The 57,669-nt window shown below is 55.6% G+C and overlaps 1 protein-coding gene across 1 annotated transcript; it reads right to left on the bottom strand.

Annotated features, from left to right (window-relative positions):
• Positions 1-205: 205 nt before the first annotated feature.
• LOC136388407 (uncharacterized) lies at positions 206-26,050 on the bottom strand. Its single transcript, XM_066360278.1, has 8 exons — positions 25,942-26,050; positions 24,995-25,051; positions 22,642-22,783; positions 15,401-15,522; positions 10,054-10,295; positions 4,729-4,853; positions 3,766-4,109; positions 206-1,232 (listed from the first exon to the last, which is right to left on the bottom strand). The coding sequence occupies exons 1-8, from the start codon at positions 26,048-26,050 to the stop codon at positions 1,018-1,020; spliced, it is 1,356 nt and encodes a 451-aa protein (XP_066216375.1). The 3' UTR covers positions 206-1,017.
• Positions 26,051-57,669: the final 31,619 nt, after the last annotated feature.

Genomic DNA, 57,669 nt, shown 5'->3' with positions numbered 1-57,669 from the left:
CCTGCTTGGCCTCCATCCCACCGAAAAGGCAGCCTCTTGCCACCACCTCCGTTGCGGTATTTGTCTAGTTCAGCACTATCTTTATAAGTGGCTACTCCCCTACCTGGCTTACCTTTCAAAACAGCTGACATTGATTGAGTCCTGAAACCTCTCTGACAGTAGGCCAGGTGCCTATTGGTTGCTTCCTCTTGTGACCTCCAGAACTACCCTGGTGTCTGCCTTTTACAGAAGCATACCGCCAGCCAGTCGAGGCAGCCGGCACCCGAGCCTGAGCAGCCTGCAGGGCTCAGCCCAGCTGCGAGCTCTTTGACAAGAGGGCACCCTCACCCAACTACTGGTCTCGGGCCCAGGTGCACAGCACACAGCCGGCACACAGAGGCTCCACCAGTGTGCGTGTGAATGGACAAGGTGCTCTCAGAACTTCTAGGCCTTGGCTTCACTAAAATGAGGAATTTGACCATGGTCTCCAGTCCCCTGAAGGAACAAGTCACATTTAACCAAATGTCCCTGGTTTTGCAGCAAAATGGGAGAAAGAATCGAGGACTTTATGGAGTTTTCTGGGAAGCTTATAAGAAAACCCCTTTCTCCCTGTACATCTTTCATTGTTGAAAGTGCCTTTTCTTAATAAAAATGCCATAGACGAAGTGTGCTGTTGGTAGGGAGTGGTGGGCTTTGATTTGGCAGTCCCCATGTCAGTCCCCAAAGCTGTTTAAAATGTTTGTTTCCAAAGCCAAAGTCCAGGACCTGCTGGCCCAGAAGAGCTGTTGGTGGAGAAACACTGCAGCATGTGGCGAAGGCCTCTAACAGTTTCCCAAGCTCTGCACGCCCGGCTCCCTCCTCCAGATTCACTGATGATGTTTACTTCCAAGTCCACAATCGGGTTGTGTTGAAACCTGCAGCGTGAAACAGAAAATCTTGCCCGAGCGATTGCTCGATCTTGATCTTTGTCGACCGAGGGAGCCAGGTGTGGGCGGCCACTTCTGGAATAGAGGAGTCATACCTGCTCAGGGTCCTGGCTCACAGGCTGCTGGGCACTCTCATGGCCTGGGCCCTTGGAAGAAGCTTTCTCTGCCTGGGAGCCTGGAGTGGGCAGGGGAGGGAGCTGGCTGCAGGTGGGACCAAAGCTGAATTCCATAGGAAGGCGACCCCACTGGAACACTCTCCGGATGGTGATGGTGGCATGGGACAGGAGGACACGGGACTGCCCCCTGGAAGGTGGGGTTCTTGGATGGCTGGTGGGAAAGACAGACGGGGAACTGTAAACCTGTCTCTTTATTTCCCCCCAGCGGAAGCATGAGGCTAATCAATATGTCTAGGTAAGTGTTAATGCTGAGGTTAATTTTAAACACACCACCACCACCACCACCACCACCAAAGAAAGAAACCAATCAAATGATGGCTAAGTAGCTGTCAAAGACTGAGCTGGTGCTTTCCAAGGGTGACTCCCGGGCACCACCCAGCCAGCAAGTGCTGACTCCTAGGACAGCAAGGCGGGTTGCCAGGACATTTCCCTGCACCCCTTGTTCCCCGGTCCCTGGCATGGCCTTTTGGGTCTCCAGCCTACTAAGAGGGAGATCCTCCATTAGACACCTCATACCTTGACTTCCGTCCTCATGTGCTCCTCCCCTTCAAGGTCAAGGTCCAACCTTTCCAGACTGGCAAAGGCCTTCAGGGCAAACATGGCTGCAACACCATCTCCAGGTTCCTGCTCCCCCTAAAGGAACTGGGTCCGTAGGTTCTCCACTGCCCTGGCCACTCTCTTAGGGGCTTTTAACATGATTTTTTTTTAATCTAAAATTTCACTGGTTTTGAGAGAGTCAGTCCCAATAACCTAGCCTGCATTACTGGACATGGAAGCTTGGTCCGTTACTTCATGGATGATATTTACTCTCTATGTGCTATCTTATCTTCAGATGTGAAGCAGTTTGAAGTCCTGGCCTTTCCCTTGTGTTCCTAGCGTCCTCCCCTCACCTGGCACAGGGAGGTGGTCACTCCTCAGGGATTTTGAAGTAGATCCCTTGAAGGAGAGGACAGCAGATCCCTGTCCCTCTCACTGGGCAGAGAGTGCAGTGCCTGGAGCTCCCTCCTGGCTTGGCTGCCTGTAGAGGTTGTCAATGACCTGCCCGCTGTGCACAGGGCACTTTATACTAAGCACAGCTCAACCCTAAGCAGCCCTGCAGACAGCTGCTCTTCTCCCTGCTCCCAGCTTTGGAAACTGAGGCTAGAGGCTGACCTATCACCCTGAGCCACATCCCTGGAGCTGCAGGCCTGGGCTTGGTGCCCGGTGGCCTGGCTCATGTGTCCTCACTTTTTCCACTGTGCCCACCGCCCCCCTCCCAGACTCTGTGACCTTGGACAGTCACAACTGCCCTGCGTCCTTTCCGACTGTAAGCTGAGAGGCTGGGCTGGCAGGTCTCAAACGTCTCCTGCCAGCTCAGATTCTGAGTTGTGCCTGGGGGTGTGACTGTGACATGCCCCAGAAGCCAGCTGCCACTGCCCACGAGGGATGCATTTTTTCCTGTCTCGCTGAGGGAAGCGGACACGTGACTTGTGCCGGCTGAGCACTTGTAGTGAATTATGATCACCGTCTTGTGCTCTGTGCTCTGGAAGTGCGTCCAGGTCCAGGGTTGGCCTCCAAGCCCGTGGCCTCCAGAAATCAGCTCCCTTTCCAGAACCTCCCAGGCCAAGGCAGGTCAGCTGAAAGTCACCCACCCCGGCCTTTTGGAAACACACAGTAGACAGATGGCTCGGTGTCTGAGGAGGGGACACCCACTGTGCCTTCCTACCCGCCTGCTTGCTCTTCCAGTGACTCCCAGTCCCACCCACTGCTTTGGTCTAAAAATACTCTCTGGCTTCTTGCTAGAAACCAGCAGGGGTGATAGATCTGCCCATAAGAGGGAGGCAAATTCACGGGAGAGTGGGAATCCAGGGTGGCTGCCCCGTGTGTCCTCAGCACTCATGCACGAGGATGTCGGGGAAACAGAAGGCTGGTTCCCAGTCAGACCCGGGCCTCCTGGCATAGTCACTTCTGCCCTTGTTGGAAGGGAGACGAGAAGTTGGCTGGAGAGGGGCCTTTCAGCAGGATCTGAGGTCCAACTGGGACTTTCTGGACTGGGGGATTCTTTAAGGGCAGGACCCCATGGAATTCTCTCTGGGTCCCTGGAGCCAGGCACAGGTCCTGGAGCAAAAACTCAGGCAGCCATGCGGGTGAGACGGGGCTCATTCCCAAGAGAGATTCCCTGACCTGTCACCCATTTTGTCCAGAGCAGTTCTGCTGGGTGAACTTGGCTACTTTAAATACTTATTAATTCACATAAAAATAACAACATAAGTCCTTCATATGTTAACATATATAACACATTGATAAAAATAATTTTAGTGCTCAAAGCACCCCCCTTCCAGTTTTTTAAAACAGTTTTGCAAATTTCTTCAATTATTGATATAATAGAAGGTTGCTGGGTTCACGTGTCAGCTGCTACAACCAATCTGCTAAAATAACATCATATTTGTAGACGTCTGTGCAGAAAATTGAGCCTCCCACGAATAGTTGGTATGGAAAGGGGGATCAATTGAACAGTGGTTTCAGGTCATTGCAGATACTCCCCGATACTGCACCAAAATTCAACAGGTGGATATTTATTCTCTTTTTTAATTTAATGACTGTATTGCAGTATATTTACATGTGATAAAATTCACACTCTTACAGGGCACTATGCCCTTCGCAGCCCAGTCTTTAAGTCACCGGGCAGCCTCCGCCACACGCACCTGGGAAGGCTCCGAGCGGTTCTGGTGCAGCCCAGGACGTGAGGCCGGCCTGTGTCCCGAGCCTGTAGGCTCCGCCACGTTTTCCCACCTCGATCTGCAGGAGCTTCCTGAGGACCCGGGGGCGGGGGGGCTCCAGGGACGGCACCGAAGCAACAAGCTTTAGGAAGGTGAGCACTGCGCAGTTGAGAGACGGGGGCCCAGAGAAGGATGAGCCAGAGTGGTCCAGCTGCTGGTGAGCACCCAGCTCCTGGCTCACTGCTATTTCCACAATACCTTCTGGCCACAGCCGAGTGACGTGGGTAGGGGTGATGTTTCTGAAACGTCCCTGGCCATGGCACCTATAGCTGAAGAGACATTGACCACTTAGATCAGTGGGCAGGACACCCAGCTGTCTGTCCATTGCCCCTTCCTGAGTGCACGCACACTCAGAGAGCCCCCAGGCACACCCTGGGAGTGGGCGTGGAAGGGCACAGAGGTGGTCCAGGCCCCTTGGATTTAATCAGTTTACAAGAAAAAGCTTCCTTCAGTGTTGCACCCTCCCACGGCGCTGGGGAATGGCGGGCGCTGAGTGCACATTTGTTGGACAATGAGTCATCCCCTGGCCGGGTGGTGGAGAGGAGACAGAATCAAAGTTGCTCCCTGCCTGCTGCCTCAAAGCCTCCATTTTTCTCTGCTAACATAATGTAAGTGGTATTTATTTCAAAACAGAAAAAGAACATTGGCCTCAGCAGACTGTGACCTTCAGCGAATCACTCCCACTTGTGCAGGGTGGGCACAACACCAGGGTGGGAGGTGGCTGCCACAGGGGCTCAGTTCTGTGTCCTCCCTGGGAGCTGCCCTTGAAAGCCAGGCATTGCCCAGAGCCAGGTAGTCCCTCAGCTGTGTGTCTGGCCTTTGAGTGAGCATGTGCTGCCCACAGCAGAGAGCCGGGAGCCCCCCTACACCATGGCTCTATTTCCTCACCCAGCAGAAGGCAAAGATGAGAGTAAGAGAGCCCCCGGACTCCACATTGCACAGCCGCATGGGGAGTGGAGGCCACATTCCTGGACTGTCAGCTCACGGCCACACCTGTCACCTTGAGCAGGTACCTGTGGGCAAGAATGGGTATATGTGTTTATACTTGTGCATGTGCATGACTATGTGTGTGCACATATGTGTTTCTGCATCAGCAAGTATGTGCATGCATGCTTGGATGCATGAACACCTGTGTGCAAACATGCATGTGTGTCTGTAAATGCATGTGCATGTGTGTGTCTTTGTGCATGTGTCTGTGTGTGCATGCATGCTTGTGTGTGTGTGTGAGCATGGGCATGGGCATGTGTCTGTGTGTGTACATATGCATTTGTCTCTGTGGGTGCTCATGACCGTGTGTGCGCATGTCTGTGCACAGTGTAATTTCACATCTGCGTGTGTGAGCCTGTTTGTGTATTCATGTCTGTGTGTATGTATGCGCATGTTTACTCCTCGGCAATCCAGAGGACCGTGGAGGTTTGAGTTAGCAAGGGAGGGGGGTGGAAAGACAGTCCTAGTGACCATTTCCTGGGCCTGGGCCTGCCTTCCACCCACCCACAGTCTGCTCAGACACCGAAGGCCTCAGGACATGGCACTCCCCAGTCAAGGTCAGCAGTCTGGGACGCTTCCCAGGATGCTGCTGCCAGTACCTTTGACCATTTCCTCGGCTTATTTCCCAACTGTTCCCACTTGAGGGCATCCTGCCAGGTGCTGTGGTTCCAAGCCCACTCTGAGATTTAAGAGCCTGCAGCAGCGTCGTCCAGTGAAAGCTCTGTCTTCCAGCTGCACAAGGACTGTCCCCACCCCGCAGGGTGACTGTGCAGTCTGCTCCAGGCAGCCTCTAGGGACCCTGTCCTGCTGATCTGCCTCCATCAACACCGAGCTTACTGCCTAGCTGCCCAGGGCTCAGGGGACTTCTTTCTACACCTCAGCTGTAATGCGAACAGTGTCAGTTCCTTGATCATTTGCTTCATTGGGAACAAAGGCAGAATTGTAACAGCTTGTGAGAATGGGGCAGCAGCATGTGCGGCACAAAGAATTTATTTTTTCCTCCACTGATCTGAGCCCTCTCACCAGGCCCAGGGACCGCCTGGGAACTTGGAAGTGGCTTCTGGGAGAGAGCTGGGGCAGGCAGTGTGGGTGGCCGGCCAGCCATTGCCGGTCATGGCTCCTGCAGTCCCCAAAGTGCCTTGAGGGGTATCTGTTCTGTCCCTCAACACCACGATTATCCCACATGCATGTCTGGGATGCGCTTGGCCTCTCCCTCCTTGCTGTGGACACCAGCCTTTCCTGCCGTTATCCTTTGGGCTCCTTGCTGGGTCTGTGGCCTGTGTTCAGGCCTTAAGCACTGTCCCTTGCTGCTCCCAGCTCTGCCTGTGCAGTCCTCCAACTCCTGGTGTTTCTCCATCCCCTGCCTTGCTCCGTGAACCCCACAGGAGGCAGCTGCCCTCAAATTGCCCTGATGTCCCTCAATGCTCTCCTTCTTGGCCAACAGCGCCACCTGCCAGCAGTTCTGCCTAAGCCAGACCTCGGGGATTTGGCCTTGACACCCCACATCCCCTGCTCCTCCATACTCATCACCTCTGAAAGTCAAGGTCCTCCAAGAGCGTCTCTTTCATCACCTCCCCACCTCACTGCTGCCACCCCTTGCCCGTGAGGACCTCAGAGTTTCCACCTGCTCCCTAAGCAGCCCCACCTTCACTCTCTTGCCCCTCAAACACTCCTCTAAAAGCACCTCTTATCTATCACTGTGCTGCCTAAAATGTCTCTGAGCCTTTACACTGCTGCAGGAGAACGTCTCTTATCCTAAGAGGTCTCCCAGGCCCCCTGGCAGGGGAACTGTAGGGTCACTGAACATGCAGGGAGGAGAGCAGGGGAGAAGAGAGGTGACTTAGATCTTGGCTTTGACCCTGAGGAGTGCCAGGTCAGGGATGAGTGCTACAGAGTCAGGAAAGGTCACCCCATGGATGGGGTAGGGGTAAGGAAGGCACTGTGAGGTCCTGGAGGTGGTGTGGACAGTGTGGAGGGAGTTGAGCATGGCGAGCCAGGGACAAGTGGCAGTGAGGTCAGTTCTAGGCAGAGCACAGCCAGCAAAGGCCCAAGGGAGAGGGGAAGGCTCTGAGGCATGCCCAGAGCAGCCTTTATAAGAACGAGCTCATTGAATCCTCACTTGGCCCTACAGGATGGGACCAGTGAACCCACTCTGCAGGTGAGAAAACTGAGTCAGAGAGAGGCCACACAGCTAGGGTGGTGGAGCAGGGATTGAACCAGGGACTCAGGTCTGGAGTCCAGGTACCCAAGCACTGTGCAGTCCTGTCCCTGAGGGGGAAGGGAGCCAGGGGCAGGGCTCCAGGGCCCAGCCCCATCCTATGCCAGGTGCAGGGTTGGGCTGGGAGGAGGCATTGGTGCTCTGAGAGGAACTGGGGTTAGGAAAAAGACATAGATGGGGGGGGGCATGATGACTAGAGGGTGCCAGGCCCTTTGCCCTGGAAGGAGGGCGGGAGGACCAGGTGAGGGGTGAAGAGACACCTGGTGGGATGTGGGAGGTAGGAGCTGAGCTGGAACTCAGGGCCTCACTTCTGGGAGCTCACCTGTAGCCACCACTTAGAGCAGCAGGGGCCCAGGGGGTGCGCTGGCATCAGCCCTCAGAGCCCAATGAGACCAATAATCCAGATAAAAGACTAGGGAGGGGCTGTCAAGTAAACTATGGTCCTCCCTGGGGCAGGAGGCCTTTGAGGGTGTGCTGAAGTCACACCCCCTGGAGCCAGGTGCTCAGACACTCCAGCCTTCCACCAAGCCACCGTGCCAGGCAGCTGGAGTCCCTGGTTCTTCTTTGCTAGACAGCAGTGGAAGAGCCTGTAGCACTGGTCAGCTGTCCCTCAACCCCCACCCCGCCCACCCTGGGTGGCCAAGGGTGTCCTCAGGTTCTGATCATCGCCCAGCCACTCCACACCTGGGACCCCGGTCCAACAGCTGACAGCCTGGGCCTGGCTTCCACAGAACAATAGAGAACCACAGCCCCCTACCGGCCCAGCCTGGACCGTTTGCTCTGCTGCGGGGGAGACGGCTCCTCGTGGGAGTCGAGTTCTGGCTCTAGGCCCTGGCTGGTCCAGACCATGGGGTGACCTTGGCCTGGCCTTTGGACTCTTGGGACCACGTCATACAGCCACTGAGTGAGGCACTCTGACCTGGTGGCTTCAGGGGACAGCACTGCCTGTGACAATCTGCCCACATCACCCCCCACCCTGATGACCCCCTGACCCCGAGTGGGTCAGATAGATGACTACTGCCCACAGCACCGTCCAGCACAGACCACAGAAAATGTCACTACCAGATGAAATTCCAAGGTGGAGCTGAGCCCCCTCTCACATGTGGGGAGCCCTGAGTCTCTGCACACGGCTTCACAGGTGATCAGGCCTGAGAGGCCAGCAGTGCTCAGAATGCACAAATCTTGCTGTCCAGCGGGGAACGGCTACAGACCACCCAGCTGCCAAGGGTGAATCCTGCTGCTGAACCTGAGGCCCCAAGTGCCAGACACCCATCGCCCAGATGCTGAAGGAGCCCCTGATTCACCATCCTGGCCTCATCTGCACCAGCACGCTGTGAATCCAGAGGCCTGATGAGATTGTTCCTGGCATGACCTTTATTCTGGGTCACCCTGGCCACTTGGATGGCTTCACACCTTCAGCTCCTGCCACAGGCCATGCCTCCCAAGTCTGGGCCTGGGCCCAGCCCCAGCCGTGGCTTCAGGAACCACACTCTTACTAGATACCTGCTTCTAGAAGTCTCTGGGCCCCATCCCATCAATTCCCCCTCCTTGGCTTTTCTATGGGTTTAGGGACTTCCCTGCCCTGCTCTCTGGTGTCAGCCAGTGCTTGGTACCACAGTCCTGAATAGGCCTGGGGGTCTCAGGGAGAGTTCAGCTGATATCCCGTGATGACAGAAGTAGTTCTGAATTACTCTTCCGCATGTAACCTCACCACTGGGACCTCTGGGCTTACAGGTGTCTCCTTCCTGTCCCCCCAATCCCTTCCTGCAGCCTCAGCACCACCTCCCACACCTCCTTGCCTGCAGTTCTTTCTCCCTGCCTGAGTTCTTTCCCTCTTTCCACCGTCCACAATGAACGCAGACCTCACCCGAAGACCTCAAACCCCTCCCTCCATCCTGGGGCTTTTGCCCAAGTCTTCCCCCAGCTCTAATGCCATTGGGGTGGGACCCAGGAGGGCAGTGGGAATGGGGATGGGAGGCCTGGTATTGGGGGTGGGGGATGGGGTGGCTGGTGCTCCATTTGTCGGAGTACAGCCTTGCCCCCGCTTCAAGTGGCTCCTTGCTGGGTGCTTGCCTGTGAAGTCCTGCTACCCAGCCCCCATTTTCTAATCCAGAATCCACATGGCAGCCAGAATTAACTTAAACACACACCTGATCTTGTCACTCACCCACTAAAACCTCTGGTGGCCCCCTGTGGCCCTCAAGGACCCAAGGGTGCCCAAGATTGTTTGTGGACTACTCACTTGCCTCTTGCCTCCCAGCTCTCTCTCTCCAGGTGCTCCCTCACGTGTGGACACCACAGACTTCCCTCCCCACCCTTACCCCTTGCCTGCAACCGGCTCCTTGCCCCAGAGGAACATGGGTTAGTAATCACATCACCTCCTCCAGGAAGCCTTCTGGTTCCCCAAGCTGATGAGAGCACATTTCCCAAGACCCCTGTGTGCTCCTTGCAGCTGCCAACACCCCACAATGTTGTCTACTTCTGTGCCTGTCTCCCTGATGAAGCTGTACACTCCCAAACTACAACAGATGGACGCACCCTCTCCTTGCGGCAGGATATGGAGACCTGAGATGGGGTGTGCTGGCTTTGAGCCCACCCACCAAGTGCTCTTCCCAGTTAGCATGTGACCTCAGGGACCGCTTCTCCTCATAAGCCTCAGTTTCCTCATCTGTGAATTGGGTGCTGCACCGGGGCAGTGGGGTGTGGTGGGTGAGCAAATAGGTAGGGTCCAGTAGACACTTTTAATGACAGCTCTGTCTCTCACCACTGTGTGACCTTGGGTTGACCTTGCTCAGCATCTGTCCCCTGGCTGTGAAATGGGGACAATAGTCATACCTGCCTAGAGCCTGAGATTGCAGAGGTGATGTGGGCAGAGGCCATGACAGGCCTGTAGGAAGGCCTAGGGCCCTGAGCACCCAGGGGGCTCCCAGCCCACTCAGTCAGGAGGCTACCCCCGGAGGCATCACAGGGGAGGGAAGGGAGGACAGGTCAGGAGACAGTGGACATACCTCTGGCCCTTGCTTGGCTTCCGCCCTTGGGAAGGTCACCAGCTTCCTGAGCTGACCGCTCCTCAGAGGCCCCTGACAGGGCCAGGTCCTGCCTGTATCCCCAGGCCCTGGGTCATGGCTGGCAGCTCGGCTGTGCTGGGAGCCATGGCCCAGGTTGAATGTGGCACTTGGCCAAGCCGTGTCTCTGCATTTAGAACTGGAATTGCAGCCGTGGAAAGCAGAGGGCATGTCCTCCTCCTCTACTGACGGAGAGGCCGAGGGGGCGCCTCCAGGCCAGTCCAGCCCTGGCCCCTGGGCAGCATCCAGCCAGAATGGGCTCCGTGTCTGTTCTTAGAGTTAGCCTCAGGTTTGGGGCAGGAGCTCTCTAACCTGACCCATTCCAGCTGGAAGCACCACTGTGACACCTTCCCTGGCCTTTGTCTTCATCAGTCCAGTGGATGCTGTCTAATCTATAGTGGTGGTGGGGTGTCACATGGGCTGGCCAGCGTGGGGTATGAGGGGCAGGATGGGCAGGGAGTCCTGACAGCCAGTGCTCGGGTGGTTACAGGAGGCCTCCTGGAGGAGGGAGCTAGTGCTGGGAGAGAAGAGGTAGGGGTGGGGGCGGGGGCGGGGGCGGGGCTGGGGGAGGAACAGGGGCTGTGCTGGAGAGCCAGGCCAGAGGACTAGCAGCACCAACAAGGCCGGGGCAGGGAACAGTAGACACTGGCTCCTGGGGAACCAGGACCCTACTTCTTCCTTCTTACTAAGAGGTCTCGACTTCTTTTGCAGCAGCGAAACACAGTTTTTGCTCACTTCTGGGTGTTTGCTTGTGTTGTGTCCTCCACTTGAAAAGTACCTCCCTTCTTCCCCCTGATGAACTTCTGTTCATCCTTCAAAACCTAGCTCAAACATTACCTCATTTGTCTGCCTGTCTCATAGATGTTCAGAGTACCAACTCTATGCTAGGCACAGGGCACAAAGCAACAGGGCTCCAGCCTATGCTTCTCAGCGGCAAACCTTCCTGCAGCATGGAGCTCCAGTGGCTGCCATGGCGATTGTCATCTGTTGGTGTGGGTCTTAGTCTAGAAGGGGCTTTGCTGAGACTCTTTGAGTGTACTGCTCAGCATGGCAGCACTGAGATGCCGCATTTGAAGGTGAGGGTGGGGCCTGACCAGACAGTGGCGCAGTGGATAGAGCAGAGGATTGGGAAGTGGAGAACCCAGGTTCGAAACCCCAAGGTCGCCAGCTTGAGTGTGGGCTCATCTGATTTGAGCAAAGCTCACCAGCTTGAGCCCAAGGTCTCTGGCTCAAGCAAGGGGTTACTCGCTGCTGAAGGCCCACAGTCAAGGTGCATATGAGAAAGCAATCAATGAATTGAAGTCCTGCAACGAAGAATTGATGCTTCTCATCTCTCTCCCTTCCTGTCTGTCTGTCCCTATCTATCACTCTTTCTGACTCTCTCTCTCTGTCTCTGTCAAAAGAAAAAGAAAAGAAAAAGAAAAAAGAAATGAAGGTGAGGGTGGGGAGGCCACAGGGTGGGAGGAGGCACTCCGAAGCAGGGAGGGGAGCCCTGTGCAGGCTCTGAGCACCTCATGGCCTTTGTCTTGGGGCAGTGGCCCAGGACATTTTGAATCCATGACACACATACTTCCTCTTGTCTGTGGGGCTAGGTGGTGCCCCACATTTGATTCAGACATGTCCTTATGACCCCTGCCAGATGCGGGGTCAGAGCAGAGACTGTGGGTGACATCACCCTGAGCTCACTCAGGGAGAGTGGCCCCCCAGGAGGACGGGTGCTGGGACAGCAGTGTGCCCCTTGTTTAGAGAACAGCAGACTGAAACCGTGCAGCCCCGTCCTGGCCTGGTGTGAGAGTCAGGCTTGAGCATGCTGCTGGCTCCTCCTGGGCTGGGGCGATTTTCTGTCTGTCCTGGCACTCAGCCTGGGTGGGGAAGGACAAAGCACCTACTGCCGACACAGAGGGTGTTGGGAGGAAAATGGTGTCATGCTGTCCTTTGGTCCCTGGGGTGTCTATCCAGGAAGGGGCTAGGGTGTGGGGCAGGGCAGGAACCAGGGGCAGGAACCAAGCAGGGCCCGGGCCCAGGCCACACCTGGGCAGATTAGTCCCGCTGGCCAGTAGTCTCAGCTCACCACCCCCAGGCTCCCTTTGGCTGGATCACAAACTGTCTGTAGAACAGAGCATACGCTAACCATGCTTTCCTGGAGGCTGTGGGAGGCTCTCCTGGGGTCCCTACTCACTCAGAGGTCACTGTAGGTCCACACTGGCCTGGAGGTGTGCTGCTTCCTTTGCAACCATCTGCCCAGGCTGAACACAGGCCCACACAGAGCTAAGCACTCAGGCTGGCTTAGGAGGACAAACGGAGAGAAGTCCCAGCAGACTCAGCAGTGGGGCTGCCTCAACCCTCCACAGCTCAAGGTGGCTGCAGGAGCCTGCCCACACAGGGCACATTCCCACTGCTCTCGGTGCCCATTTTGGGAGCAGCGTTTGGCTCTGGCCATGGGGAGTCCGCTGTCCCCCTCATCCTACAGCAGTCCCTGGGGCGGCCCCACCCAGGCCCCTGCCTGGCCAGTGAGCACCCACAGCCAGCGGTTTGGTGCTGAGCATTTATCCCAAGCATGGCCGATCAGAGGTGACTTCACAACTCTGTCAGGATTAGTGGGGAAGGGGGATACTTTCCTCAGAGTGCAATGGAAGTGTGCCATCTCTGTGGCATCGGGGGAGCCTGCCTGAGTTGGGAGGGTCACAAGGGGGAAAACAGTCAGAAGAAATGGGGAACACAGAGTCCTGAGGACACTCTTTGATCCAGCCATGCCTGATGGTGGTCCAATTCCTGGATTTTTTTTGTTATGTTAGCCAATAAATCCCCTTCTGGGCCTAGGCTGGTTTGGTTTGGGTTTCTGTCACCTATAACTAAAACTTCCCAATTAACTCTGAGACTGACTCTAGAATTGACCAGCCCTTTCAGGCATGAGTAGTCCCTGGTGCCCACATAGGGTCTCTTGTCCTCCCACTCCATCAGTATACCATGTAGCAACCCACACTGTCGTGTGCCAGTGCAACCTGCAATTGTGCAGGTCTCGAATGGGAATGGTGGAGGATTAGAAAATAAACACAGAAATAAAAAGAATGGGATCGGGATAACTCATTGCCAAGACTGATGGTCTGCAGAGCAGCCTGCACCCCCCAAACACTTTATTTATAGTGCAGGAGAGCAAAGCCATTTGCAAAACAAAGAGATCTCTGATACAAAGTCACGTTTCTGAGGCAAACCAAGAATGCTCCCAAGAGCCCAAAAAACTCTCCACTATGCATAACATTTTAGCTTCACCAAACAATGGGTAAAAAGAAAACTGCCTCCAGTCTCTTACAGGGACATGGGAGATGGGAAGAGTAGAAACAGTCAGCATCACAGCTAACAGGGAGGTGTGGGGAAGGGCATGTAAATTGCCTTTTACCAACTTAATCAAACAATCAGAGGCTGTGGGGAAGAGCTTAGCCTTTGGCTTAACCCTTAAACTGCAAGGATCTTTGTCAATTCACAGTCTCCTACAGCCTCTAGCAACTAAATCAAACAAGTGAGGTGGGGGATGGGCAGCAAGGAGTCCTGTCAGCTCACTGCCAGTCCCCCACACCTCTGTCCCCCAAAACTCTAAACTTCAAGGACTCTGTCAGCTTGCAGCCTGTTTCCCACACCACACAGTTCCCCACAACACACACATATGACTATGGGGTAGGCGTGTGGGAGTTTCTCAATCTTCTTCTGACTTCATACCTGGCAAACTTCTCCTCATGCTACAAAACCCAACTCAGGACTCACCTGTCCTATGAAGCTCTCCATGAACTCTTCCCCACACCACGCCGCTGTGTGGGTCCTCTCTCTCCCCTGTCCTCTGCCTCCAAGGCCCCCAGCATCCCTCCCCTGTGTGTCTCCCAGCCGAAACATAGCGAAGGACAAATAGTTTTGAGGGCTGCATCCCTCAAGGTGATGAACTTCTGTTCTGGCCTGTCTGCCCTGGACTGTGAGCTGCTCCCCATCTGCCCCCAACTTTCTCTAAGTGCCGGTGCCAGGACTCGAGAAGGTCTGGGTACAGATGTGGGGGCAGAGAGGAAAGATGGCTGCCAGGAAAGCTCTGCAGAGGTGAGAGGCTGCCCTCTTGCCTCCAGGATGAGTTGGTGGAGGCGAGGCCAGGCATGCCTGTGTTTGTGCAAGTATGCCTGAGGCCCCAGTGCCCCAGAAGGGGCATCTTTCAGGCTGTGAGACCATGGGCAGGTTGCTTATCATTGATAAAGGGAGAAAAAACTGACACCTACAGGAGAGTCAGGTGACATAGTGGCTAATAGGAGCTGGGACGCTGCCCTAATGACAGGCCCCAAGGGAGGTGACTGAGGAGAAGGGGTAGCAGGTGGACCCAGCAGAGGCTGCATGCCATGTGCTCCGGGTGCCAGTGACCTCCAGTGGCTGCAGGGAAGCTGGCAGGAGAGGGTCACCTCTACTTCAAGTGAGGCCCTTGGAACTTGGAGGGATCATGACAAGGCTATGAACAAGGTGGCGGAGGACTAGGTGGCATCTGGCCCAAGACAGCTAGGCAGGACAGTGGCCTTGCTCAAGCCCAGCGAGCCTGCACAGCCTATGGCCTCCCCAAAAGGTTACCCAGCTGAGCACTGGCCTATCCCAGAGTCTGTTGGCGCAGCCAAGCCCGCCGGCCTGGCCAGTTCCTGGCCTGCTCCCCACATGCCCACTGGCTCCCCTGGAGTTGTGTTGGCTGCCACCCCACCCACTGCCAATGGGGCAATCTCACCCTCTGGGCTGCCTGCCCTTCGCTGGGGTATAGGTCAGCCAGGCAGGAAGAGTCTGTGGCTCTCATCAGCTGTCAGGGGTGGCACCTGCCCATCTGTGCAGGAATGGCAGCTGCCCAGCTGCCCCTGGCCATTTTAATGCTTCCAGCCCACCCTGTAACTAGTCTGTGCTTGGGAGCCCAGAGCTTTGCTGAGGGCGGGGAGGTCTCCTTGCAGCTGAGTGATACTCCTAGGACTCTCTTTGGGGTGGGGATCACTGGGACTCTAAGAGGGTGCCCACCCGGGCTACCAAGCAGTGACCACACTGGTAACAACAGGTGGTGTTTACTGCCCACCACTCCCGTGGGACAGTCCCTCTTCAAGGGACACCAAGAGGAGTAAGGGAGGCCTCTGGAGGTCACACCCTGTGTGACCCAGGACACGGCACTGACCTCTTGTCTGTGTCCCTGGGAAATGGGGATGGGAAATTCGCTGTGGATTGGATGAGAGACCACTGGTGGCCCCGCCCAGATCTTTGCCATCTGGCAAGTGGTGGACCCCAGAACTTTTACCCTGGGCCTTCTCCTGCTGTTTCAGCCCCATGTGGGGTGTGACCTCGGGCTGCATGGCCTCCTGCAGCCTGGCATGGGCAGCACACTTCACTCTGCAGGCGACCTTGCTGGGGAGACCCCATCTGCAGGAACCGGCATGCAGTGGGGTGGCTAAGGGAGAGGGGGAGTGCTATGTGGAGGAGGAGGCTGGCCTCATACAGCCAGGAAGGGATGCAGTTATTTTGTTTCACAGATGGAGAAACTGAGGCTCAGAGAGGAAGAGGTAGTGTGGTCCAAGGCCATGGTGGGGGTGAGTGCAGACAGATGGGGGGTTGGACCCCAGCCCCAATAGTCAGACCCCTGTCCAGTGTATGGGAGGGGCAAGGGGCGGCAGTCTTCCTGGGTGGCTGGAAGGTGGGATGGCCCACGTCCCCTACACCCCTCTCCACAGCCACTAAAGCACTATACCTACCTAAAGGGTGTTGTTGTGAGGAGGAAGGGGGCCCTGCCTTCTGCAGTGGTGGCCAGCCTAATGTGACGTTTTCTTGAGCACCAGGCGCCATCTACTGGTCACTCCAGGCCTCGCCACAGAAGCTGGACCAGAGCTGGGGCAGGCTGAGCAAGCAGTTGAGAGCCTCCCTCAAGTTTGGACCTCCCTCGTTGTGCACATAGGGAAAGTGACCCACGAAAATCAGGGTAAGGAATCTGCCACATCCCTCAGGGATGCAGGGCATGAATGAGGGACAGAAGCCAGGGGTTCTGAAATGACCCCTGGGGCCAGGGCTCATTTTCTCTCTGGGTGCACTCAGGGGACTGGCTGGGAGACCCCACTCAAGTGGCTTAGGGCATGCGGGGACCCAGCTCAACTCAGCCCTACAGGGACTCAAGTCACAGCGGGGCTTGTGCAGCCCTCTGTCAGCGGTGCTGTCTGCCCCAGCCCAGCGAGGCCCTGCCCTGCTATCCCCCAACCCATCTCATAGTTGTCTGAGACCCTAGTGAGACAGCCCCTTGCCCCGAGAGTGAGTAAACAGGACCAGGCTTCAGACCAGAGCCGGGCTCTGCCCCATCCTGAGCCCCAGCTTGCTCAGACACCTGCCTTGCACCTGAGGGTCCACCTTAGCGAGAGAAAAATGGACCCTGGGCCTTGACCAGGATGAGGGCCTTGACCAAGAATAGGAGCCCCAGCCAGACCTGTGGTGGCGCAGTGGGGTAAAGCGTCAATCTGGAACACTGAGGTTGCAGGTTTGAAACCCTGGGCTTGCCCCGTCAAGGCATATATGGGAGTTGATGCTTCCTGCTCCTCCTTCTCTCTCTCTCTCTCTCTCTCTCTCTCTCTCCACCCCCCTCTCTGAAAATTGAATAAATAAAGTCTTAAAAAAAAAAAAAAAAAGAATAGGAGCCCCAGGAACAGTGTATTATTGTAGTTCCTGTCCTTGTGGTTCCCAGCCCTGAGCCCACCTTGGGGCCTTCTCAGAACACATGGATCACAGCCCAGCTCCAAACACTGTCTGGGACCCAGCTGGGCCTGGATCCCTGGGCACCGCTGCTGCTGTTCCCACTGTAGTTCCCCAGCCAGGCCATGGGGGCAGGGCATGAGGAGCACTCCATGACCCCGAGGACCCAGGAGGAGTGGACAAGGCAGCCTGGGGGTCTCTTAGATGTCCTTTGGGCAAGGTGTGCAGAAAACAGAGAAAACAGGGAGCACAGCGGTGGGGCCTGGATCTACAGGTCTGGCTTCCTGCACGGTGGGCCCAACTGGCTCCTCTGGGGCTCAAAGGCCTGTATTCAAGTCCATCGGGGCCCCCAAGTTCAGTTCCAAATCTCATCTGCTTAAGACCTATTCCCAGCCTGGCTCCTCTGTCTCAGTGACAGTCCACCTGTCAACCCAGAGAGGCCTGAGGCTTGCCCACTGTCCCTACCTCTGCTCCAGTCAACCCCAAGGTCTCACTAGTGTCGCCTCCCAATATTTCTCAAACAGGCCCACTTCATTGCCACCTTCGGTCACCACCATGCTTCAGATACACCTGCTTTGGCCTGAGCCCAGTAGCTGCCACCTCTCAGGCTTTCTGCCTCCATGGGCCTGTCTCCCCTCTTGGCAGCCAGGGAGACCTTTAACACACACACAGCTGCCAGACCAGGCTGGGTGACAGGCCACTGTGAGGGCTTCCTGTTCTGCAGGCAGGCTGTAGGCTCCATCCTAAAGGACAGCGCTGGGCTTTATCTCCCCACCCCCCAGCATTTGCCGGCCCTGCCTGCCCTGCCAGCATCTGGGTCCATGGGCCCATAGTAGCCAGAAAACCAATCTTCTTGCCCTCAGTCTAGGAAGAGATGGGCTCAGAGAGGACCGGAGGCTTGCCTGAGGTCACACAGCTGGCAGGTGGCTGAGCCAGACCCTTTCTGTTGGGTGGTCTCCTGACCCTGTGTTCCTTCTGCCACACCCCAGGCCCCTGCATGGCATTTCAGGGCCTCCTGAAGCAAACACCTATGGGCCAGAGGGCCTAGCTGACCGCTGGCCTTCCTGGTGCCACATGGGCCCCTCTAGCTACCTCTATCTGGTGGTGACCACAGACTACTTGCAGGATGTCCCCCAACCCCCTGCCCCATTGGGGACCTACTAGGTACTGCCCGAAGCCTCAGCTCCCTCTGGCCAAGTAGGTGGTGGCCATCTTGCTGGGCCCCTCAAACTACTGGGGCCCTGGATCCTCTGGTGATCTCTGTGGACATGGGCTCCGTTGCTCCTGAAACTGGCCATTCTCACCTGCTCTGTCCTCCCACACACACACACACACACTGCTCTGAGTACATGCCAACACGGATGTCCAGGATTTGAGAAAGTTGAGGGTTGCAAGTTAAGCCCACCAGGTACAGCCCTACCACCTCTGAGCCAAAGTCAAGTCACTTCTTTCTGGGGAGCAAGGGGGCCTAGACATGTGATGTGCAGGTGGCCACTTTTCTGTAGCTGAGGTGGACCCTCAGGAGCAAAGCAGGTGGCCTGGGCACCTGGGAAGGCCTTGGACCTGGACCTGGCCTGCTTCCTTGCCCACAGAGGAAGGACTTCAGAACTCTACTTGTTACTCCTCTGCAACACCACTCCCTCCGCCCCCCCCCCCCAGGCAGCCAGGGAAGGCAGGACAGCTACAGGCCCTGGGGTGGACAGACTGATGCCATCCTCGCTCTGTCCCAGCCTGCCTTGTGGCCTTGGGAAGTGTCCTATGGAAAGGTGTAGGCAGGGGTCAGACTTGCAGGCGTGGCCAATAGTTTTGCCCCCGAGCCAGATTAGAAAGAAAACTTTTTTCATGGGTCGGATGAAATATTTGAAATATTAAAATTAAAAAATGTTAAATACAAAATTATTCATTTAGGTAAACAAAATTTTATTATGTAATTTGTTTATAAATAAATGTGAGTAAGCCTGACCAGGTGGTGGTGCAGCGGATAGATTGTTGGACTGGGATGCAAAGGACCCAGGTTCGAGACCCCGAGGTCACCAGCTTGAGTGCGAGCTCATCTGGTTTGAGCAAAAGCTCACCAGCTTGGACCCAAGGTCGCTGGCTCCAGCAAGGGGTTACTCAGTCTGCTGAAGGCCCGCAGTCAAGGCACATATGAGAAAGCAATCAATGAACAACTAAGGTGTTGCAACGCGCAAAGAAAAACTAATGATTGATGCTTCTCATCTTTCTGTTTCTGTCTGTCTGTCCCTGTCTATCCCTCTCTCTGACTCTGTCTCTGTAAAAAAAAAAATGTGAGTGAAAAAAATTTTAATATATAATATTCTTTTTATTCTTTTTATTTTTTATTTTTTTATTTTATTTTTTTACAGAGACAGAGAGAGAGTCAGAGTGAGGGATAGACAGGGACAGACAGACAGGAACGGAGAGATGAGAAGCATCAATCATCAGTCCTTCGTTGCGCATTGCGACATCTTAGTTATTCATTGATTGCTTTCTCATATGTGCCTTGACCGTGGGCCTTCAGCAGACTGAATAACCCCTTGCTCGAGCCAGTGACCTTGGGTCCAAGCTGGCGAGCTTTTTGCTCAAGCCAGATGAGCCCGCACTCAAACCGGCAACCTCGGGGTCTCAAACCTGGGTCCTCCGCATCCCAGTCCGACACTTCATCCACTGTGCCACCGCCTGGTCAGGCTATATAATATTCTTTTAATAAAAATATTTTTTTGCCTGACCAGGAAGTGGCACAGTGGATAGAGCGTCAGACTGGGACGCGGAGGACCCAGGTTCGAGACCCTGTGGTAGCCAGCTTGAGCACAGGCTCATCTGGTTTGAGCAGGGCTCTCCAGCTTGAGCACAAGGTTGCTGGTTCCAGCAAGAGGTCACTCGGTCTGCTGGAGTCCCCAGTCAAGGCATATTGAGAAAGCAATCAATGTACAAATAAGGTGTCACAACGAAGAATTGATGCTTCTCATCACTCTCTCTTCCTGTCTGTCTCTATCTGTCCCTCTCTCTGACTCTGTCAAAAAAAATTTATTTTATTTTATTTTATTTATTTTTTATTTTTTGTATTTTTCTGAAGTTGGAAACGGGGAGGCAGTCAGACAGACTCCTGCATGCGCCTGACCGGGATCCACCCGGCACGCCCACCAGGGGGCGTTGCTCTGTTGCAACCAGAGCCATTCTAGCGCCTGAGGCAGAGGCCATAGAGCCATCCCCAGTGCCAGGGCCAACTTTGCTCCAGTGGAGCCTTGGCTGCGGGAGAGGAAGAGAGAGACAGAGAGGAAGGAAAGGGGGAGGGGTGGAGAAGCAGATGGGTGCTTCTCCTGTGTGCCCTGGCCAAGAATCGAACCCGGGACTCCTGCACGCCAGGCCGACGCTCTACCACTGAGCCAACTGGCCAGGGCAAAAAAAAAATTTTTTTTTAAATAATTACATACCATATAAATATCCAAACTGTATCACAATCAATCGAAACAATATTTAATTAATAGAATGAGCTTGAAGGGGTTATATCGCAAATAAAACAATTATTTCGTTTTACAAACAGCCTGGACACGTTTTCAGTTATCAACTGCAGCTATTGTCTATGCTACAATGCCACTTGATTCAGCACACTTGACCACAAAAATAACGAATTGTTTGACCTTGGGTGTGCACTGGCATACTCCTAAAAGAATGTGGGTTTCACATCACCGCTAAACGTCAAACAGTTCATATCTAGTACAGATGAGTACAAATGTTGTAAATCTTTATAATAAAATTTTTTATAAAAATAAAGAAGTATCGCAAATCCATTCGACCAATTATTGGAAGTTAACCCTAGATTAGTCACACGCGGAATTCTTTTCCGCGTATCACTATCTTCTTAAATATCTCGATTTCCAATAATCAAATACACTTCCGCTTCTGAATAGCTGAGATTTTAAAGTAGCGGAGAATATTTAAAATTTAATCGCGAGCTGCATAAACGCATTACGTGGACCGGATATGGCCTGCGGAGCCGCATGTTGGCCATGCCTAAGTCAGAGGCTCACAGCTCAGTTGCCATGACCTCCTACTGCCACACGGTGTCGCTGTTGGGAAGTGCACATACCAATGGCAGGGTGCCCAGCTGGCTATGTCTCAGGTCTCCCTCAGGCTGGTGAAGACAGGGGACAATGGGGAATGACAGCAGGGCCATGCCGCGCACCCTCTCGTGTTGGCGGGGCTGTGGGTCCTTCCTCCATAAAACAGATTATTCAATGGATTTATAATTGGTTAGAATAACGAGGAATATAATCCAGGCTAGGTTATTACCAATATCATATATCCCATACTGCGTGTTATTACATACACCCACTGCATGGAGTATGTTACGTATGCATTCATTGCTACATAGATTCAATATTGCTGTTCACTTTTCCTTTGGGTTTTAAAGGAATTGAAATAAAAGCACTTTGTGGGCCCCACACAGTATGTGAGCCTTGGCTCTGTGCCCACTGTGCTGATGGACAGGCCAGCTCTGCCACATATACCCTAGAGAGAGGGCACCCTGAGATGCTGGCCGTTGCCACCTCACCCTAATCCTAGCCCTGGGTGATGGTCCTGTCCCTTGGTGCCACGTGGCCCTGGCTCAACTGTGGACGGCAGGGCCTAATTGCTGGACTAGCTCCTGAGGGGGTCCAAGGTCAAAGGTAGCTCTTTGGACCGTAGGACTCACAGACCTCTGAATGAACCTCCCTAGACACCCCCTAGAAGCCTTTCTCAGTCTCCCAGGAGGAGCAGGCATGCCCAGCCTCACCGCAGTCCAGCCAGGAGCCAATCCCCAACCTGGAGGCAGGTGGCGCCAGGCTTCCAGCCGTGAATCAGGGCTCAGCCCCGCCCACGGTCGCCTTGCCCTTCTGTTCCCACCCTGCAACCCCCACCCAAAACTAAGCTCTGTGACCTTCTGACACCCTCACAGCATCCCACGAGATGGGATGAGTAGAGCGACTGCCCTTAGCCTTTGTCACAGAAGCCAGGCCCTTTACCCCACAGGGGCTACCTGTGCTGGGGGAGGGGGACAAAAACCAACTGCCTCAGCCACACTGATCTCTTCATCCAGTTTGTTTCAGGACTAAACTGCTTCCATATGTTGCCTAAAACCAGATGGTGGGTAGTCCCTGCCCCTCAACACTCCACAAGCCCACCTTTTGGGAGGATTCCAACACCCTCATCTCTAGGGATCACTAATTGGCAGAGGAGAGCCTGGAAATCAGTTGGCTGGAAGGTAGGGTGAGCCAGGTGTCACTGCCTCCAGGAAGCCACCTCTGACTGCAGAGCTGGATCCAGGGCTCCTCAGGGCTTTTCCCAGTTCCTTGGGCTGTGCCCACCATTGTGCTGACCGTAGTGGGTAGCTGTTGTGTGTCCCTGGTTGCTTCGCAGAGCCTGGCTTTGATGGCAGGGCCAGGAACACAGAGGAGGAAAGGTTGGATTGACTCCTTGGGGGGGGGTTCAGTCATGGTCAGCTCAGACAGACACAAACTACCATGGTTGAAGGCAGTGCCTGAGCTGCCGGGATAGACAAGGGGGCTGTATAACAGAGTCGTGACAAGTAGGAAGTCTCAGGGAGAGGCTGCACAGCTCTGAGGGCAGGGCTGCATATGGGGTGGGGTGGGGTGCCCAGAAGAAAATTAGAGGGGACACCCTGAGAGGTGCTGAGGCCTGGTGGTGGGAGCCAGGATGGAGCAAGGGGAGGGATAGAAATGATGTTCAGGGGACAGAAGTGACAAGACTGCCACTGACCATATGGTGAGGAAAGGCAGGTGGACAGTACCCAAGTTTGTCCCTCACCCTGGCCCCAGAGGATGGGTAAGGGGGGCTGGTGGGTACTCAACTGGGAAGTCCTCTGCTCTGTTGTCTCCAGCGGCAAACTCCGACACAACCATCGCGATCCATTTCAGAAGGCCCGATTGGGAAGCCCCCCTTTCAGCAGCTGCCCAGGGTGAGGACGGGTATGGGTGGGTGTCAGGAGATAGGGATGTGCTGGTCTGCCCAGGCATGGCTATGTGGGACTGGGAAAGCCTACAGAACCCAGGCAGGGGCCAGGAGGCTCATGATGGAGGGGGGCGCCCAGATGGTGGCTCAGGACAGTGATCGTGGTGGTGGGAGGGGCCAGGGCACAATGAGGGTCTGGTTAAGGCCTCAGGTTCTTGTACACCTGGCTCAGCTGGTCCCCTCCTCATGGGGTCTCTCTGGACCCCCAGCTGGGTCAGGGGCTTCCTCTGGTCCCCATCACAGCATCCCTACCCTGGATCAGTGTCTGAGGCTGCCCCTGTTCCATCCGTTCCCATCAGGCTGGGAGCATTTCAGGGCTGTGGTGGTGTCCTGTCCCGAGTGTCCATGAAGTTGGCAAGTCAGCCTGGAGTTGTCTAGTGTGTCTTTCGCAGGGGGGCAGTGGGGTGACGTGGGGGCTGATCACAGCTGGGAAAAGGATATCTGACTGGGGGGTCTATGCTGGGCACCATAGGCACTGGGGAGGGTGTGGACCGGAGGGGTGCTCTTGGGCACCTGCAGGCAAGAACAAGCTCTTCTAATACGCAGGCTAAGATTGTAGGGACAGGCCCGCAGCAGCCTGAGGTTATGAGGGCCCAAGGACTCCAGGAGTAATGTGGGTGAACACCTGGAAGGCAGTCGGCCCAAGGAGGGACACCCTGACAACTGTCCTGAGGAGGCTGGGCACAGGACGGAACTTCTGGTCTATGGTCAAGCACTAGGTCCCCAGGTGGCCTCAGGGGCCAGGTCCTGGAGCTGTTGACCAGGGCCCACACCTCCTGCCCTGTGGAGGTCTGTGTACAAGAGTGGGGGCGGAGTTACACTTCTGTGGCCTGGGTCCCAGCCCTGTGCTCACAGGAGGCGTAGGTGGGCTGGAGGATGTGATGGGGTCCAGGGTCCCAGACTCCAGCCACTTGAAGACCCTGAAAGTTGCTGGGATGGATGGGCCAGGGGCACATACAATCAAGCCTGGTGACCCCCATTAGCCCAGACACATCTCCACGGTCAGGCCGCACACGCTCTCCCACAGCAGGCATGCCCCCAGCCCCTAAGCTTCTAGAATGAACAGAGTCAATTCCAGGTTTTCATCAGAACAGCTTTTATTGAAAAGGTGTACATGCCACAGGCTCCCACATAGCTGGAGTCACTGGCGAAGCGTGGGACAGGCCCTCCCGTGGAAACGTGCCACTGGGCTCCTCAGGGAAGGCAGTAGGTTGTATAGTTATCTTCCAAGGGGCAACATCACTGCCCTGAAACCACACAACCTACTACCTCACCCCGCCGGTTCCCTGGGTACGGGAGGGCCCACCATCCCTACCGCTGCCCCACGCCAGCCTCGCCCCTGCCCGGTGGGCCGTGGCCACCAGAGCTGAGCTGGAGGTCTGGGCAGGCGTGGGGCAGGAAGAATGTGTTAACAGCGCCTCGGTTTCCCCACTCACACCATCTACCTGCACTTGGTGGAGAGAGGGCCCACATGATGTCCCTTTCTCCTACTTGGGAAAGGCCAGCAACCAGGAACGGACTTTGGCCTCCCTCTGTCCTTACGTGGAGGTGCCGTCCCTGACCAGGGGCCTGGCGCAGGGCCAGGTGTCGGGGGCTGTGCTGACTGAGGCAGGCCCTGTGGGTCTCCCTAGGGGGCCACCCCGCAACCCCAGCCGAGTCTCAGCTGCCCTGTCGCCCTCAAGCCTGTCTATTCCACCTGGTGCCCAGTGACCCCCACAGGGATGCAGCTGAGGGCACCGGCCAGACTCGGGGCTGGCCCATGGGCCTGATGCAGGGGCAGGGAAGGGAGAGAAGCTGCCCAAACTGCCCCATGGGTCCACTGGCATGGGGAAGAGGGAAGAGTCCACTCTGAGCCCTACCCTGCTTTGGACACTTTACCCAAGTATCTCCTTCAATCCTCACCTGTCCCCAATTCAGAGGATGAACATGAAGCCCAGAGAGGTCCAGGGACCTGCTCAAGGTCACACAGCAAGTGGAACCCAGGCTTTCAGAATTACTGAATGGCAGCCATGGCCCCCCACGCCCCTCCCCAGCCAGGGTCCTGGGTGCTGTCCACCGTCGATATTACAGCCTCTTCAGGAAAGACAGTAGATTGTATAGTTATCCCATAGCAGGGCAGAGCCCCAAACTATACAACCTACTACCTCACCCCAAAGGGCCGTCAGTCTTGGCGCCGGGACGAGCTTCACAGCTTCTGAGACATCTCCTGGAGGGGGGCGAGGAAGGGTTACAGGTGCAGGGGACATGGGATTGGGGTCTAGGCCTGCAGGTGCTAAGGGTGTGGGAGGAGATTCTGGCCCATGGGTCAGCTCCCCCAAAGCAGCCCCACCACAGAGAGGAGCCCCATGAGGAAACCACCAACCATGGGGGAAGGGAGGCAGGGGAGGGAACGGGAGGGATGAAAAGGGAGAAAATTGAGAGGGAAAGGTGCAATGTGGCTTTTGGGACACTGATCTCCCATCTGGACAGGAGTGGCCATAATGTCCCCACAGAACTTGTGCAATGGTGACCCAGGGAGGAAATATGTCATTTGTTGGATACTAACATGTATCAAAAGGGCACGAGTGTCCACCTATTTGATGCACTTGTGGCCTTGGGCCTACTTCCTACACCTGCTGGACAGACAGCCTCCCTCCCTGCAGGCGACCAGTGCCATGGCTCTGGTTCTTCCATCCAGTATGACCTGAGCTGTTCCCACTAAAGATGTGGCTTCAGGTGGAGGGCACAGCTTGGTCAGAGGTTTGGCTGTGGGACCATGAGGTCCCCATCTAAGGACTTCTGTACTTGATAGTGGCACCTGGAGCCAAATGAGAGGGACTACATTCCTCTCCTTCATGAGATTCTCCATGGCTCCCTACTTCCCAGAGCGAGGCTAGTGCGAGGGGTGCGTGCAGCGGTGCCAGATGTCACTCATGCCATCTGGTGAGTCACCTGGGCATTCAGCATAAGTGGCCAAGGGCAGACGCCCCACTGGCCTGTCTCCTGCAGAGTGACCAAGGGCAAGGACTCTTGGGGGCTCAGCCTGGGCAGGTGTGAGGTGCCCTTACAGGGTAGGGACTGTCTCAGCCCAGGGGCCCACCCTAACGCCCAGCTCACCATGAGGAAGGCCGGCCTTGGACAGGAGTCCCATCTCAGCACCACTTTCCAACCTGCTGGGTTTCAGGAGAGAAGGAACAAGCGTCAGGTCTGGAACAGACGCGGCCATGCCCGAGCTTGCGCAGCTGCCTCAGCGCGGGCACACGGCCTGCCACTGCCGAGGGTCCTGCTTTTCAGTCCAGCCTGCCTCATCACAGCCTCTCCTGGGAACACACCCTACGCAAGGGCCTGGAGGGGATGGCCTCTGTGGCCACCCTGTGCTGGACGACGCTGGGCCAGAGATGACCAAGACCCAGGCGTGGCCCTTGAGTGGTCAGCACCACCGGTGTTCCCACACTGGCGACCAGTGCCATGGCAGGCTCACACCCATGCTCTGGGGCCTGGAGGACCCAGGGGAAAAGGGACACTCACTGCCCTGCTGGGCACTTGACAGTCAGAGGGACCCATGAGGGAGGAGTTCCCCACATGGGGCCCTCCCGGACAGCAAGAGGGGGAGCTGGCAAAGCCAGTCCTTTTGGGAAGGGACAGAGGTATAAGATAACTACATGGTCAGACTGCTGGCCAGCCGGAGGGCCACTGAGGCTGAGATGCTGGATGTAGAGCCAGATCCACTCAGGTTTGTCCAGCCCCACCCTGAGCCAATTATGGCTCTTCTACCACCCTGGACACCCAACTCTCCCCTCCAGCCTCCCAGACCAGAAAACGTCCCGGGCAGACCTCCCCTGACACTCCTCAGGCCGCTTGTCAACCCTCCGCTCACCTCCCTGCCTCTGCCCCGTCCTCTGCCAGGATCCCCTGCCCGAGGGCCCTGGACCCCCACACAGATGTACCCTCCACTGCCCACCGGGAGGCCCCAGGGCCCTGGCCTCGGTCTGGAACCCCAGCCCTGGGGCAGGTGGTGTGGTCGGTGTAAGTCGTGCCGGGGAACAGGGGCGGCGCTCCTCTCCTCCGAGAGCCAGGCTGGCTCCTGCACCCTCACGGCCCACCCTGTCTCCTCATGGGATCAGGAAGCAGATTATCTGGACCCCTGCAGGGTCCCCACTCTGGCTTTGTCCCCATCAACAAAGGACTGGGATACCCCTTGGCTGGATGGCTCAGTTGGTTAGAGCATTGTCTCGACATACAGAGGTTGCCGGATCGATCCCCGGTCAAGGCACATACAGAACTAATCTCTCTCTCTCTCTCTCTCTCTCTCTCTCACTCAAATCAATTAAGAAATCTTTTAAGGTGAAAAACAAAGAGCCTTGTATGAAAACTGTCTCTTTCTTTAGCTAACAATCCTGTGTTTATTTGGGGAAGGGATAGGATTGCCAATTCTAGGTCAGTTGGTGGAGACATTTCTGAGTTGGTGCGAGGAAAGGCCCCAATTCTGTGTGCTGGGGGGCATGATCTGCTGAGCCCACCTGGCCTATGTCCTAGCAGTGACCATAGGCTCAGGCCTTGGGAGGTACAACAGAGATCTTCCATTTTCTGGGGGATGACGAGGGCCCTAAGACAGGACCTTCCCCAGCCAGCCTGGATGAGGGCCGACAGCAGGGGCTGGCAATGCAGGGTGACGGGGGCTCCTGAGACAGGCTGCCAGGGACTAAGCAGTCACCGATCGCCCTGCCATCTGCCAGCTGCCACTGCCGGCCCAGCCCTAGTCCCACAGTGACTGCCCATGGTTGGGGTGCTGAGCAGGCCCAGGTGGGAGGAGCCAGTCCAGCCGGGGACAGGTGTACAGGAGGCCTTGGGTGGGCAGGTGGCCCTTTCAGAGCCAGGCGGATGTCTGGAGTGAGCAAGGCAGACAGACGGTGTCACCCCGCAGTCACCTCAGGCTTGGCTTGGGGCCACAGGGAGCTAGGATCCCACCCCCATGACCATTGCCCCCATTGTTACCCTGATTAGGTTTCTCCCCATAAAAGCAGCCAGTGTTTCTGCTCATTGGGCCGTGCCAACAATGGAGTCTGGGAAAAAGACGGGGTGGCCCACACAGGGCAGGTCCCCCTGCAAACATGGCCACGAAGTTAAACAGATGTGTGTACTGGGCAGTGAGTGCCCAATAGGCCAGGGCAGGGCCAGGACTGTGGAGGCCAGACAGGCACTCAGTTTATGGGGTGCCCAAAGTCAGTATTAAAACTACTGTGAAATTTGAAAAATGAACTAATGGAAAAAGTCCACAATAAGCAAACATCAAACTTAAAGACAGAATGGGGTCATGGTTGCTGACCTCCCTTTGGCCTCAGGCTCCCACAGCTAGGCGAGTGCAGGGCCCAGTGGTCTCATCACCCGAGACCACACTTTGGCCACAAAAGGGCAAAGTCGGAACTGGAATCTAGATTCTCTGACCCTTGGTTCTATACCTGGATCTGCACACCTGGGCCAGCACAAACCACAAAGGTGGGGAAAACGGCACCTGCAGGCAGGAGCCCCAGCCCAGGGTCCCTCCTGATGACCCCTTCCTTGTGTAGACCCCTAGAATGGATGCCCATGTGCTCCAGGCTGGGGTCTCCCATCGGTGCGAGTCTGTGCCCCACCCTGGGTCTGTCTTCTCATCTCTAGAGGCCTCCAAGCTCCTGGGGAAAGTGACTAGGATATCTACTCCTCAGGGCAGGGTCTGGCCCTGGGACTGGCCCTCAGACGGCTGAGTCTGAAAACTCACCAGAGCAGCGTCTGAAAAGCTGAGGGGGGGGGGGGGGTTCTGCTTTGCAGACACACCTACCTACCTGCATCCACAGGGGGCACGGGCACGGGGTGGGGGGTGTATGTGGAAGGAATGGCTGTCTTTGGAGACTGCCAGGCCACGGTTCTGACCCTGCTCTGGACAACTAGCAACGGGCCTCAGGCGAGTTATTCATCCCCTTGGCCTCAGCAGCCAGGAGGAAGCTCAAGGTGCCCTTGGCACCCAGAGAGAGGCATCACGGAGGGGCAGGGAGACCTGTTCTTCACATCCCAGGGCTAAGTTCATGGTTTGCTCAGAGTCCAAAGGGAAAAGCTCTCTGATCCTGTGGCATTTAACCATTAGGCAACAGTTTTAACCTCAAAGGCATGCCATTTATCTGAAAATATTCTCCTTTCAAACCGCAGTCTGGGTCCCAAGGCAAGGAGAGGAGGGACGGGAGAAGGCATCATTAAAAATGGCAGCATGAAACCCTGCCCTCTGGCAGCCACCGCCCCCTGGGCACAGCTGCCTCTGGGGCCAGCCTTTCTTGCCCCCAGGAGGTTCAGGGATTGCTTGGCCTGATCTGTGGGACATAGAGCCCTGGTCGCCTCGTTCTACCATCCCCCCTGAGCAAATCCCGCTCATGGCCACAGAATGTTCTCTCTGGGAACACAAGGAGAGGGTGTGTGTGTGTGGGGGGGGGGGGGGTAGCTGGGGCTGAGTCCAACAACCTTCCCAGCCTGAAGGGCTTGGCTGGGGAAGGCAGCTCACTCCTAAAGCCCTACTGTGATTCCTGCCACCTGCATGCTTTCCACCTCGGTTTCCCTCAGGCAGAAGACAGGGTGTGGTGGCTCTGGCGCCTGGTGCCACCCCACGCCGCCAGAGACACGGCATCAGTGGTCTCAAACGCACACACTTCTCTCCAAGTTCCTCCAAACTTCTTCTAGGAGCTCTGATGCCCTCTGGAAACCTTATTATGGCTGGTGCTTTGGGCAGGCACGCTGTGCCCATCCACCCGCTGAGGCCGGCGGAGGGCACTGTCCCACACTGAACGGCACAATGGTGTCTCCCCTGTACTTTGTGGTCCAGCCCCCAGCTACCCAGATATCCTGGACATGGTACGCCTGCTTCTAGCATGACCCTGCCTGTCCCCCAGGTCCGCTGCTGGCCACCAGCTATCAGAAGTGCAGACTGTTCACGTTGTGCACAGAGAGACCTCTGCCGGCCAGGGGCAGCCTGGCCCGAGAGCAGTACCCTGATGTCCACACAGCGCTCACCTCCTCCAGGAAGCCTCTGCCCTGCTGCCTGCGGACTCATAGCATGGAGGGTACAGCCTGAGCCACACCTGCCCCTGTTCACGACATCCAGGAAGCCTGCTCCCACTCAGACAAGCGTCATTTCTAGAATGATCTGCGCGGGAACCAAGGCTGCTAAGGACTCCCTCCAGGAGCATGGCTTTAATTACAGCTCTGCTGGGCTCTGGCCTGCAGCATCTCCGTCTGCTGGGTGCAAAGACGGGGGGGTGGCGCGAGGGCCAGGCAGGCCGGGTGAGGGGCCAGGGCTCCCGGCTGCCCTGCCAACATGCTGGCCGCTGCCAAGTCCAGGGCGGCCTGGCCAAGGCCGGGGTGGGGGCGGGGCTGGCGCTGGGCTCAGGCCAGGCCGCACAGGGCAGGCGGCAGGCAGGGGTCCACCCCCACTGTCCCCTCCCTCCCCGGGACTGCTGGCTGCCCGCCCCAGACACAAAATGGCGCAGGGCTGAGGCGGCCATTTTGTGGAGCCCTGGGAAGGCCAGCGCAGCCGGAGGGGTGCTCTGCGGCCACAGGAAGGAGGAGTGTCCACTCTGGAAGTGGGCCGCCTGCCCTGTGCAGAGGCTGGGGAGGGCCTGGCTAGAGGGAGCTCCTCAACTGCCCACGGTCGGGGCAGCCGCTGACCTGCCCAAGGCCAGCAGGTACGGGGGCAGACAGCACCAGGACCGCACCAAGGGGGCACAGAAGGACCACTACAGGATGCTTGGCCCCACCCCTCCCGGCCTCTGGTGGCTCCAGCCCCACAGCCTGGCCATACCAGCACTAGCCATTTCTCAAAACTTGAGGCTCCTGTCTACTGTTGGTGACCACCTGCCCCTCACTCTTGTGTCCTCCGGAGACCCCTCTCACTGCCCCTGGACAAGAGGTGATGAGGCCCCTGTCACCCCAGCAAATGCTGCCTGACGGGAAGCCTCTCAGCACAGCTGGCAGATGGCGGGCATGTGATGAGTGCCAGGTCTTCCCGACTCTGGCCTGCCCGTGATCTCCACACCTCTTTACCAAACCTTATTCAGAACCCAAAGCAAAGACAAGCAGAGCTGCTCTACAGGCTGTGGGTCAGTCTGTGCTGAGTGAAAACTTGGGCCAAGACAATCCCACTTCACAGAGAGTACACTGAGGCCCAGGGGATCACTGTGCACGGGCCCTGGCTGCAACCAGCAATGGGGTCCTTGGAGGGGCAGGGGGCGAGGGATGCCACTCACACAGCTGGGCACAGCCCAGACCTTGCGCTCTGATGGGGACAGGCTCATCCAGAGACAGGGGGCAGGGCCCGCATCAAGAAACCAGAACAAAATTAGAAGGGAAGCCCCGTGCCTTTTCTGCAGGTGGGACCTGCCATGGTGACAGCAGGTGGCCCTGTCCCCATCACTCCTATAGCCACACTTGTCCTAACAACTCCCTGGATGTAAATGAACAGCTGTCTTCACCAAGGACCCTTCCAAGAGCAGCTTCTCCTTAGGGTCCTCCTACAGGGGGCTCAATGGGGAAGAGCAAATCTCACAGCCACAGAGCCCTGGGTTCAAGTCCCCGTAGCTGCAAACAAGCACCAAACCCCTCTCTACCAGCGACCTGCCAGGCCCTGACCTGAGTCCATCTCACCTGTGGCTCAGTCCCCATCACGACCAATCTATAGATAAGGAACACTTAGCACAGAGAGGCTAAGTGATTTCCCCAGAGTCACACAGCCAGGACAGGCATCACCAGGGTCCCCAGTGTTTTAGGGATGAGAAACCGGAGACTGAGAGAGGTCTCCGTGTATCTGTGAGGTCACACAGCCACTAGGAAGGGCCAGACCCCTCTGGACTGGGGGACTCCAAGGAGCTCCACATCTGAGACATTCACTTTCCCTTCCTCAAGGTGCAGCAAGGGCCTTCTGGCTCCCCAATTCTCGGAGGCTGGCCAGGCTGGGAGGGCACAGAGTTCTTGAAGAAGGGCGGCTCAGACTTGAGCCTGCTGGATCAGGGAGGTCAGGCCACTGGAAAAAACTGGACACTGCTGAGCTTTCAGCCCGGGAATATCTGGGGAACAAGGCCTCCAACTGGGGAAACGTCAGAGGCCAAGCATCTGGCTGAACTCAGGCCAGGGCAGGAAACCCAGGGTAGCAGAGGCAGCAGCCCCAGATACCTCAGCAGCAGGGAGACTCCTCACAACCCTCTGGCCCATCCCAGCACCCTTCCAGAGGCGGACTGGGCAGTAGGGCCTGTCCCCACCTCGACACAGACCCCGCTTCAGCCTAACTCCTCTCCCGGGGAAGCTGCTTCCTGGGGTGACCCCAGCATGTCGGCAGACCACACAGTTCTGGAACCCAGAGGAGTTTCTACGTCCTTCTATGTCTGGGCAGGTTGGGACCCCTGCTCTACTGCTGGCCAGTGTGGTGGCCTGGGGCTGGCCCCTTGGCTCCCGGACCCTCAGCCTCCAGAGGCGACACCCACCCAGCAGGGATGTCACGAAGCACAGTGGCACCAGCTCAGGGCCTGGCACAGGGATAGAAAGCCTTGAACAAGACTGAATCGGATGGAAAACTGGCTTCCTCCAGGTGAGGCCTGCTCCCCGCCCTGAAAGGGTTTGCTTGTCACATCTCTCCTCACTTGCAGGTCTAACCTCTCCCAGCCCGAGTGCTGCTCACAGCCGGAAGGGAAGTGCAGGACGAAGCCCACGACCTGTAGTGTGTCAACACTTCCAGTGAGACCAGAAGATCCAAAGCAAGGTATCTTTTAAGGCCTTACATCTTTTCTGTCTGCCACATGGGTATCTAGTATTAGAACGTTTGTTCCTCCTCAGCTGTGGGCACCAGACACAGGTCAAGCTTAGAGCCAGCAGACATGGTTTTTCAACATGGCTCCGCTGCGGGGTACCAGGCCTGTCGCCCTGAGCCTCGGTTTCCTGTGAACCCACATCCACATTAATTCCTGAAAAACAGGGTGGCCTCTCTATCCACAGGAACCCAGGGCAATGGGAAGGTCAGAGACAATTCCCTTTAATGACTGGCCAGTACATGACTGCTGTCTGCCCCGAATGTAAGCCCCCAGGGGCTCAGCAGGAGATGGAGGAGCTCAAGGGAGCTTCCTGGGTTGAGACTTCTCCCCATTCTGGGCCAAGTCTGCAAAGACTCCAAGGAGAGCAATTTCAAGTCAGTTCAAAAGCAAACCCCGCCAAGTGAGGCACTGTCTCCCATTAGCCTCTGAAGCTCCTCTAGCCCAGGCCGACCTCCTAAAGAGCCTCTAATGCCCCGATAACCCTTCCAGGCTGCAGCTGGGCTCTTCCTAGGCCTCCATTTGTGGGTGAACAGGATGGAGATGATGAACCCACCTGCGGGTGGTCCTGGGCCTGAACCGAGGCGTGCACACGGAGGGATGGTCCTCCCCACACATCCTGGGCCTCGGCCACTGCACACAGCCGCCCCTGCCCTGGCCTGGCCTGGCCTGGCGGCCTGAACCTAGGCGTGCACACGGAGGGATGGTCCTCCCCACACACCCTGGGCCTCGGCCACTGCACACAGCCGCCCCTGCCCTGGCCTGGCCTGGCGGCCTGAACCGAGGCGTGCACACGGAGGGATGGTCCTCCCCACACACCCTGGGCCTCGGCCACTGCACACAGCCGCCCCTGCCCTGGCCTGGCCTGGCGGCCTGAACCGAGGCGTGCACACGGAGGGATGGTCCTCCCCACACACCCTGGGCCTCGGCCACTGCACACAGCCGCCCCTGCCCTGGCCTGGCGGCCTGAACCGAGGCGTGCACACGGAGGGATGGTCCTCCCCACACACCCTGGGCCTCGGCCACTGCACACAGCCGCCCCTGCCCTGGCCTGGCCTGGCCTGGCGGCCTGAACCGAGGCGTGCACACGGAGGGATGGTCCTCCCCACACACCCTGGGCCTCGGCCACTGCACACAGCCGCCCCTGCCCTGGCCTGCCCTGGCCTGGCGGCCTGCCTCCCGAGACACACCCTCATGGCTTCCAGCATGACTGCGCAGTTTGGGGAGTAGGACCTGGGTGCTCAGTCTGGTGCCTCAGCTGCTGCGAGAGACATACCTCTCAAGCCTTGGATTTCATTTGAACCCTGGAGGTCACCACTGCCGCATGTGGGACGTTAGGGGGGACTTGACAGGGGGTTCCCAGGAAAGCAGCAGGCCTAGTTGGCCTTTGGCAGAGCTCAGCAGGCCTGCCAGACACCAGGGGCCAGCTGCTTCTGCGGGCTGTTTCCCTAGCCAGTTTCCTGGCCACTCTGCACCGTCTCCTCTCTCCCCTGGGGCCTTGCCCTTCCCTGCTTTCTATCCACCTCCACTCCATCCTTCTCCTTCCTCCACTACCCCTCATGTCCCCATTTCCCCCCATCCTCGATGTTCCCTGGGGGCCTCTCTGTCCCCCACCTGCGTCCCCTATCCCACCCTCTGGCACCGGCTGCTGCAGGCCCTGCATGCAGACACAAAAGCCCCAGGGCAGCATCTGCAGAGTCTGGCAGGTAAGCTGGACCTATAAACACGCAAGGCCCAGATGGCAGAGGGCTCCTGGGCCCAGACACAGTAGCCTGGGGTCCTCTCCACACAGACGTGGGAGGTGGACCTGCCCCTGGCAACAGTGGTGGAGAGAGATGACGTCTGTCTGGCCCTGCAGACTCCCAGGAGGCTTGAATCAGCCAAGTGGGCTCGATAGTCTGCACTGTGGGCTGGCTCTGGGAGGGAGAGCAGGGCTTGGAGGGTGGGGGTGGGCATACTCTCAGGGCTACAGCCTCGCCCTGTCAGGAACACAAGGCAGCCATGACAGAGACTGGCAGGCTGGGACCCTCTCACCTGCTGAGCTCCTGAGCTCTACTAACTGCACAGATATTGAACTGCCCTGTGCTGACCCGGCTGGCACTTGGCCCAAGCCCTCCTACCACAAACACTCCAAGATGGCTGGCTCATTGCAAAGGAAGCTTCACTCAATCTATGCGTGGAAGGGGGCCAGAAAGATGGTCCTGATTCCAGCTTCCTGCGGTGAGACCTGTGCAAGCCCCTGATCTCTCAGCAGCAGGAAGAGGAGAACGGGAGGTCAGAGTGGACCCACCGAGCTCGTGTGAATGTGCAAGAAATGCCTGCCCACTCCTAGGTCCTCCAGAGGCTGTGGGGTATGTGCGTACCCCGTTTCAGGCATGCCCAGCCCAGGGTGGCACCGGAGGGAAAGGGTGAGGAGTCCTGATTTTCAGCATTCTAAACACGGCACTGACCTGAGGGTGGTTGAGTCGTCTTGTCTGAGCTTCAGGCATCAGTCACCTAAGCAAGGAGATGGCAGAGAAGACGGGGTGATACCTGGAAGGAGAGACGCTGGTTAAGTCCTGAGAAGCAGCCCCGGATGTGTGGGGCACACGTCCCATGTTTCTACCTGTCAGGTCCAGCCCACTCTGCTCTAAGACCCAATGACGCCTGACACAGCTCAGGGGCCACCAGAGCCTCTCAGGGGACGCCAAAGGGCAGGAAGCCGCTGGATCTATGCGACTTTGTACCCAAAAGACTGGGACTGAAACACCCGTTTTCTGGGGTCTACGTGGCAGCAGTTTGCAGTAGGTGTGGCTGCGAGGATTTGATGCAAGGTCAAAGTCAGGCTCAGCAAGGCCTAATGGTATGCCAGGGGGCCCTCACTGCCCATTTCTCAGCCTAGGTTGTTGGGTCAGGTAGCATGAAATGCTACATGAGTTGTTCAGGGTGGTGAGGGGACTGTAGCTGTTCTGAGCATGAAGGAGCTCCCACCTCCTCCCCCGGCCTCATCGGGGGTTTTGGGACACCTCAGAGTGTCAGTACCAGGCAGGCCTCTCAGCATCACTGCTGGAAACAGTACCCCCTAAACATTGTCGCTTTCTATGACAGTCTTTCCCTCTTTGCGTTGGCAGTGAGGAAGCTCAGAGCTGAATTTACAAGTCACCACCAACAACTGAGAGGCTCTCATATGACATGACTTCTAGGTCTACTTTGGATTTTCCCTTTGCCCCAATTTGCCCTATTGTTTATTTTTACATTCCTGCGGCATCTCTATTGCCCTGAACTGATGTATACGTATGTTTTTAACGTGGCAGGACATAAACAAGTAAACAAATAACACCTTTGCCCCCTTCTGCCCGTGTGATCAGTGAGGGTCACGTGTGTCGGTTTCCTCTTTGTGAGTGGTGGGCTGTGACGGATCCCAGGCCCGACCGCCACATCTTAGCCAGCTTGGGCTCCCTCTCTGGCTCCTATTGGTGCCTGGGAGGGAGGTGGCAGGAGGTTTGAATGTCCTTTTTGCAAATGAGGAACAGAATCCCAGAGAAGGGCCACAGCTTCCCCAAGACCACAGAGTGCAGGCCAGAGAGCAGGATCCATGAGTCCTCAAGGCAGGGCAGGCGGCTGCCCCAGGACAAGCTAGGTATCGAGGTGCAGTTGGGAACAGCACAGAAGGCACTGACCGAGAACCTCGAGGGTCTGAAATGCATCGGCCAGGCCTCTGGCACATCCCACACAGCACCTGCCATGCGCAGGAGGGCACCCCATCCCTTGGATATATAAACAGACTCAGGACTTGAGCTGCCCAGACCTGGAGGCCTCAGTGTCACCTCTCCCCACTCAGCTACCTCCGCACTGTCTTCACTGGCCAGGCCACCTCTCCAAGGCTTGTGAGACTGACCCAAAGCCACATGGAAACAGCAGGCCTAAGTACCTAGAGCACTGAGTCCCTCCTGGCTGCCTCAGAGGTAATGCCAACAAAGGCTCTAGCTGATCAGAGCAGAGGCTGCCCACAAGCCCCCAGCTGCCCGGGCAGGGCAGACTCTGCCTCAAACTTCTGCTGGTATCATTCAGACCCAGCAGCATCAACTGAAGTTGACAGATAGAACTGGATCTCTGAGTTCCAGCAAAGGGAAAGGAAGCGGGAAGAGTGCCTGGTGGGGTACACACCTGGGCAACTTTCTGTCCTCCAGTGAATTATGAATCCCTGTTCTGTCTTGGGTGTCTACTGTGTGCAAAGACTGTGCCCACCCCACTCCTGATGGGCCCTCTCATTGAAGCGACGGGCATTCTGGGGCACACTGTGCTTCTCAAAAGCCTCCACTGGAAGGAATTCCTACCCTAGTCTTATGGACGGGTAAACTGAGGCTTGTGGCACCAAAGGAGCCCAGCCAATATGATAGCTCTCGGGAGCTAGAATGGAGGCTAGGCATGCCCATCGCTAGACATGGCTGCCAGTGGGGCTGGTGCTGGGGTCTCCTGACAGATGGGTCCACATTCCCCTCCTGACCACACACCCACCTCCTGGCTTACCTCCCTGCCCAGGCCCAGGGAAAAGTCCACCTTACCTGGGCCATGCAGTCCTAAAGCATCTTTCAAAGGCCATGATGGGTCCTACTTTCTTGGGAGTGCTCTGGGACATGCCACATCCTGCAAGATAAAAGATGACCAAGGAGTCAGCTCAGCAGCCCTGGTGGCACATGGCCCCGAGACTCAGTGCAGCCTCTCCCTCAGCCTTTCGTTTACCCCTCACAACAATGCAGATGGCACCCTGACCGTTGGCACCGAAGTACCCAGAGGTTAGGAACTTTATTTGGAGGCAGAAGTCTGCAAGAAAAGCCTTATCTGACTGCTCCTGCACTCGTGCACCCCAAAACAAACCCCAACTGATGGCTCCTTCCAGCGCAGCCATGCACACACCCAGGGTATGTAGAGCAGGGACACTGACGGGGCTCAGGGCTGCTGCTCTAGACAGAGAGATCACTCCTTCACTCAGCTCTGCCGGGACCCCAACTATTCCCTGGGGTTGGAACGTCCTCTTGTCAACAAAGGCCTATTTCCTGCTCATCCTTTAGGTCACCTCCTACAGTAGGCTGGGGTCCCTCGAAATCAGCTCACAAATGATGGCACTGCCCGTCCTTCGCCAAGGCTGGTGGCCCTGTGGCAAGGACAACTCTTATGCAGCTGAGCGTCCTCCTCAGCCTGGCCGGGTACCTAGCACCCAGGACAACAGAAGTACCCCCGACTCTTATAACAATGCTCACAATCTGGGACTCAGAAGGTGCAGGCGTGACTTTGGATCTTTCCTGAATATGCCAGCAAGGGGACACCCTAGGACCAACTAAATGACACTATGCCCTCGGCTCAGGTTTGCAACCAGGCGTGCAGGATCTCCCAAAGCAGAAATGGCTTGTTGTAACAACAGGCAGCTAATCCAGACCAAGGTCCGACTGCCACAGCCAGGAATTCTGCTGGGCCTTGGCCAGAATCTCGGGTGGGGTGAGGAATCCAGACCCTGCCCTTTCTCGAACTTCTGTCCAGGCCAAGCATGACTGGGGTGAACAGGAAGAAAGTGCAGAGGCCAAGCACCATGGAGGGCTGGTCCCTTCTGCACCCACCCAGGTTCCCAACCATGCCAAGGCATAGGGGTTTGGTCTCCACAGACCCCGAGAGGCAAAAATGCAGCTGTCCCCGTCTTCTCATGAGCACAACCATCTGCAGTTCCCATCACCTAGGATGCAGGGTCATGCTTCCTTTAGAACAGGGGTTGGGAACCTATGGCTCGTGAGCCAGATGTGGCTCTTTTGATGGCTGCATCTGGCTCGCAGACAAATCTTTAATAAAAAAAATGTTAAAAATATAAAACATTCTCATGTATTACAATCCGTTCATTTCCTACCGCTCATGTTCATGGTTGCGGGTGGCTGGAGCCAGTCACAGTTGTCCTCCAGGACAACACCAAATTTTTATTGGATAATGCGTAACGTACGCAGGTCGTTGTATGGCTCTCACGGAATTACATTTTAAAATATGTGGCATTCATGGCTCTCTCAGCCAAAAAGGTTCCCGACCCCTGCTTTAGAAGGATGAGAAGAGAGCTGTGAAAGCCGCCTGAGCCCGGAGTCACCATCATTACCTTTAGCTCACGGCTTTCCTCCTCACTCCCTCTGGACCCCAATACCAGGTTTTCTGGGACTTGTAAGGCCCTCAGAGGCCGGAGGTGATGTGTTGGTAGCTTCCCGAGGATGTGCTCAAACCCCTAATCCTGACACATGATAGCGCCTGCAGCAGGCCCCCTGAGGATGGAGTCAGGAGCATGGGAGCCCAAGGTACCCTGTCTGCACACAGTGTGGGCTCAAGGCCTCGAGTCATACAGCTCTGGGTTCTAATCCTACCTCCTCCCATCACTCACTGCCCGCCACCTCTCTAAGCCTCAGTCTTCCCAGCTGTAAGATGGAACCTCTGGCCTTGAGCAGATCACGGTCCTGCTGACAGGAGTGAGCACCCTGAGAAGGGACCGTCCCGAACGGCACAGCTCTCAGCAGGACAGCCAGGATGCCCTCGCTGCCTCTCCTACCAGTGGTATGGGCCAAGTGCACCGCTGGGGTGCACTGTACTGGTTAATACTCTTGGGCACACCTGCCTGAGGCTCACAAGATGCCCCCACCCTGTGGCCTGGTTAAGAAACCCCACCTGCTCTACTTGGGCTGGCCCGTATGGTGCGGTAGAGGAAAGGGTGGCCAAGCCCATCTATCTCAAGGTCACCAATAAACTCCAAACTGGGGTCTTTTGGGGGCACAAGCACCCCCAAATTCCAGAAGGTTTGGGGGTGAGATCTGCCAGACCTTCTTGCCCTGCCCACGAGTATACCTGCACCCTAGAGCACTCCTGTGTCCATCTGCAGAGTGACCCAGGACTGGAGGGTTCCCATCTCAGTTCTGCCCCCTGGTGACCCTGGACAAGACCCTTCACCTCTCCAGGCCTCAGCCTCCTCACCTGTAATACAGGAACAGCAAATCCCACCTCCTCAGATTTGCCTGCAAAATTAAGAGCATGCTCTGCCCGGTGGGGTTCTGTGAACCACAGCCCCCACCATCGATCACCTGGGGCATTCTGAGGACGTGCGAGATCGCACTCTGGGGCCCAATGCCTGGAGAAATTCCTTCCTAGCCTGGGCCTGGGGCCAGGGTGGACACAGCTGAGAGCAGGCCGGGGGGCAGGAGGCTCTGAGCCCCCAGCACGAACTCAAACCGCAGCAGGCTCAGCCCTGACTTGTCCACACTTGTCTTGGGCATGAAATATGGCCCCTAGCCAAAGTCACGACATGTAGAAGCAACACCCTTCCCGCCACAGCCCGGCGCTGCTGAGCCACGCACAGAGCAGGTCCTCGACATGTGTGGGGAATGTCACGGGAAGGACTAGAGCCAGACCGAAAGCCTCGGAGGGTCCCAAAACCCAGCGAGGTCAGAAGTCGGCCACTGAGCTCGTGAATGGCTTCTTCCTCCAGCCCAAGTTTGCCAAACACACAAACCAGGGGAGACTCCCCGTCTCTGCTGCTCCACCTGGGCCAAAATGGCTCCCACAGGGACTCGGGACGGCAATGGCTACCAAGGCAGCCAGTGTGGGCAGGGCACAGGCAAGCTCAACTCCCCAAGGACATGGCATCTAGAGGCAGGATTGCCAGGCCTCGGGAGGAGCCAAACAGGTCCCAGAATCTTCTGGGTCGTGTGGCCTTCTAGAACCTCCCCTCTGAGCCCCAGTCTGCTATCTTAAACAGGAGCCATTTACACCTACGGTACAGAGCTGGCGTCAGAAAAAACGCACACCCTGTCGGTTCTCACACAAGGCAGCGGCAAGCACCATGCTAATTCTTTTCGGTTCCAGAAAAGCAAGCCACCGCCAGACGCACGTCTATCTGCACACCCACCTTGAGCTCTGCTCCGTCAGGTTTTTCACAAACGTCAGGATCTGCAACAGCAAAAACAACGGGCCCCGATCTAACTTGGCACCAAAACTGTTTTTGGTTACAGATGTCACTTCCAGACAGCGCACTCACAACGCTCCACGTGCCCACGGAGAGAGGAATGGGCTGTGCCCTGCTGTCATGGGCCACGCTGAGCCACCCTGCAACCTAATCTCGGAGTGTCCCTGGGTCACGTGTGCGTCTTTAAAAATGGCCAACACACACCCTGTCACCACCCTCCCCCACCATTAAACGACACTTTTGGTGGTAATCTGGGTGGGTCAGTTTCACTCTGGACACGTGGTTGATTCTGTAATTTAAGTGATTGTTTTCCCCATATTGCAGGAAAAACAAATCCTCATCAAACGAGACTTGGAAAACAGAAAAAAAGAGGCAGCAAATACTTGCCATCATCCTGGAGGGCTGACGCCTCCCAGGAACCATGCCCACCTGTCCCAGAGCTTCCCTCACAGTATGAACCCTGGTGTCACCCCATCTGGTAACCACATCACAACTACGGAACCCCACTGACAGCTCCCAGTCCCTCCCATTCGTAAGAGGCACTTGGATGAAAAACTCTGTGACTAACTCTTTCTCCCTGTGCCCTAGGGGCACCACCCCCTCAAGAATCAGGGTCCCGGCTCAACACCCAGAAGTATGTTCACATCCTGAGGTAGACGCTGCAAACTGGCCCCTCGGAACCTTCCCGAGACCCACTGACTGTCAGAGGTGGAAGGCAAAGACATGACAGGACAGGACAGGTGGGGAAACTGAAGAGTGGGGGCTGGCCTGAGACTTCGCAGCAGGCCCGACAGACCGAGGCCCCTGCCTGCTGGTAAAACGCACTCTGTTTGAAAGGCTGGCCCAGACCCGCCGCAGCTGGACAGAGATGTCAGGCCCTCTGAAGGGCGCTGGGTGCCAATGCTCTTACTCATCACAGGCCAATGGAGGCGGCTGATGGGCAGATGAGGGGTGCAGTGGGTTCCGTGGGGCTGGCCACCGCCAGGGGAGGGGAACAAAGAGTCTCGTGGTTTGTGAGGACCCCCATGAGCTGCAACAGAACATCTGTGAATTGGAACTAGCTGACCTAAATTAACAGAATGGGCCACTACTCACCAATGACATCTGATCCAGCAGATCCCTGCCTTCCCTACCCAGTGACCTGAGAGAAAAAGGTCCCAGTCTTTGACGGCCACCTCTCACAGCTGGTCTTCTCGACAAGCCCGCAGAGAAACTGTGGTTTTTCTAGGGCCTGGTGTTACCTCCACAGATGACAGCGGACGCCCTTCCTCCATGGCAGGTGGCCAGGGCTCGGGCCGATCCACTGGGCTCTATCCCGCCATCTGGGATGAGATGTGGCTTCATGAGCCCCTTCAATGGGTCCTAACTGGGACTACATTTGGTGAAGGTGGGAAAGTTGCCTGCTTACTTCTCAAAACACCGATTCTTGGCGACGTGGCCTTGGCGGCTTGTGCCACAGCACCGAACACAGGGAGGCCCTTCTCCCATTTCAGATGCTGGACTCTGTTCCGTTCATTCATGAACCATTCCCCAAGAGCCTTCCCTGTGCCAGGCCGCTGAGTGTGGCCTGTCCTGCCCGAGGTACTCAGTCTCCTACAGCAGGCACCTATGTGAACTGGTCACCCAGATCGGGGCCATGGGCACACAGGCAGTGGGCAGGTGAAGAGTAGGGAGGGGCAGGATGGGTTGGCAGAGGCCTCAAGGGAAGGGGACACTGGATGGGAGCCCCGCAGGGTGGAAGGAATCGTGACCTCTGGGTACCACCCAGAGGCCGATCACGAGCAGGGGAAGGTGGAGAGATTGGGGCCATGTTACAAGACAGAATGGGCAGGACTTGGGGACGGTCTGGGCGTGGCCCACCTCTCTGCCCCCCCCCCCCGTACCCCTGCAGAGGGTCTCTGGGACACAGGGGACAGACTGGAAGGCGGTAGGGAGCTGGCCAGAGAAGCAGCCCACTTGCTATCAATCACGGCACCAAGCTGTATAATTATCTAGGCACTTAAGCTCCTCTTTCTTCCCTTCCCCCCGGGGAAATTTCCTTCATTTCCTACATTATCCCCATCTCCCCACATATCTAAATCAACCTTGGCCACCGCCGCCGCTGCCCACTCCTCTGAGATAACTCCCTCGGCCGACTTCACTGGGGAGGGTGGGCTGGGGGACAGAGAAGTAGTGGCTACCTAGATGTGATGGTTCATTCAAACCCAGCTTCACTCCTGCCCAGGACAGAAAACTGCACTGCCATCTTGTCTATCCTTTCAGCTGCAGTGACCATGTTCCCAGAGCCCTTCCACCTGCTTCTCCGGCCCTTGGGATCTGTCACTAAACAAAGGGGGCCTAGAACAGGGAGGCAGGCCCAACGTTGAGTGGGAGATGGACTGGGTTCAACCCAGACGAGGAAGGGAGAATACTACTGTGCCGGCAACCCAGGCCCTCCAGCAGCAGTGCCAAGTGACCCTGAGAAACTCCATCCGGCCCCTACTTTTCCTGGGTTGGGCTGGGTGACTGTCCATCCTACTGTGGGTGTGCAGCAATCTGGGAGGTGCAGGCCAGCTCCATTGGTGATGAGGGCACTGGGGTGGATGCAACTTTAATGCCACCACCTTCTGTTTATCCAGTGTGACCCATCCTTCCCTCTAGTTCCCACGTTCACCCCGGAGTCATGATCCCCACTTAACAAATGAGGATACTGAGGCCCAGGAGGAAAGCTACCTGCCCAAACCACCAGGTGGATTGCTCCTGGTGGCTGTGAAGGCCTGCTGCCTCCGATGTTCCGCTCCTTGTCTGTAAGCCGAACAGTATCCCCAGCACAGTGGCAGGGGCCCAGGAGAGGCCCGCGCCATGATATCTGTGATATTTCACAATAAGTGAGCAGAGAGCTGAGTTTCCATGGGAGGAGCCAAACCATCCATTTGGCAGGTCGGGCAAAAAGTCCCCAAAGACCAGTATTACCACCCTTCACACCCGTGAAGCTCACTCCCCAACTCCTAAGAAGTGGAGGAGGAGGTGACACCTCCCAGGATGTCAGGCTGGGTCTGAGGGCTGCCACCCTGCTGTGGACCAGCCCTGAGTGAGCAGCAATCTCCTGGGCCTCTCAGGGACAAGCCGGCCAGGTTCTTAAAGCTGGACCTCCCAAAACCTCTCAGATAGTTTTTCAGAGCCCTGTTCGTTCCATCACAGGCACATTTCATGCCTCCACTCACCGCATTCACAGCCCGACCGCTGGGCGCCCAAAAGAAATCAAGCAAAGCCTGGTGGGCACACCTGCCCTGAGTCTGTGGACTCCCGACTGGCTCTTGGCTCCGCAAATGACCGTCTCCGCTGAAATTCTGTGACTCCTTCCCTTACAAAACAAAAAACAAACAAAAAAAACCTTTGAACACAAACAAAAATCCCAGAACCGAGGATCCAGATGAGCTGCTGTGCTATTCTTCTTTCTCTCCGTCTTCCTCTTTCCTTTTTAGCATTACTGCAAGAAACTGGAGAAACAGTTCAACCCTCTCATTTTATAGATGGATAAACTGAGGCCCAGAGAGAGGGGCAGAGGCTGATGCAACGCCTCTCGAGACTCTTACGACCCAGCTAGTATGGGAAACTCAGTGCTCATGACTCCCGAACCAGCACTCAACCCTCCACAGCTGCTGCTCCTGAGCAAGAAAGGATGGGGTTTGAGCCTCAAGCCTGCCGAGACCCAGAGCAGTCACACCCGGGGGGACCTGGGCACCGAGGGACGTTGGCCAGGGTGGGCAAGCTCAGACTGCTGGGTTCCCTGGCACAGAAGGCTGCTGCTCAGTTAAATGCAGTTAGAAACCCCTGGGGAGTGCCTTGAATGCCAGGAGCAGGGCTCAAGAAAAGCAGGCTGGCTCTAATGGAAACCAGTCAGCGGCCAAATGCAGCAAGAGCCCCCCCCCCCCATGGTTTCCATGGGGATGGAGCTGGGAGGCAGAGCTCTGGCGAGGCTGCCGCCGCAGATGTGGCCTGTGTAGGGCTGGCGCAAGGTGGCGGGAGGGGCAGCACTGCTCCTGGCAGCCGGGCCCTGTCTGGGACGTGGCAGGCCTGAGGCTGGATGCGGGAACGAGCCTGCGGGCATGGGTCTACCACCTCTAGGAAGTTCCCCAGATTCCCAGGCCTCAGACTGGCACAGGGTGCTCCAGGCTACATCTCTAGTCCCCACACGCTGGGTGCAGGCTCCACTGGGTATCATCTTGGCCTGGGCCTCTTTGAAGGCATCCATGTTTGCAGAGGAAGGCTCCCCTGCCTGTGAGCACAGGACAGACTCGTCAGTCTTGGCTCTGGCCCTCCAGCTGAGGACCTGGCCTCCACAAGGTTGGCTTGGTCCAGTCACTGCAGTCTCCTCTTGTTCCCCAGACAGGCCTGTCCAGTACGGGCTCCCAAACTCTCCAAGAGGTGCCCTGAGTAATCTGTGAGCACTGAGCTACTCTTGAGATGTGAGGGAACACGTGGAATCAGGGGTGTGAGCATCACAGTGGGGCCTCGCAGGGGACCGACCTGGTACCCTGACTGCCCTCAGAGCTGGGTTCACATGGACTTATCCTGGCCATAAACACGGCACCAGGCACCTGCATTACGCCCTGATCTGAGACGGCCCCTCATGCTGAGACCCCAGCTTCAGACCAGACATCTGCAGGCACCAATGACCCTGGTCCCCTGAGATAAGCATCTACACAGGAGAGGGGTCAGTGTCTACCAGATGCTGAATGGTGTCTGCAACAAGCCCCAACGAGAAGAACCTGAGAAGAATGCGGGGCCACCTTGAGAACCTAAAGGCTGGCAGGTGCTCTGCCTGTCTGGGGTTTTTCAGCACCTCCTAAAGACTTTTATCCTCAGTGTGTGAATAATACCCTCTCTACAGAGCTTCTGGAATCACCTGGGTGTTATGACTTTGAACATTCTCCTTCTCTGGGGGCACAGGAGCACTGAGAACCAGGTCAACGTGAAGGCTCCTGCCTTCCCATTACCTGCTGACACACAGCACACTGTCCATGGTCTGGCCAGCACACAGAGCCACCAAGGCCTGGAGCCCTCACCCCCCACACACACAGGACACCTGGGGGGCTTTGTCAGCCCAGCAAGCAGGCCCTAGTTCTTGGGGACCCCAAAACCTGCACAACATGACCCCCAGGAAGGGAAGGATGGAGGGAAATCCTGGCTTTCCCTTGAGACAGAATAACTCCAGGCCCAAAGGACAGGTCCCTCCTCATGCTGGGAGTCTGGGGGAATCCATGAGATCAGCATCTGAGACAGGCTGGGGGTCTGTGTTCCCACCCAGTCTGGGAAAGTGTGGGTCCTGAAGTCAGAGACCTGGGTTCCGTGACTCCGGGGATGTTCCTCGGCCTCTCTGAGCCTCCCTTTCCTCACACGGGAAACCAAGACCCCCTTCTACATGGCCGCCCTGCTCATGCCCCATCCCAACACTGCAACAGCACTGACATATGACGGCCCTGACTGAGGGTTGAAATGAAACATAATTGGGGCAGATCAGATTTAAAAATGGATGTTTAGGGCCTGGCCAGTTGGCTCAGCAGTAGATTATCAACCCGGCGTGTGGAAGTCCTGGGTTTGATTCCTGGTCAGGGTACACAGGAGAAGCGCCCATCTGCTTCTCCATCCCTCCCCCCTCCTTCCTTTCTATCTCTCTCTTCCTCTCCCGCAGCCAAGGCTCCACTGGAGCAAAGTTCGCCTCGGGGCGCTGAGGATGGATCTATGGCCTTCACCTCAGGCGCTAGAATGGCTCCATCCATAACAGAGCAACGTCCTGGATGGGCAGAGCATCGCCCCCTGGTGGGCATGCTGGGTGAATCCTGGTTGGGCGCATGCAGGAGTCTGACTGCCTCCCCGCTTCTCACTTCGGAAAAATACAAAAAATACATACAAAAAAAAAAAAAAAGATGTTTAAAGAAAGTGGATTTAAAGCACCCGGCCCTGGCACTTAGGAGATCAACTAGTCCACTCCCCCCAACCCAAAGGAGTCCTGTTTGCAACATGACATGTGCTGACCCTTCCTTGAAGAGGCCTACTGTGGCCCCAACTCTCTCCACTGGGCTAATAAGCAGGTGTCTGCACCGGTCCTGCCCCAGCTGGTCTCACTCACCCCTCTCCTGGCAGCTCCACACCGAGACGGTGTAGGCTGTGGTGGGCCAGTAGTGCCCAGATGACACCCACTGCCCACCAGCGTTGGTCCGGAAGTTCCAGGAAGCCCAGTGGGTCAGCCATTTGATCATGATTCCATCCTGGGAATAGCTTACCTCTGGTGCTGGAGCACCCAGGACTGAGGCCTGAGGCCCGAGGCCCGTGCAGGGCATCCATCAGGTGTTGAGAGCCTCCATAGGTGTTGGCTTCTGACGACTTACTATCTGTGCATAACAAAGGCTCAAGACAGAGGCACCTCTCCACACTGCTGAGGCCTCCAATATACATCATGGGCACCTGGGCCAGCCATACGCAGGGGCCACTGATCTGGACCTCAAAGACAGGGTCCAGGTGGGACTCTTCATCCCATCAAGTGGAAAATGGCTGCGCAACCAGGAGACGCAAGTGGGTGGGAAGGGCAGAACTCCACTCTTGCCCCCAGGAGCCCTTACCCACCCACGCCTGGGCCGGAAGTTTGGGCACACCCACTGCAGGAATCTTGGGGCAGGGCTGGACTCCCAGGAAACTGGGCCAGAGGTTCCTGAGCACAGGCTGCAACAGCCACTCCCACCCCTGAGCCTCCTGGGGGTTTGCAGGGCCTGCCTCCATCCCCCATCCAGACCCTGCACTCAGAGGTCAGAGGCCAAGAGGCCAGAGGTCAAGAACCCTTCTCCAGGGCCCACCCCCAACAGTCCCATCAAGGGCTGCCTAGCCCTCCCCCCCCCCCGCTGAGTACCAGGCAACACCATCACATTTAATTCCAAGAGAAACTTGTGGTAGGATTTATCCCTCCCTTTACAGATGGGGAACTGAGGCTGGGATGGTAGGTAGCTCATCTGAGAGCCCAGGCCTCGGGTCTCCTTCCAGGAGGCCACAATGAGGGAAAAACCAACCACGGGCTTCCCAGAAAGGCTCTCACTTGATGTGTCTGACGGCTTCCCGAGGCCAATACTGTTGCCCCCATTTTAATGAGAACCAAGGCCTTGTAATGAAAATCATTCTTATCAGGGCATTCTGTCCAAAGGTGTGCTGGGCTTCACGCTGTCTCATCCACCCTCCAGCCCCCACCACATTCCTGACTGGAAACGCAGCCTGTTGACCCTCTCCAGTGGCCCGAGCCCCAGCACGCAGGTGCACACGTGAACACAGGCACACACACGCAGACCTGCCTGGGAAGGCCAGTCCCACTGGCCGGCCCACCTCAGGGCCCTCTGGCCGCTCCCTCCCACAGCCCGCCTGCCTGGAGCCTGCCCCAGCCGCCATTTCCTCTCCCAGGCCTGGAGGCTCACTTCCAGTCTGCAAATGGCCGGCGCCTGGAACTGCCTGTCCCTCGAGGAGGCAGTGCCATGCCTGGCTAGGGCCCAGCGTACAGCCAGCCAGGCACGGGCCCTGCCTTCCCCCACCAGGAGCCCAGCCCGAGTGGCCTGTCCACCCACTGCCTGCTTCAGTCGCCCCAGGGTGGCCCACAGGCTGCAGGGCCCTCTGGGAAACAATGAAGGGGCCAGCCCCAATTTGACATGTGGTTTCTAACGGCCAGTCCACCTCTGGAAACCACTGATGTATCTGGGAGTGTGGGACACCTGTGTGTCTACGCACACGTGTTCCCTGCATAGCCACAGTACAGAGCATGCCATGTAGATACGGCCACCATGTGGATACCCGTGTGCACACACTCAGTTAATGAAAAACAAACATGGGCTTCTGGAAGATGGCAGACCCGAGTTTGAATTCTGTCCCAACCCTCAGCAGCTGGTTGATCCCGGGCACTCACAGCCTGAGCTCAGTGCCGCCCTGGAGAATGGTGATAAAGAAAGCCTCTGCTTCCAGGCTTTTTCTGATCATCTCTGTACAAACTAAGCATGGGCTAAGCGTTTTCCATGTGTTACCATGAAGCGGGGACACATACTGTCCCATTGTACAGATGAGGAAATAAAGGCGCAGCGAGGTGAAACTCACCCTCACTCAACACAGCCAGGAAGGAGAAGTAACTCCACCTGAATCCTGGCCTCAGTGCCCTCTCCTTCTCCACTCTGCTTTTCCAAAGGCAGGAGGTGCCAGGAGTGGGAATGGCACTCAGTGAGAGTATCATTATCGCTCCCACCCTCTACCGTCACTCTGAGACTGACCCAGAAAGGCTGGGCTGTGTTATTTGTCTCATCATGGAGAGCCCCCAGACCAGAGCCACAGTCAAGACACAGAGAGTAAATACAGTTCAGATGCCGAGACAGGGATACACACAGGCTAAAAAGACCTAACTGGGAAAGGAGAAAATGGTTAAAAAAAAAAAAACCCAGAAAACAAAAAAACTGGAAGGCAGCAGTTCCCCAAGGGCGATGGCAAATATCACCAACTTTTCACTTTCCCATTCAATCCCCAATGTCTCCAGTCGCCACAGTCAGGTACGTAAGGTTCCTTAGAAGAACCACGGGCAGTAGAGGGATATGCCCTCCTCACCTTGCACAAACGGGCTGCCCATCCAGCCAGGAAGGCAGCCTCATCGACTGGGAACAGGGGAAAGGAATCTAGAATTTAGAAATGCAAAAGCAAACACTTAAAAATAAGGACGGGGGGGGGGGGGGGGGGGGGGCTCAGAGTTGATTATCCCTATTATCCCATCGTGTGAGCAAATTCACAAAACAAACAGTTATCATCATTTGCAAACCAATCATTGTGGCTGTAAACCTGCTGCTCTGCCCTCACGTGTGGTGTGATAGAGACCAATAAACTGTGCACTTTGTTATCTCAGCAAGATAATTTTTTTTTTAAGTTTATGGCTACTCTTTGTAGTTTACCTGTTGAATTTTTTTTAGTTCACATTTAAAAGTACCTTTAAACCATGCAAAATACTTACCAACTAATTTTTCACAAAAGTTTCAATATAACTTAGTGTTAATTAAGTCTGTATATAAAACGCCTAAAGATTTTAATGTCTGCCCCGCGGTGATTATGACGATGTTAAAATGAAACGCCCACACCCCACAATTTGTAGAATTTAAATCTAGTGTTAGATGTGGTATGTGCTGCAAAACAAGATTAAAAAACAAAACAAAACATGGTCATTAGTTCAAACATGGAAGGTCCCTTTGACCGAGGTCATTTGGAGTCTCAAAAGGCAATGATCAAGACCAAAATTTTAAATTAAAATTTAACGAAGGTGATTGTATCTCCCCTAACGGAATTTTTTTCAGGAAAACGAGATCATTTAATACGGCTGCTTCTATACACAGATGCAACTTGTTTATTTTGACCCCAGTTCTTTGAAATTGTCGACTCCACAATTGAAATATGCTGTGTGTTCCAACAAGGACCCCGCAGTCGTAATGACAGACCAGCCCATCTGTGCTGTGAGAATGTATAATTTCAGCCTATAGTGGAATTTACATAGAAGCGATGATGTGAAAACTGCTATGCATGGTACTTTCCTAAAAAAAAAAAAAAAAATCCTGCTAAGAAGTGCCGGGTGCCATGGAGAATGCTGATCTTTAGCCCGATTTAAAAATAAATAAATTAAAAAGATTCTATGGCATTTCACTGATTTGGGGGAGAGGCAAATTTTACCAACTTCTATCCTAGTTTAAAAAGAAAAATAAGGTGATAACTGATCACATATATACTGTCAAGCTACATAAATACATGCTGGAAAAGGTATTTTCCATAGACATTAAGACCATCAGAGGAACATAATCTCGGTGGGAAATACTCATTTAGAATGAAAATGCTCATCTATGGAAATTGATTTTATGCTACATGCCCCACCTTGTCCAAAAAGAAGATGAGTTAATACTCAGGAAATCTGACTAACTAGCATTCCAGAATTTAAGATTAAAAACCTATTCCATCTACATTAATTATACCAATAGTAATGATAATAATAAAGATAAGTGAACAGCTATTAAGGTGTAAATACTTTAAAAAATAATTACCTCCTTCCCCAATGCCTCTCTCTATATATACATTTTTCGGTCTTTTGCCTTTAAGATTTATTACACTGTTTTTGTTGTATTATTTTTCTATTATTTTTATTTTTTTCACCAGTGTTTTATTTGGTGCTTGTTAAATATTTGGGTGGAATGAGCCCGCAGCTTGCAGCAGTAGAATGTGGCTGTCATAATTGTGAAAATGTTTTAATTATCCCTGCTATATACGCCTGTCTCTGCAGCCCCAAGTCCTCCAGAATCGAATGCTGTCTGACCTCAGAACAAAAGCAGCCGCTGATATTTCTTGCGTGGGCCGAGCTCGGTTTTAATATTTGGTGGGGTCTGCTCCGGCCAGATGCTCAGACCCGCACACACAGAGAAGCCCAAATGCCTCCGAATTAGAAAAACAAAGATGTCCGTCCATGAGAATTTTCCTCCTTCGTGGCAATCTAGAACTTTCTGGGCTTGATTTTTTTTTTTTCTGTTTTCCATAAATCAAGAGCCTGGCTTACCCTGAAACGTGGGGAAGCCAGGCTGCATCTGCGGGCTATGCTTTTATGAGCCTGCCCCAGGGTGGAGGTGAGCTCAGGGACTGAACTTTTTTGCAAAGCCCAGCTTTTAAGCAAAAAGGTTCAGCCATTCCAAAGGGTCAGAGACCAACAGAGAAACACAGGCAGCCCCAGAGTCCAACTCTTAAGACGGGCGGCAGCGTGGCCCCTGGGACACAAAGGTCTTTAGAGGGGCTTCCACCCCTCTGGCCACGGTTCAGGCGCTGGTCATTCAGGTGCCTCGACCACAGCTCTGCAGGTGGGAACCAGGACTGGATCAGGACTACGCAGCCCCCCCCCCCCCCCGTCTGTCTGGTGGACGAGCCCACGTGCATCCCACACGCCATCGGTGCGCAGGGCGGTTATGAGCCAGGCACAGCACCGTCAGCACTTAAACGATAAAGCCCCAAACTAACAGATTTTTCACACATGGAGCTGAGAGTCAAAAACAACTCCCCCCCCTCTTTTTTCAAAAAAAATAAAATAAAACGAAAGAGGGGAAAAAAAACAAAACCCTGGACCCCCACACTGTGGTCATGGCAGCGTTAAAGATGCCGGACAAAATAAAAGGGCCTCTGTTTCTTGAGGCAGCGTCCACCCTCCGTGTGCCAGCCTGGCCCTGCCTGCCGGGAGTCTGCTGGGAGGGGCGTGGGTGCTTCTGGTGTTTTTCCCTTTGCCACTTCTGGCTCTGCCAAAATTAAAATAATAGTTAATAATAACGAGACAAACAGACATGGAAGAGAAGGCCATGCCTATTAATACCTCCTGAAACACTCGTTCAAATAACTGAGCACACGTAGCTACTGTGAAATAACAAACATTCATTTTAATTGTAATTTCCCAAGCACCGTAGCTGTGGATCTTAAAAATAAATGGGCTTGGCTCACTGCATTTCCCCTGCAATTTTGGGGAGGACTGACTTCACCGAAGCGATAGGAATGGGGGGGGGGGGGTTGAAATAGGATTTTGAATTTCGGATAACCAATTAGAGAAAGGAAACGTAACAGGCACCGAACACAAGATGGCAGAGCCCTCGGCTTGTTCCCAGCAGAAGAGAAGGGAAAAGGTGACTCACCCAAGGTGCCGGAGGACGAGGAGCTTTCTCAACAGCAAGGAAGTGAAACGGTGTTCCCTTGCCCACTGGTCACAGCGGCAGGCGGTGGAGAGCAGGTCCTGCTAGCCAGTAGGCCACCCCCAGGTACCAGCCCCGGTCCTACAGGCCCTCGGGCGTCCTGGTCTCTGGCCACCGTCGTCGTCTATCTGTCTCTCGGTCCTGGCCAGTGTGGCCTGAGCCTTGGCCACCCTGGCACCCGGAGGCAGGGCTGCCAGGAGCCAAGTGGCGTTAGGGGAGGCCAGGCTGCCAGCCCAGGAGGACGAGGAAAATGCTACTTTTGTCTCCTGCTCTCATCTGGCACTGGCTGCCCGGGGAGGGGGGGCCAGAGGCGGCCGCTGCGGCTTGGCCCCGCCCACCGGGAATTTTTGAAAGATGCTCATGGGTGCCGACAGGATGGCAGACGTGGCAGAGGCGGGTGGGCTGGACCCCCAAACCCACCACGAGGCAGGAGGTGGGGGCTGGTCCAGGGGGAGCGGGAGGAGGAAGCAGAAGCGTCTGACCACTCAGCAGCCAGCGAGGAGGACGCCGGGAGCCTGGTCTGGCCAGGCCCGGCTCAGCGCCAGCCCTCCCCGTGGCCAGGCCGCGCGGCCCGGGCGCCATGTTGGGGTGGCCAGCCGGGCTGGGCTGAGGCGGGCCAGGCCACTCTGGGAGTCCAGGCAGCCGGGCTGCTCAGGGATAGAGGCCACATTGTTCCCATACCGGGCCCTGCAGGCAGCTGGGGTGCTCCCTGGCTGTGGTCCCCAGCCCCACCCCAACGGCCACAGGCTGTCCGAGGGAGCCCATCCTAACCGATGCCCCGGGAGGCTGTGCCAAGGCCACTGAGAGACCGGGGCCACGAGTTAGATTCCTGGCCTTCTGTTCAACTGACTAACCCTGGGCGAGTCACACCACCTCTCTTGGCCTCAGTTTCTCCATCTATGTAAAGACTAAGAAGAATAGACCCAACCACCAGGGCTGCTGTGATAACAACAAAAATACAGAGTGCTGAGCCTGGCACCTGGTACTCCCCAGCCTGGAGCTCAGTAGTAGATGGCTGCCATGCAAAGAAGGGCCTCCAGGTGGCCAGGCAGCCGTCTGGGGTCCAGGCATGTCACCACAACCTCTCACAGTCGCAAATCTTTCTGTTTCATCAAAACCAAAACCAGGCACCATGGGGGGGGGGGGGGCGCGGGACGGACAACGGGGACCATGCTGTGCTCTGACCCTCAGGCCCGGGTCAGGGAACTAGAGTTTTATCAGACTTCACCCTCTGTGACGGGCATCTGAATGTTGTTTGCATAGCCAACCCGTTTGCCTATATCCCTCCATTGGCCCTTTATGTGGCCAGGAGCTGAGGTAATGACGACTGGGCTGGCTCTGCACAGGGTGAGCCACAGGCTGCTAGTGCGGGACCGCCGGGCAGGAAGGGCCAGCTCGGGACCCCAGGTGGAGGGGATGGCGTGGAAGGCTGTGGCTGTGCCTCCCTCCTCAGTCCACTGGCCTTTCTGTTGGTGACAACTGGAGGGAAGTAGGGGAGGCCTGAAGACCTCAGCCCAAGCTACCAGGAGGATATTCTAATACCGTTTTATGCCTGTTTAGGGCTGGCTATGTCTAGAGCAAGGGTGGCAGAGAGTGAGTGAGCGAGAACACACCCAGGCGGAGCCCTCAGGTCCCGCTCTGGCCTCACGCACATGGCCACATGACCAGCTCGCCAGCTGATGCCAGAGACAAAGCAGGTAGGATTCCAATGCCACGCGCCCAGCCAGGAACGCCGGGAATTCCATTCCAGTAACGGCTGGGCACGGCTGCCAACAGCCTGGAGGAGAGGGTCCTCATTCTCCACAGGGGAAGCCACTGAAAACCAGGTGGCCATTTTGCGGCCAGTCCTAATGGGAGAGGAACCAGAACCTGGGCTTCAGCTGCAGGAGGAGGTGGACACCACACTCGGACATATACACACACACCACCATGACCAGAAGCAGCCGCTGCCATGCCCAGCTAGCCGTCCAGGAAATAATGACCTCCACCCCAAAGCCTGCAGGCCCTCATGGAGCTCAGGACACAACACAGCAGCCAGGCCCGCATCAGGTCCTTCTCAGATAGAACTGCATGCCAACACCTTTGGCAGCATCTCCATGGTGCCAGGACCACAAGCCCCATCAACAAATCCTCCTTCTGATAGGGCAGGGTGGACTCCACAGGTGACATGTACAGAGACCCTGACATGCTCAGGACACAGGCATGTCCCTTTAGACCCGAACCTGAATGTCTGGTGACGGCTAGAGCCCAGGCAAATCTGGGTGACTGGGTGTGCAACTCAATACATTGTAGCTTATCTTACTGTGAAAACATATCAAGACTGAAGGAAGCCCAAGGAACCATCATTTTATTATAATTTAAAATGTAATTATAAAAGGCTGATTTGAATAAATGTTGTCCTTAAACCTGTGAAAGGCAAATCTAGATTTAAAACCCCCAAATTAGCAGGTAAATATTTCAGCTAAATGTTCTTCCTGCTATCTGAAATCCCAGAATTATGGACAGACGATTCCAAGAAACCGAGACCAGCATTAGAAACCAACAACATTAGGGCTAACGTCCCTTTATTAATCTTAAAAGAAAAAAAAAATCTATTTACTCCTTAAAAAAAAAAAAATTGGTCTTTTTCACTTGGTACCTCCCAGGCACACATTTTCTGAACACAACAGCCAGTCTCATCTGACGATGAAGACTGTTACCTCTGCGTGTCATATCTCTGTTCAGAAAGCCTCTCAGCCACTAAACAGTGGGCCTGCCGTCGGCTGCTCAGTCCAGCTATCCTTTGGGTTTCCGAGCTGGTTCCGAAAGTCCAGGCTCCAGAATCCCGACTCACACGAGTTTCCATCCAAAATTTCACAGGACAACAGTACAGAATTTTACTTTTGAATTCCCCTTCCTCCCCGACCATAAAAAAAAAAAAAAAAAAAAAAAAAAAAGGAAAGGAAAGGAAAACAAAACAAAAACGTGAACAAAAGCTTACGTGTTAAGGTTCTTCTGCCCGAGTCACAAGATTTCAGTCTTTTCTGTTTCAATTTTACCAAACCTACACCCTGGCACCAGGGGCCAGTTTGGCCATCCCCCACCCCCCTACAAAAAAAAGATAGCTCTCTTTGTTGTGTTTTGGGGTGGGGGAAGGCAGCTCAATGCAGAAGTTGAAACGCCACAGCTTAGAGGTTCCAGAATTTATTCTTAAAGATGCAACAGCAGTTAAAAAAAAAACAAAAAACAAAAAAAAACAACTCATTTGCAGCCAAATATTTTCATTTGCCAACAAAGTCTTTTAGGTGAGAAATCCCTAATCCCCGCAGCAAGGTAACTCTCATCCCCATCCCATCGGGGACATTCCCTCCCCTGTCCTTCCCCCCCACTCCCACCCCCACCCCACCCCCGACCCCACCTCACAGGGGTATTCAGACTGAGAACCCCCTAAGCTGGCTGGGTCTGAGCTGGTTGTGGCCTTCCCAACATCCCCCCCTTTCCCCAAGTCTAGCAGGACTCTCCTCCTCCATCATGCTCTCATTACAAGCCCCATCTGGATCAGTTCCTGCCAAAACCCCCAATGTAACCCTGGAGTCCCAGCTCCCTTCTCAGGGCACCTTCCTGGCCGCTCTGGGGCTGTGAGTTTAGCAAGAACTGGGTAAAGCTGCTTTTGCACCGTCCCCAACAACCGAGCCAGGAATGGGGAGGTCGCTGGTGGGCAGGCCTTGGAGGGAAACTGTTCATTCTATTAATGCGGAAAACTTCCATCCAGCGCTAACTCTGGGCCAGGTTTGTCCAGGGTTACAAACACAGTCTTTCCGGCCAGGCAGTGTGTCTGAGGGCCTGTGTGTGGCTTCATGGAGCCAGGCTAGACTCTCCTGTAACCTGCAGGCTGCTCCCAAGTTCATCTGAGAACAGGACTGGGGGGAGGAGTAAAGCATACCAGAGACTCACAAATATTGTCCAGAATTGTTGTCTAAGGTTGCTTCGCCCCCCCACTCAACCTCGGGAGACGGACCGTTTTCTCCTCTCTTCTCCTCGAGTCCCTGTTTTTCTCAGTTCCATTCAACGACAACTCCCTCCCCAGCAGACAAAGGCCAGCAGGGCCCGGCCAGAGGGAGGTCCCATCCAGGCCACGACCCCGAACCCTGGCTACCTTTCCGGTGCTTGTGAACATGCCCCTGCGGCCTTTCAGAAGAAAAGAAACTACAGAAGAAAACAAAATAAACTTGTGAAAGTTTAAACTCCCCCTCGACAAAGAAAGCCAGACATTCTCACTGAAACTTCCCAAGGACCATGGGTCGGGGGACCCTCTTTCTTTCTTTTCTATAAATCTCTATCCCTGACTGAGCTCTCAGGGCCCGTGACACCCAGACGCTCGGGCTCTGCTGTCCCAGCCAACGGGACACTGGTTGAGCCAGAAAATAAATATTTCATATAAAAGATCCATTGTCCTCGCTCAGAGACAATTGTTGCTTTTTCTTCCCTCCTTGGCCCCATAATATCAGAAAACATGGCCAGTGCTTTTTAGGGTTCTTTCTTGTTCCAACATGATGTTCTGAGGGAGGCGATCTTGCTGGGTCTTCCTGAATGGATCGGCGAAGAGATAAAATCCTCCCGAAACAGGCATGTTGGTAAGCATTCGTGCGGATCAGGCCAAAGAACAAAGCCCGTCCCAGTGGTGAGACCCTCCCATCAAGTCACCACCCGCCCAGCCAGCAAGTACCCAGGTGAGGTCCTCAAAGGAAGGGGCACCTCTTCCTGAGCACCTCCTGGAACTCCAAAGGGACCTGGTCCCATCTAGTGTACCCAGTGCCTCCAGGTCATATTCCTGTGACAAGGAAGCCTGGGCATTGCAAGGCTCCTGACAGTCTACCTTGAAAATATCAAGGTTCACAGTCACTATCACCTGTGGGGCAGGGGTGTGCACGTCTAGGTGCCCGTTCTAGTGAAACTAAAACTGAGTTCTGTTTCTTACAAACTTAAAAATAAAATGATAGCTAGCAATAAAAACGGTGATTACCATTTACAACAATAACAATTACAACGGCAGCAGCCATTTATGGTGTCCCTGCCACGTGCCAGGACCTGTGCTTGGTGGAAATAATGTCGTCTGAACAACCCTCTGAGATCAGTATTATTATTCCTGCTCTCAAGCTCAGGGCCCAGGCCCAGGGAGGTAATGTAACTGATCCAGGGTTACATGCTGAGCCAGAGGCCAGGTTGGAGCTGCCCGGATGTGAGCTACTTAACAGTATTTCTGCAACAGAATTCTCCCTTTTCCCTAAACATGCAAATCTATCCGCCAAGCCCAACAACAATCAAGCATGGTAGTTTTCAG

This window comes from Saccopteryx leptura, chromosome 1, assembly GCF_036850995.1.
Source record: "Saccopteryx leptura isolate mSacLep1 chromosome 1, mSacLep1_pri_phased_curated, whole genome shotgun sequence".
NCBI lineage: Eukaryota > Metazoa > Chordata > Mammalia > Chiroptera > Emballonuridae > Saccopteryx > Saccopteryx leptura.
The sequence above is the reverse complement of the archived record's forward strand: the minus strand, read 5'-3'. Positions and strand labels throughout refer to the sequence as shown.

Coding starts and splice junctions, on each gene's coding strand:
- LOC136388407 (XM_066360278.1), bottom strand. CDS start 26,050: ATGGCCGCGTCTGTTCCAGACCTGACGCTTGTTCCTTCTCTCCTGAAA. Junction 10,296..15,400: donor ACAGCAGGAGAAGGCCCAGG/GTAAAAGTTCTG, acceptor CCTCTCCGTCAG/TAGAGGAGGAGGACATGCCC. Junction 4,110..4,728: donor TCATCTTTGCCTTCTGCTGG/GTGAGGAAATAG, acceptor ATGTCTCTTCAG/CTATAGGTGCCATGGCCAGG.